Here is a 68,947-nt window from a genome sequence, read left to right as displayed (position 1 = left end):
CAGCCCTCCTTTTCCACTGCCATCGTTCCCATTGGCACGAAAGGATAATTAGAGCTTGGGCTGGGAATTGCCAGGACAGGTTGGCTGCGATTCTCCAGCCCAGGAGCGGGGCAGGGAGCCCAGCTGCTCTCCCAGGAGAGCTCCCGTGCTCTCTGCACAAAGCAGGGCAGCCCCGGCGGATGAGGTGGAGTCTGTCCCTGCGCAAGGCTCCCGGGAGGATCCTCCTGGCTGATGGAGATTTCCCTTCCCTCAGACAAAACCTGCAGCCAGCCCCGCATGAGGCCAGCAGGGCTGGGTGAGGCAGGAAGAGCATCACCACCTCCTCCTGCAGCTGGACCCTGAAGGTCCTTCAGCAAGGTGAGGGCTCCACCCTTGGAAAGGTTTCGGGGGTGGGAATTCCAGGGGGAAGGAGCCACCTCCTGGAAGGACTCAGGCTTGCAAGCACTGCAGGACAGTCCCTCAGCTTCCTCCCCTCTCTCCTTCTTTCCTTCTTGCACTCATCATCCTCACGGGCTCTCCCAGGTTGTTCTCCCACCGTGAGAGCAAAGCTCAGAGCTCTGGTCCCAACTCCCATCAGATCCAGCAGATGCTGCTGTGTCCCTGAGAATTTCAGATCCAGCAGATGCTGCTGTGTCCCTGTCCCTCAGCATTCCAGATCAGATTCTGCTGTGTCCCTGTCCCTCAGCATTTCACATCAGATGCTGCTGTGTCCCTGTCCCTCAGCATTTCACATCAGATTCTGCTGTGTCCCTGTCCCTCAGCATTCCAGATCAGATTCTGCTGTGTCCCTGTCCCTCAGCATTCCAGATCCAGCAGATGCTGCTGTGTCCCTGTCCCTCAGCATTCCAGATCAGATTCTGCTGTGTCCCTGTCCCTCAGCATTTCACATCAGATGATGCTGTGTCCCTGTCCCTCAGCATTCCAGATCAGATTCTGCTGTGTCCCTGTCCCTCAGCATTTCTGCAGACCCGGAGCAGGTGATGCTGGAAGAAGCTGGGCTGAGATTTTGCTCTCTTGGGTGGAAGTTCTTCCATCATCTTTCCATCTCGGGCCGAACCCCAGGACTGTCAGATGAGGAACCAGCGCTTTTCTGACCCCAAAATCCCGAAGTTCATGTTTGGGAAGCTGAGTTTCAGGGGCTGAGGTCTGTCCCTGGGATGGGGCTTGGAACAACCTGATTTAATGGAAGGTGTCCCTGCCCTGGGCAGGGGTGGATCAAGCTGAGCTTTAAGGCCCCTTCCAACCCAAACCATTCCGGGATTTTGTGTCTGGACGCTTTTATTTCTCTCATTTCCCACCTGCTCGCTCAGGCTGCCCCGTTTCCCTTGGTTTCTCGGCGAACTGCACAATTTCCCTTCCCACTGGGACCGGGAGCGCTGGGTTAACGCCGCCGTCATCGGGTGTCAGCGCTGCACAGCCGCTTAACCCTCTCGGGCACGGGAAAAAGCCGCTTAACCCTCTCGGGGACGGGAAAAACAAAAGGAAGAGGAGGAAGAACCGAATTCTGTGCCGGTGACACTTTCTCCCGGCCAGCAAACAAAAGTTTTACGAGCTGAGCCCTCTGGATGCCGCATTCCAGCTTGGTAACATTTCGGTAACACATTGCAAACGTTTGACTCATAGAAACTTGGACGGCGGCAGCCGGGGGAGGGGGAAGAGCGTCACATTCCCATTCCCGGGCAGGGTTTGGTTGTCGGATTTAAAAAAAAAAAAAAAAAAAAAAAAAGAACTGAAACTTCTCTCTGTTTAATGAAAAAAAAAAAAAAAAAAAAGTGTTTGAGGCTGAGGATTTCCCCCGGCGCTCTCATTGTGTTTGGGAGTGAGGGGCTGGGAGGGACCCGGGGCAGCTGAACTCGCTTTTCTTCTGCAAGTATTTATTTTTTTCTTTCTTTCTTTTTTTTTTTTTTTTTTTTTTTTTTTTTCTTTTTTTCTCCCTCTGTGTTCCCAGGGCAGGGTTGGCTTTCTAGGTTTGATAAAGCATTTCCTTCCATTGTCATTCTATACGGCCTCTGGGCCCTGCGCTCAGTCCCTCCCCTTTGCCGTCCCCTCTCTTTCTCTCTCTCTCTCTCTCTCTCTCTCTTCCTGAACTTTAGTGAATCTTGAGATATAAAGAAAGCAGCTGCCTCCCTTAAGCACAGCCTGAACAATGAGACCTCCTCTCCAAGGGCTTTAACTCCTCTGCATGCAAGGACAAAGCCAGGGTGAGTAGCTGCTGGTGGCTCTGCCGGTCCCCGCACCGGCCGCTCCCGGTGTCCGTTCCCGCAGCTCCGGAGGGATCAGGTAGTCCTGGAGCAGATGCTGCGAGTGTAAAATCCCCCCAAACCCAGCCAGCACCGCGTGGGGAAGCGCTGGCGCTGTCCCCATGGATGCTGTGCTGTCCCCATGGATGCTGTCCCCAGCAAAGCTGGACAGGCTTTGCCACCCGGCCGTGCCCCGGGATTTTGGGTCACCCCGGGCTCCCTGCCGAGCGAGACCGGGCAAAACCTGGCTCTGGGCAAGGTGGGAGGAATCCTGACCTCAAAGGCAAAGAAAAACAAACATGATGCAATCAGGCGTGCCTGAGCCGGGCTGCGATGCTGGGCTGGGATTTGGGAATGGCCGAGGGGGAGACGCCTCGGGCTTCCTGCAGGTTCTGGGGGTGCACAAGGAGGGCAGGGGCGCAGCGTGTGCCCTGGGGTCTGGCTGCTTTGCCCCGGGGCTCTGCTTGGATCGTGTCAAGCACAAAAAGCAGGAGGCGAAATCGGGCAGAGCTCGGTGGGAGCCTGGCGCGTTAATTAAGGGGATTTGGGACAAATGATGAAGGTGCTGCTGGATGGGCATCTCCCAGGATGGGATCCCACTCTTTACCCACCCAGGAAGCTGCAAGTGGCTCACACGAGGGCCTGTGGATCACACAGCCCGAGTGGGATGGACCCCGGGCCGAAAAGAGAATTTCGTGCAGCCAAACACAGCCCAGATGTTGTTATCTGGTGCCCCCCTCCCCGCCCCTGAGTTTCTCCTCTTCATCCCGTGTGTCTCCAGTGTCTGCTGGCTGGGATAAAACATGATTCACAGGATCCTGGGCCTCGTAAACAGGGAATGATCAAACAAGGCATAAAAGAACATTTTTATTGCTCGTTAGGGCTTCGCTAAGACCGTCTGGGGCTCTGTGTCGGTTCAGGTAGCTGCTGGAGCACAGCGTGTTCTTGTAGTACAAATGTAAAAATTCTCTCATGTTCTGCAGCTCAAAACTGCTCAAAACACGACTGGAAGTTCATTAGGGGACCCGCAGAGCTCATGGTTTGTGCAAAGTCCTTAGAAAGGGACAACTCAGAGCGGGTTTGATAGAGTTTTGAGTTTTCCCTCCATAAAATCCCATTTCTGGTCTAACTGGGAGCAGTTCCTTGTGTCCCAGTGCAGCTGTGTTTGTTTGTGTCACTTGTTCTTGATCTCTGCTAAATCCAGCAATTTTGGGCAGCTCTCTGGTATCTCTGACAAGGGACAAGGTGTTGTGGGACTTAAGATGAGCGTGACAGGTTGACCTTAAATCCCATGGACGAAGCTGAAGGATGTGGATAAAATTGGGCTTTAAAGTAGAATGAGGTGAGTGAAATGAGCATGTCCAGGTTTGAGCTCAGGTCCATGGCTGGAGGAACCCTCCAAAACCCTTGTGCTCCTTCTGGGATGGGCATTTCTCCAGCAGGACCTGACTCGTGTTAATATAAATGTAGATGAACCCTTCAGGTTTAACAGACCTTTTCAGAGGCAGAATTCTGCTCCCTCGCTTTTCAGGAGGCAACAAGAGCTTCACCACCACTGGAAGCCCCCCAGCTCTGTGCCCTGGTCCCTCCTGGCAGCCTCCAGGAGCCCGCCCGAGCTCCTGGCACTCACACAATGAGGAAGTGGGCCAGCATTTCCACATCAGCAATCAACTTTCCAGGGATGTTGCATGGATTTTCCAGCAAGGGGTGGAACAGCACCAGCCATGCTTGGATCCACCAGGCCAGGGCTGAGGTGCTGCAGGAGAAGGACCAGGGATGGTTTGGGAAGTCTCAGATGAGTGTTCAGAGAATAAACACCCACAGAGGTGCAGCAGCTCTGGTTCAAACCCTGTCCTGGTGCTTGGACCTTGGTGCTGTCCCTGCTGGGCTCCTCATCCCTGGGAACACTCAGGGTCCCACCTGGAGGAGCTTCTTGGCATCTTGAAGGACTTTACAGGGATTTTGTCCCTCACTGTCCCGTGGTGAAGCTGAGCTTGGGGTTGTCACTCATGGATGGGAAATGGGGACAAAGCACTTGGAAATGCCCACCTGGAGTGGGGTTGAGGTGATAGGAGGTGTCTGACCTGCACAGGGACAGGAGGCCACAGCTGGACTCGATGGTCTTGGGGGCCTTTTCCAACTTAAATCATTCCATGACCTTACTTCCATCTGCCCCTCGGTCTGTCTCTGCTGGACACACACAGCTTTGTGTTTGCATCATCAGGAGACGATGCGCTTTAAATAAATTTTAATTAGGCTTGGCTAATTCATCAGGAAGTTTACTTTCAAAGCAAATAAAACCAGCGAGCAGCCATAGAGCCAGGAAACAGGTAAGGTTATTTATTGCCCGAACAAACCAAGCGGGTAAGGCAACAAAAATCGTGTCTGAGCTCAGCCTTCAGTGGTGGCTGCACCTGATGGTTCTCAGATCACCAGCAAACTGCTAAATAATGAGGTTTTGTGTGGTGGCCACACAGAAAGACCCTCGTGGCCACACGCATTCCCCCATCCTTGGAATTGGCTGTGCAGGACATGGTGGGGCTGTCAGTGACTCTGGAATAGTTATTGCTTCAGTCTGGAGCTGGATCTGCTCTGCTGTTGTTTTGGCATCTTTCAAATGCAAAACTCACGGGAGAAGAATTCTTTATGCCTGTAAAACCCATCCTGGGACAAACCTACAGCAGAGCCAGGTGGGATTTGAGGGGCTGCACCCCTGGATTGAGGGGGGAGCAGGAGGAGACGGAGCCTCGGGGGTCACCAGGTGCTGCTTGGGGGATGGAGAGAACAAACACTGTCCCAGGACAACCTTGGCTTTTCCATTTCTTTCTTTCTGTGCTCACTTCCATGCTGGGAGGGTGGTTTTTCCAGCCAGACTTCCAGATTTGGAAAAGCCCAGAGCGTTGGACATGTGGGGAATGAACAGTGCTGGAGCTTTGGGGGACCCCGGGATGGATGGAGGGATGGAGGGATCCATGGATGGATGGACGGACATGGGGATGGATCCATGGACGGATGGGTGCATCCATGGATTGATGGATGCGTGGGTGGACATGGGGATGGATCTATGAATGGATGGACAGACAGACAGACGTTCTCCTTCCCCAAACCCAACAGTGGGACCCCCTTTCCCATCCCTGGCATGGCATCTCAGCCTGGAGGTGCCGGTCCCTCCCGCTGCCCAGGGAGGGGAGCCAGGGCCTTTCCAGGGTTACAAACCTCTTATTTTTGGACGCATTTCCCTGCTCTGGAGCCGTCCCAGGCTGGAGCTGTTGAAGTTTTCGGTCCTTTGTTTGTTTAATTGAAGTGCTGTTTGTTTTTGATCACGGGCATGAGATAGGCGCTTCCTCTGCAGGCAGGAAGCAGTGATTTCCTGTTCTGTCCCTGGCCAACTCTCACTGCGCAGGAAACCTCGCTCTGCTGAGTGGCCACTTTTCGTGCAGCATTTTTGGAAGGTTTTACGTGCTGTTGTTTTGGTTTTTTTCTCTTTTTTCTTTCTTTTTTTCCCTCCCTTCCCCTGTGAGTGGCGCTGGTGGTGTTGGGTCCCTGTGGGATGTGTGGAGGGCCTGGAGTCAGCACTCAGCAGGCTGGGGATGCTGTTTGATGAAAATTTGTCCATTTAGCCTCAGATATTTTGGTTCTGTTGAGAAGTTGGTTGGTTCACCTCGAAGTGAAGCTTTTTTTGTTGTGTTTTTTGGGGGATCACTGCCTGGGAAGGTGTCTCTGTCCCAGGTCATTCAAGCCAATTCCCTGATGTCACACGGAGACTCAGGGCAGGACAAGGAGTCAAACCACACCTGGGCCATCCCTGCCAGCTTTACCTGCTTGTGTCCTTGCTGTGCTGGAGGACCTTTAGGCAGAATTGGGGTTGTTCATCCTGGAGAAGAGATTATTTGGGGTGACCTCATTGTGGCCTTCCTGTCCCTGAAGGAGCTGCAGGAGCGATGGAGAGAGGTCTGGAGTGCCAGGACAATGGAGAATGGCTTTAAACTGCCAGAGCACAGGGTTAGAGGGGATTTTGGGAAGGAATTCCTCCCTGTGAGGGCTGGTAAAGGCACAGAATGTGGCTGCCCCATCCCTGGGAGCGTTCAAAGCCAGGTTGGACAGGGCTTGGAGCCACCTCGGATGATGAGAGGTGTCCCTGCCCATGGCAGGGATGGAACAGGATGGTTTTTAAAGTCTCTTCCACCCACATGCCCAGGTCAGTCCCACAAACCATCAGAGAGGAGTCAGGGATGGGGTTTGAGCCGAGGTCCCACACCTGTGGAGGTGTGTCTGGGGTGGAAAAGGGACGTTCAGGTTTTCCTGTGCAATCCCAGAGAGATGGAGCCGCGGCTCCTTGGCAGCTCCCAGCGCACAGGGACGTTGTTACTCAGGGGACGTTGTTACTCAGGGGACGCCGTTACTCAGGGACCGCTGTTACTCGGGGCCGCCGTTACTCGGGGCCGCCGTTACTCAGGGCCGCCGTTACTCAGGGGCCGCTGTTACTCAGGGCCGCCGTTACTCTGGGACGTTGTTACTCTGGGATGCCGTTACTCTGGGATGTTTTACTAAGGGATGTTTTACTCAGTGTGTTTATCCTCCAGCAGCAAACCCGGACAGGCTCTCACTCAGCACCCTGCCCAGAGGTGAAGCGCTGCAGTATCAGATGGCTCCAGCCACAGGAAGCCCGGACAGACAGACAGACACTGTGAGAGCCGTGGGAGCCCCAGGGCAGCAGATGTGACCACGAGCAGAAAGAACTCCTCTGCCCGAGGTTTTAATTATCTGCCTGTTGTAAAGGGGCTCCCCTGTGGGGAGGGGGTTTCTAAGGGGAAAAGCAGCGGCTGCAGGAACAAAGCGGGGAGGGGAAAGGCTGGGGAAGGGCGAGCAGAGCTGCTCACAGGCCCCAAATCCTGCAAATGCCCCTCATGGAGAGGGGAGGGGATGGTCAGGAGAGGGGATGGTGAGGAGGAGATGGTCAGGAGATGAGACAGTCAGGAGATGGGACGGTCAGGAGAGGAGCTGGTCGGAGGGTTTAGCCAGAGTTGTGCAAGAGCAGCTGGCTGGGGCCGTTTGGCTGCAGGAGGATGATGATGAAAGGGCTGGGGATGCACAGAGGGAGGGCCGGGAGCTGCAGGAGCAGGGAGAGGGCAGCACGCTCCCGCCTGCAGCTGCTCCATTTGGGCCACCATTTGTGCTCGGAGCCATCCAAGGAAAGCTTTGCTCGGGCGGCTCTCCCGCAGCCCCAGCCCCGTGCAAGCGCGTCCCCCATCACCTCAGCCCCCTGCCCTGCCCCGTTCCCGCAGAGCTCCCCGTTCCCAAGGCCTCTCCGGATCGCTGACATCAGCGCCGGTTGCCATGGAAAAGCCAGGTTGTCCAAAACACGACCCCTTGGCCTGATCCCACGTGTGTCAGGAAATGAAGGTTTTATGGCCCATCTCTGCAGCGAGGCAGAAAGAGCCGGGCAGGAACCGCGGCCCCGGCACAGCCCCCCGGTCACGGCTGCTGGCCTGGGACCCCTGATGGGGACACGGGACCTGCTGAGGGGACACAGCCTGGGTTGGGCCTCCTGAGCTGTCTCTGGGCTCTGGGATTGCTGCTGGGGGCTGGGGCAGCCCCAGGAGAGGCAATCTTCTCCTTAGATTCCTCCCTGGAATTCCCTGCGTGCCCAGGGAAGCTGTGGGTGCCTCTGGATCCCTGGAAGTGCCCAAGGCCAGGGTGGACAGGGTCGGACCAACCTGGTGTAGTGGAAAGCGTCCCTGTCCATGGCGGGGGGTGAAATGGGAGTTTTAAGGTCCTTTCCAACCCAACCCATGGTGCAACTTTATGCATTTTGGGGAGAGGTATAGAGGAGGAACGGAGCAGAGGCAGAAAATGGGAGGAAAGGTCCCCAGGAGCTCACACTGGAGCAGTGAGAGAACAAACTCTGCTCACACCTGAGCAGGGGCTCACACTGCCTTTGGAGGGAGAATCCAAAGATATTTAGGAGTCTTGGCCACAGAGATGTTCCTAAAGCTGTCCCAGAATGATGGAAGCCAAGACCTCGCAGACCTTTGGTGTGGGGGCTTTGGAAGGAAACCTCAGGTGTGGCAGGGAGGGGACATTGCTGTTCCAGGCAGACTTTGTTTGGCCAGGGTCAGGGCTGGGGGATGTGCTGGGAAATGAGAATTTGGAGCTCTTTGGTTTTTGTGTGGGGCACGGGGGGTGCTGGGCATGGCCAGTGCCCTGCAGGGCTTGTTCTGCTCTTGCTTTGGCTGAAAATTTGGCAGTGGCACAGCTGGATCACCCTGGGGTGGCAAGAGGAGCCAGCTTGGGCTGCAGAGCAAAGCTGGCAGTGCCACCCTCCCGTCCCCACAGTGCCAACCGACCCTCGCCCCGCTGCAGCCTCCCCCCCTCGCCGTGGGTGTTTTGGGGTTAAAAATAGACTCCAGATTTCGGTTGGTGAAGGCGGAGGCAGGGAGCAGGAGCTGTTTATCAGTGCCAGGGTTTCCCCTGAGACACTGAAATGACTCAGATAAGAGATGGGCACAACGTGCGCCTCCTCCCTGAGCTGGTGCCAGGGCTGAGGTGTCCTGGATGTCACAGGACAGTCCCTGTGGATGTGCTGGGGTGTCCTGGATGTCACAGGACAGTCCCTGTGGATGTGCTGGAGTGTCCTGGATGTCACAGACAGTCCCTGTGGATGTGCTGGGGTGTCCTGGATGTCACAGGACAGTCCCTGTGGATGTGCTGGGGTGTCCTGGATGTCACAGGACAGTCCCTGTGGATGTGCTGGAGTGTCCTGGATGTCACAGACAGTCCCTGTGGATGTGCTGGGGTGTCCTGGATGTCACAGGACAGTCCCTGTGGATGTGCTGAGGTGTCCTGGATGTCACAGACAGTCCCTGTGGATGTGCTGGGGTGTCCTGGATGTCACAGACAGTCCCTGTGGATGCTCCATGGAGCCCTTGTTCCCACCAGGCTTGCATGCTCTGCAGCATCCTCCCCTCAGCCCCTTTTGGAAATGTTGCTCTCTGCTGTTAATCCTGTCCCAGCCACAGAGCTGTGAAAGGTTTGGGTTGGAAGGGACCTTAAATCTCATCCTGTCCCACCCCCAGCCATGGGCAGGGACCATCCCAGGTGTTGGATCTTCCCTTCCACCACCCCAGGTTGCTCCAAGCCCTGTCCAGCCTGGGCTGGAGCTTTCTGATGCTTTGGAGCCCTTTTCCCACAGTGTCAGCGTGTTCAAAAGCAGCAGCTGGGGCCTGAATCAGCCACATCAGAATCAGAATCAGCCAAACCTCATTTTTCAGAAGGGGTGGCACAGGCACTGCTGGGCCCTGCAGGGTTTTTTATCCTCTAACTGTTAATACATCTCTTAAACCAAGTTAGCCCTCTAACTAGTCCCCACACTAACTTTACAATTTAACCTAATGTCAGCCCATCATTTTAAGTATTTTTCAGCGTGCCAAGAAAAATTATTTAAACTTCATTGAAAGCCTTCTCCGAGGAGGAGGAGGAGGGAGCTGCAGGGTGTGGGCAGCACCCTGAGCACCCCAGGCTGGTCAGTGCCTTGGGCAGGGCAGTGGGGCTGGATGCTGCCAGCTCATCCTGGGCACATTTTCAGGGGTGCTGAACCCTCTTTGCATACCCCAGGCTGTTCAGTGCCATGGGCAGGGCTGTGGGGCTGCCCAGCTCATCCTGGGCACATTTTTGGGGACGCTGAACCGTCTTTCCACATCCCAGGCTGGTCAATGCCTCGGGCGGTGGGGCAGGGTGCTGCCAGCTCATGCTGGGCACATTTTCGGGGGTGCTGAACCCCCTCTCCCGCTCAGCAGCAGCAGCAGCAGTTTCCTGTTTGACTCACACCTGACACAAGCCGGGGCCTCTCTCGCGCTGGGGAGCGACTGAATGGGGCTGTTTACAATTAGAGAACGTGGGATTCCCAGAAAGAGCCTCAGACCGGACGTCCTGAAGCGAAATACCCCGGGCGGGCGTCAGCAGCTAAAAATACCCGCGGCAGAGCCCGGAGCCGTCCCCGATCCCCATCCCGATCCCGCCGCGCTCCGGCCGCTCGGACCCCGGGGCACAGCACCCAAATTCCGGCTCTCCATCCTCCCCCCAAATTCTGGCTCTCCATTCATCCCCCCAAATTCCGGCTCTCCATCCCGCCCCCCCCCCCCCCTCCAAATTCCAGCTCTCCACTCCCCCTCGGGGCACAGAACCCAAATTCCAGCTCTCCATCTCCCCGGGCTCTTTTTTTGGGCATAACTTGGTGCTCCCCGTGCTGGTGGATGCCCCTCGCAGGGGTTTCTCTTGGTTTCTGTGTTGTTTGTGGGAGGGGGGCAGTAAGGCAAGGGTTAAAATGTGAATAATCAGGGTTTTAGCTAGAAGTGGCGGATGGGAATGGGTGCAGCTCGTTGGAGGGCTGGGGTGGGTGGGAAGTGAGGCAGGAGCAGCTGCTCAGGGACAGGGACTTTGCTGGGCAGCTGGAGCTGGTGGCCAGGTGGGCACCAGGGAGGCTGAAATTCCCCAGGATCTGAATCAGAACTGGGGGAGGGACAGGTGCCAAAGGCAGAGAATCACAGAACCACAGAATGGTTTGAGTTGGGAGGAACCCTAAAGCTCACCCAGTGAGATTTAGGGCAGGGACACCTTCCCCTGTCCCAGGGTGCTCCAAACCCTGCCCAGCCTGGCCTGGGACACTTCAGGGATGGAGCAGCCACAGATTCTCTGTGCCAGGGCCCTGCCACTCTCGTAGGGAGGAATTTCTTTCAAATTTCTTTCAGATATTTCAGTCTGGTCCCTGGTGCTTGGTGCAGGGCTCAGAAATGGATCAGGCTCAGCCTGAGCTTTGCTGTCCCCCCAGCCCTGCTGCTTTTGTGCCTCTGCCCAATGCTCGTGGCTGAAATAAGAGACAAAAGATGGGTGAGAGCAAAAGGGCACAGGAAGAATCCTCCAGAGGCAGCCCTGCAGCCCAGTGACCCCTTCCTGACAGAGATTTCAGAAGGCAGAGCTCCCGTTAAGGCACTTATGCAATAGGTTGTTACCAGAGGAAGTTTCTCTTCAACCCCAGGCAGTTGGTGGTTGATTTATGTCCTGCAGCTTTAGATTTTCTAGGTTGCAGTGGTGTTGCATAAGAAGATAATTTGACCCTGCATTTCTTAAAAGTTTTTTTTTGTTGTTGGGGATTGTCCCTTTCATCTGCCTCTCGTGTACCTGGAGATGTAAAATGAAGGATAATTCTACAGCTTGTCTCACTATGAGAGTGAATCCCTGAGTTTTCTGAGTTGGGATTGGATTTGTGTGTTTCCTCACACCAGGACTGGACACTTTTCCTTGTGAGTTTTGTGCCCAGGATAAGAGCAGCTCCATTCTGTTTGTGCCTTTATTTTTTCCTGCCCTCTTCATGCACCAGGTTACTTTTGCTCTTGGGCAATGAACACAACAGTGGGGAATTCTCCAGGAATGGGATGCAGGGATGGACTGCAGGGACAATTTGGAACCATCTCAGCTCCTGTAGAGATCAGCCCTGGACTTAATGGCCCTGAGCCCCCTTCCAGTGCAGGGCTTTGCTGGGGAAGAGCTGTCCCTGAGTGGGGGTGAGTTCATTTCATGGCAGGGGAGACAGACGGGGCTGGCAGCTCCCCTCGGGCTCTCTCCTGATTTGCCATTTGCCTTTAACCTAAACTAAAAGTCATTTAGACTGAGAGCACGCATTAGTGTTTGTGAACAGAAGGGCAATTACAGGGAGAAAACCAATTTCCACCAGCGTGGTGGGGCACAGCCACGGCCCCATTGTCTGAACCACGGGGTCCTGCCAGGACCGAGCCCAGGTTCTCCTCCTCCAGCAAGGAGAGCTGGGAAGATTCCTACTCTTTTCCAGCCTCCCCTGGTGCCCTGGAGGAAACTCTTTGCACTCATCCTTGGAGAATGGGGTGAGTGACCCCTTTCCCCTTCCTTATCTCAGGAATCTGAACCATTCCTGGTCCTGGCGGTGTTTGTGGGAAATCTGAGCTGAACTTCTCAAACTGAGAGGTTTTTCCCATCCCGGGTGAGTGTGGGTGGCTCCAAGGCTGCTCCAATTTTAGCCTCCACACACCACCCAGATGTTAAACTGGGCATCTTCTGCATCTGCTCCCGGGACATTCATTGTCCGGGAGTCCCCGGGTGGCCGATTGTGCCAGCAGGAGCTTTCATGGAAACAGCCCCATTTCTTTCTGTGGCAGCTCCAAGTGTTTGCAAAAAGCTGGTGGAGCCCCAGGAGCTTCTGGCAGCTTCATTTTTATTTTGAAAGCAGTCAGTCCCCAGCTGGGTGTGAGAGCAAAACGAAAGGATGCGAGATAAAGGCGCCGGTGCAGCGAGCGAGGGCAGCCCGTCATTCTGAAACCAGGCATGGAAACTGTGCCGGGGAGAAAAGCTCGAGAGCAGGGCCTGGCCCCCTCACCACACACACCCCGAGCACGCCAGACAGTGCCTCTGCCTGGGGACAGGCACGTGTGGCCACGGGACAGCGACGGGAGCCTCGAGGGCGGCGGTGCCTCTGACCGGGGTGATGAGCGGCGACAGCAAAGGTACCGAAAATGACCTGACCTGTCCTGCTCCCCTCATCCAACCCATCTCTCGTATCCAGGTGTGACCAGTTCCCTTCATCCAACCCATCTCTTGTGTCCTGATGTCTCTGGGAAGTCCTCTCCAGGCTCCCCTTGTCCAACCCACCTCTTGTGTCTCTGAGGACTCCTGTCCAGCTCTCCTCCTCCAACCCATCTCTTGTGTCCAGGTGTGACCAGTTCCCCTCATCCGACCCACCCTTGTGTCCAGGTGTGTCTGGGAGTCTTGTCCTGATCCCCTTGTCCAACCCACCTCTTGTGTCTCTGAGGACTCCTGTCCAGCTCTCCTCCTCCAACCCATCTCTTGTGTCCAGGTGTGACCAGTTCCCCTCATCCAACCCACCCTTGTGTCCAGGTGTGTCTGGGAGTCTTGTCCTGATCCCCTTGTCCAACCCACCTCTTGTGTCTCTGAGGACTCCTGTCCAGCTCTCCTCGTCCAACCCATCTCTTGTGTCCAGGTGTGACCAGTTCCCCTCATCCAACCCACGCTTGTGTCCAGGTGTGTCTGGGAGTCTTGTCCTGATCCCCTTGTCCAACCCACCTCTTGTGTCTCTGAGGACTCTTGTCCAGCTCTCCTCGTCCAACCCATCTCTTGTGTCCAGGTGTCTCTGCGAAGTTCTCTCCAGGCTCCCCTTGTCCAACCCACCCTTGTGTTCAGGTGTCTCTTTACCCTCTGCCTTCTCCTGAGCATCTCTGTCCTCCTGCTCTCCATCGCTGCTAGGGGGTTTGGGCACCTCCAGGCCTGAGCTGCTCTGAGGCCCAGGAGATGTGGAGGTGGAGGGGAGTGAATGCTTTGGAGAAGAGGAGGCTCTGGTGGGTTGAAGGGGTGGTTTTTGTTCCCTTTGCTGCCTGCCCAGGGGACAGGGGCACTGTGCCCAGGGCTCTCACACCAGGGTAACCAGACACAGGGATTTAGGGACCTTCATTGTAGAAAGTTTGGGTTGGAAGGGACCTCAAAGATCACCCAGTTCCACCTGCCATGGACCCGCTGTGTGCGGTCTGCCTCATTGTCCCCTCTCTTGCCTGCACAGCGCAGTGTCCCCGTCCCCCTTGGTGACAATCCAGCCCTGGTGGCTTGGGCAGCTCTGAGATGCTCTGATGGACAGTGAAGGGCTGGCTTTGGAGATCTGGGTGACACCAGGGACGGGATGGATGGCAGGGCAGGTGGCTGTTGCTCGTTGTCACCATTCTCATCACACAGCCCATGACAATCTCCTCACCCACTGGAGCTGGGACATGGGGAGCATCTCTGCTTCCTCCATCCCAAGCTTTTCCAGCTTTTGTCCCTTCTCTTGCCACCCCCTGTCACTTCCCGGCTCTCTTTCTGTGGGTGGGAAATGGGTTCAGAAGTGCAGCTCCCAACACCACGGCTCGGGGAGGGACGCTGTGATGGAAGAATTTGTCGAGTTTTGTCCTATCTCAAAAGTGCTGAAACTGGTGAAACGCTCCCACACCCCCTCCTGGGAATTTCCAGCTAAACCCAACTGGTTTTGGTTCTCTGGACTCTTGAGAAAGCTGATCTCAGGCTCGGGGGGGGCAGTGGCTCAGAAACCAGGATGGGAACTGGAGATTTGGCACCCTAAAGCTGAATCCTGTGACCTGCAGATGCCTGTGAGGTTTGGGGGGCTGGCTTGGCAGCACAGCTCTGCTTTGAGCTCCTCATCCCCTGTTTGAGGGACGGAGAGGGAAGGCGAGGAGAGGGAAGGACACAGCCCAAGCACTGAGCCTGTCCTGGGATGCTCAGGGGGAGAAAGGGGAGGCACTTCATGGACTGTGACAGGAAAACTTCCAAACCCGGGGTTCCTCCAGCTGCTCTAGGCTGAGAAAACACCTCCAGGGCTGTTCTCAACAGATGGGAGCCTGATGGTGGCCAGCAATTAGTGCAAATTAGGGTCAATCACAGCCTTTGCAGGAGCGGAGGAGATGCAGCCAAATCTCTCCTCTTTCCTCCTGTCTCAAAGAGGGGCAGCGGGACCTGGGGGGGCTCTGGAGGTGGCCCAGGAGGTTGTGTCACACCTGGGCGGTGCCATCTCTGCTGCCAGCGTGCCCAGCAGCTCAGAGCAGTGCCCAGAGCGTGCCAGACGCTTTTGTTCCTTCTCCTGGTGTTTAGGAAAACAGAGTTTTGCCGGTTATTCTTCCCTTCCCTGGCTGCAAACCCTCTGGGCTTTAAACAAAGGGAAATAAACAATTCTCAGTGACATTTGCAAAGCTTCTACAGCCCTTCTCAGTGAAACTGTTTGGTCTGAGCTTCCCCAAAGAAAAAGGTGAGGAAGAGGAGGGAGTGGTCCATGTGCAGGTGTGATGGATTTGCCATGTGGGAGCTGCTTTTAGGTTGTATTAAAAAGGCATAAATCTATAAAAACACGGTAAAAGCCCTGTCCAATCTGCCCTTGGGATCCAAGGGCCCAAATTCCAAAATTAGGGAATTTCTCCCTAATAACCCATCTAAATCTTCTCCCTGTCAGTGCACAGTGATTCTTCCTGCCCTAGGGAAAAGCCTCCCCAAGTCGGGCTGTGCCTTGCTGAGGGCGCAGAGAGGAGCCCACCAGGTTCCTCTGTGCCTGCAAAGCCCATCGGGGATGCCTTGGGGTGGATTTGGTTATCAGGGAAACCTTAATTAAAGGCTCATTAAAGGCCACCGAGTCCCGGCCGGGGCCGGGAGGGGGCGCGGGGCAGAAACTTTGAGTCACTCGCGGGGTGTTTTGGAGCGAAATTCGGAGCCGCCGCGGCCCCTTCCCGGCCCATTGTTGTGGTTTGACAATCACATTTTCCTGTTTTTAAAGCAAATGTTTTTCTCTCCCCCGGGGACGTAACCGAAGCTCCGCTAATGCAGCGGGGGAAGGCGAGCGGGGGATCCGGGAACGGAGAGATCCTGGGGGGATCCGGGTATGGAGAGAGACCCGGGGGAATCCGGATATGGAGAGAGACCCGGGGGAATTCGGACATGGAGAGAGCCCGGGGAGATCTGGATATGGAGAGAGCCTGGGGGGCTCTGGACATGGAGAGACCTCGAGGGGATCCGGACATGGAGAGACCCCGGGGGAATCCGGACACGGAGAGAGCTCGGGGGGATCCGGACCCGGTGAGACCCCGAGGGGCTCCGGACTTTGAGAGACCCCTGGGGGTTCCTAACCCGGAAAGACCCTGGGGGAATCCGGACTTTGAGAGACCCAGGGGGAATCCAGACCCGGAGAGACCCCTGGGGTCTCCAGACTCAGAACAAGCCCCCCACCCTCCAGCATCGCCCCTTCCCTCCCATCCCCGTTCTCTTTGTGCGGCAGTGGCAGCAGGAGGGTGAAGGAGGCAGAAGTGCGCTTATTTTTATTTTTTACTCTTTTTTTTTTTTTTTTCTGAAGTTGACGGTTCCTCTTTGCAGCGCTGTGGTTTCACGCCCTGCTGTGGCAGCAGGACATGGGGGTATTTTTGTAGGTTTTATTCAAGGAGTGTCTATTTAAAACAAACTTTTGGGTGGCTGAGCACATGTTACCCCTCAGTTCAAAGCAGAGGACAGGTTTCATGGGGAAATGGGGTGGTTGGTGGCAGCCCCCCAGAGAAACTTGGGCTGTCTGGAGGTCTCCAAGTCCCCACAGAGGATGGACCCACCGTGGCATGGGTGGAGGTGGGCCAGTACAAGGAGAAAACCCATTTATTACTCAAGTTCCTGTGTGCAGTGTCTGCACGCTCCCAGATTTGCATTGAAATAGGAATAATTTGACTTTTACTGAATGAAAGTCGTGAAGTTCTGATGCTGAGTGGTGGCTCTGCAGCCATGCCCGGTGTTTCCAGGCAAGATGCAGCTGGGGCTAAAAGCCACCAGGAGTGGGCTGATGCTTGTCCACCATGGCCAGGACCTGCTCAATGCTGCTTTAGCCCCATTTCCTTCTCTCAGAGCCGTGCTGAGCCCCTGGGATGTGACACAAACCCTTTGGTGCTCAGGAGCTGAGCGTCTCCTCCCGTGTTGCCCAACACAGGGTGTGAGCTGTTCCTCTCCTTTCGTCCATCAGCAAATAAAAAAGGCACTGAGCTCCCTTGTGCCCCAGTCAGCAACTCACCCACCTGCCTCCCATCCCATCCCATCCCATCCCATCCCATCCCATCCCATCCCATCCCATCCCATCCCATCCCATCCCATCCCATCCCATCCCATCCCATCCCATCCCATCCCATCCCATCCCATCCCATCCCATCCCATCCCACTGCTGAGCCTGGCAGGACCAGCAGCTTGGCCTCCAAGCATCCCAAATTCTCTCCCCAGCAGGGAAAAAATAGAAGGGAAAAAGGAGAAAGCCAGTGCTGGGAAGGTGGAGGTTGGGAGGAGCATGGTAATCCCTGCCTGGGCACCAGGTGGGCTCTTGGCACAGGTTTGGTGAAGTCTTTTGGCAGGGAGATGCCAGGCAGTTCCTCCAGTTCAACATCCAGGTGTTCTCCTGGTCACCTCTGCCCACTGTGGAGATCCAGGGCAGCTCCTTGATCCCAGGGCTCCAGCTCCGTCAGCTCCCTGATTCCAGGGCTCCAGGTGGGTCTGGTCCATCAGCTCCCTGATTCTAGGGCTCAAGGTGGGTCAGCTCCATCAGATTCCTGTTCCCAGGGTTCCAGGTGGGTCAGGTCTATCAGATTCCTGTTCCCAGGGCTCCAGGTGGGTCAGCTCCATCAGCTCCCTGTTCCCAGGGTTCCAGGTGGGTCAGCTCCATCAGATTCCTCTTCCCAGGATCCCAGGTGGGTCAGCTCCATCAGCTCCCCGTTCTCAGGTGGGTCAGCCCCGTGCCAGGAGTTCTCTGGCTGCAGCCCCCCAAACTTCCCAGCTCCGGGGGTCCCTGAGAGGCTCCTGGATGGGGGATGAGTGCTGGCAGAGCTGCTGAGCACAGGGCTGCCCGTGCCCCCCGTGCCTGGGTCATCTCCTGGTGTGTCCTTGTGCCATATCCTGCCCTTTGGGAGGCCAGGCCAGCCCTGCACACATCCCCAGCCTTGTCCTTGTCTTTTCCAGCTCTCTGCATGGCTCGGGAGCAGAGCAAAGCAGAGAAAAGCCTTAGGTGGCTTTTCTCCCATTTCCCACCCGTTTTCTCCCATTTCCCACCCATTTTCTCCCATTTTCCACCCATTTCCCCCTCCTGGCAGCCCCAGACCTTCTCGTGACCCTTGCCCACCCCTTCCACCCTGGCTGAGCTCTGGGGGTGCAGGGGGAGCCCCCCTGTTTGCCCTGGGGACGAGCCCGGGCAGCCTGGGGCGCCTTTGTCTGCCCCGCCGACGGTCGGAAGGTTGCACAACGCGCGGGGGTGAAGCTCATCCATCTCCACGGATCAAAATAACCCCGATCTTTCTTTCTTCCTTTATTTCTTTTCTTTCCCAACCGGCAGCGGGTTCTGCAATATCCCCTGCCTGGCCGGGGAGGGAGGAGGGACTGCAGAAAGGGAAGCGGTGCCTCCTTTTCCAGGCTAAAAATACCGGCTGTGCTTCCAAAATAATCTCGGCCCGATGCTCTCCATTGCCCCCCAGGGCTGCTGAAATTCCCCGGTAATTCAGCCTGAGCTCCTCACCCCCGTGGAGGAAGGTCTCAGTGGGATCTGTTTGCTCTTGGGGGCAGGTTTGGCTCTTGGTGTTCACAGAATTTTTGAATGGGATTTCAGCGGGATTGGTGGGAGAAGCTGCTCCTCCTCCTACTGCTCCTATTTCAAAATGGCATTGGCAAAAATTCACAGATTTCCAAGTTGAATACAGGGACCAGGAAAACTCTGGTTTTCCAGCCCATCCCAAATCTGATGTGTTAATTTGTAGGGGAAAACCACAGGTTTCCTCCAGGCTGTGCTGGGGTACATTCCCATGGGTTGTGGTGTGGTTTTTGGGGGTGCCCTGTGCAGAGACGGAGCTTGGACTCGATGATCCATGTGTCTCCCTTCCCACTCAGGCTGTTCCATGGTTCCTTTCCATGATTCCACACCAGAATTGAATGATCTGCAGGAATTCTGGGGCTGGCTGAGCCCAGCTTGTCCTTCCTGATGAGTTTGAGGCTTTGGAATGATGAATTTAAGGGAATTCGGGGCACTGGACAGCAGAAAGAGCTCGGTGGGGAGGATGAATCCCCTTCTCCAGCTGCTGTTTATGGAATGGTCCCCACCACTCTCACCTCTGGTTGGCTCCACTCATTAATATGCAAATTTATGCAGAGCGGGGCCCGCTGGGACTTAGCTGTGAAGTTATTGACGGGTCTCGGAATGAGCTGTTAGTCACAAAAACCTTGTCAGGGCAATTTGGGTGTTGCTGGGGCTCTGCAGGGACCAGGGCTGAGACTTCTGGTGCTATTTCCCAAATCAGAGAGGCATTAAGCGTAACCTCGGTAATTCTGAATTCTTTGCCAAGCTGCTGTCACTGCTCTGGACTGAACTGCCCGGTGCTGTTTGAGGGCTGTGCCTCTCCTCACGTGAGGTTTCATTGTGGATCGACGAGGCTTTGGAAATGAAAGGGAAGGAAAGGCTGGTCTTGAAGAGAACAGACATGAATTAAAGTGAAAGAGAAAGCCCTGGAGGTGGGTGAGATGCACCCTGAAACCTCCCAGCTTCAGCAGGTGCCGAAAATAACCACTCTGTAAGCAGGGTTACGAATGTGCCGGCCCGTGAGCTCGATGTGTAACTTCCCGGAGCTGTTTTGGTATCACAAAAGCGAGCAAAATAACTCAGCAAAAGCACATCCCTGCCCACCCGTGTTTCGGTGCTGCCTCACTGCACCCACTGACCCCGGAGACTGCGGGGCTGCAGCTGAGCGGGGCTCCTCACCCCCGGGCGGGGCTTTGCTCGGAGTCTGAAATGATTTCTTCCTTGGAAAAGAGAAGTGTGACTCCGTGGTTGGAGAATCCCCCCGCGCTTTGGAGTTCCTGGAAAAGCAGCTGTTCCCTCGCTGAGGAGCTGCTGCCCCGCTGGCAGCGAGGGAACCTCGGGGTCTCGCTGGGCTTTTGGGCTGGATTTGAAGCTTTGGGAGGTGAGCACAGGCACCTCCCTCCCTGGCTCTGGACTTGGTTCCGTTTCTTTCTTTCTTTGTGGTGCTCGGCTCCCCTGGTCACTGTGTGGGGATGTTCCTGCTGTCCTGTGCTCTGCTCATCCCACGGGATGTTCCCACCCTCCTGTGCCCAGCTCAGCTCATCCCGCGGGATGTTCCCAGTGTCCCGTTCTCGGTGCATCCCACGGGATGCTCCCTCTCTCCTGCCCCCGGTTCACCCCCGCTCGCCCCGGTGCGGTGGGATCCTCTGGGCGATGCAGAGCCCGGGCACGGAGCGGGACACCTGGAACGGGCAGGTGCCCGGTGGAAACGCTCAGCTCCAACTCGGTGCCCGGAGCTCTCCCCAGCCTCAGGTTCTGCCGCCCCTCTCCCAGCACCGCCACCACCCGGGATGGACGGGCTCCGGGTAAAGTTTGGCGCCCAGCGATTCCCGCTGCCCGGGTCTCTCCAGCCGCTGGAAGTCGCCGCTCCCGGTGCCCCGTGTCGCGGAGCTCCGACCCGGAACGCGCCGCCCGTCCCGTCCCGTCCCGGGGGCGGAGCGGCACCGCCCGCAGCTCCCGCCGGGGCCGCCGCGCTCCGCCCGCCCGGTTCCGGAGCGGCGGCGCAGGTGGAGCCGGAGCCCGCGGAGTCCCCGCGGGGCCCGGCCGGGGCCGCCCCCGCCCAAGGACGCTCCGGCATCGCCTCGGCCCCGCCGCCAGCGCAAGGTACGCACCGGGACACCGGGGCACCGGGATACCGGGACAAGGGGACACCGGGGCACCGGGATACCGGGACAAGGGGACACCGCCGTGGCAGTCCCGGGTCTGTCACCCCCAGGGGTTTTGGGGTCCCCTCTCCACGTCCCGGCTCGGCTCCGTTCCCCGCAGGAGGGAGCAGCCCCGCTCTGCTCGCCCCCTCCCCAGGTGTTTCGCCCCCTGCTCCCGCAGCCCCCGGGGCTGGCGGGCTCCTGGGAGCGGGGTGGGCTGGACGGGGAGCGCCCATCCCGGGGGTGTCCGGTCCCGGCCGTGCCTGCCCGGGGTGTGCAGCTCCAGCCGGGGCTCGCTGCGGGGGCGGTGACCCCGTACCGAGGGCGGCTCTGGCAGGGCTGTCACAGGGACCGGACCGGGGGTGCTGTGCCGGTGCCGGTGCCGGGGGAAGCATCGGGGGATGGCGACTCGCAGAGCGGCTGATGCAGGCGGTGTCCCCTGGAATGTGCGTGTGGCTGCGGGGCTCAGCCTGGAGCTGAGGGAGGGAGCTCGGGCTCACGAGTCCCGCGGACCCGCGGCTGCCTTGGAGGGCAAGTGCTCAGATGTGGCAGAGCCGAGCCCGTGGTTTGCTGGAATGTTTTTGTGCTGATCCGGTTGCCTTTCCCTTCGGAAGGGCCGGCGGTGCGTGCAGGGAGTGCGAGGGCAGAGGAGCAGCAGCAATGCTGGGCTTGCATTCGCTGCATTTGCTGCAAGGGTACCTCCCTCTCTCCAAATACCTTGTGGGAAAAGGATGCGCGCTGGGAAAAATGTGTACCCCAAATACCCCGGATCCGTCTGCCAGAGCCACGAGCCAGTGCAGCCCACAGATCTGAGTGCCATCCGAGGTTTGCCCGGTGCTGGCAATGCCTGGGCTCCCAGAAAGCAGCTGCCCACACCTTTCTCCACGGTTGGAAAGTTGGAAAGGTGTTATCTGTGCTCTGAGGCTTTTCTGAGTAATGGGATGCTGGGAGGAGGTGTGGGATGTGCTGGACACGCTGGGCCAGGAGGGATGAGGCATCACTCAGGGCAGAGGGAGGGCAGCGAGTGGCCGCAGGGTTTGGATTCTGCCGCGGTGCTCTCAGACAGGATGAGCTGTGAGTGGCCCTGGCCCGGGTTTGTTCCAGCAGGCAGGGCCCCGGGAGGATGAGGAGGATGGGGAGTGTGGGCCCCGCTCCGAGGGTCCGGATGCAGCGCCTCTGAGCAGATGTTTGCAGAGGCTTCCAGCCTGAAATCTCAGCCTTTCTCAGGGGATCTCAGGCGCTTCCTGGTCTGCAGCGAGGGTCGGAGGATTTCAGCACTTCCTACTCTCTGCCTGATGCGAGCAGGAAGTGGGAGCATGAAAATGGCAGCAGAGGCTCTGGCAGTGGGGCTGGAAGCTCAGCAGGGAGCGTGTGGGGCGGTGACACCTGTCCTGAGCAGGGTCCTGAACCCCTCAGCTGTGTCCTTCGGGCAGGGCTGGTCCCACAGTGAGTCTCATCCTGCGGCTCAGAGATGGAGCTGAGCGTGGACAGGCGCAGGGGAGCGTGTCTTTTCCTGCACTTATTAAATGGCTTCATTGGGAACCTCCCCGGGGCAGGGAGAGGCTTTGGCTGGGTGCTGGCTGCTGTGCTGGGCCGCTCTGAGCTGGCAGGGGCGTTTCAGTGCGACACCGTGGAGCAGCAAAGGGAGAAACTCCACATCCTCCTGTGGCTGGGGGCCTGAATTTGTGTTGAGATGGGGAATTTGGGTGGCTGGAGCACAAATGGCTGGTTCTGGCTGCTGTCTTCACATTTGGCTGGATGGGGATTGGAGTCAGGACCCAGCTTCCATCAGGGGCTGGGTGGCTCAAAGCCCTCTGAGGCTCTGGGGTTGTGAGTGGCCACATCAATGGCCTTGGGACACTTGATGCCAAAAAGTTCCCCCACCGTGGGACACTGGGATGGGAACAATTCTGGGGAAGCTGAAAGGCAGCGCTGCAAAACTCAGAACCATTTAGAAACTGTTGAAAGAAAAATGAGGTTTGAAAACGTCAGTTGTAAGGAGACCTTGTGTGTTTGGAGTCCGTGGCTCGGATTTTCAGGCTTTTTCCTGTTCCAGCAGTGGGACACAATGGCATACGTGCTTTTTCAGCGAGTCTGGGAAATCCTGCAATCATGGGTTTAACAGCTGGGACCTTGAGGAGGGGAAAAAACAAACAAGTGTGTTGGCAAGGCTCCGAAAGCAGGCAGCTCCTTGTGCCCCGCTGCCCGACTGCAGCCGGGGAGGTGGCGAATCTGCTCTTCCATCTCTGGTTCAGACATCAGACCTGAGTTGTTCTGATGTGATTTATTACCTTTTGATCTCCATCCAGCCCCGTCGCTGCTCTCCGGGACAGCTCGGGAGGGAGGTGAGTCAGTCCCGGAGCTGGAGCTGCCGTGGCTGCCTCATCCCCTTGCTATGCTCCCCCAGGGCAGGAATGCATCCGAACCGTTCAGGCTCCCCATTAACAGCTTCTCTGCTGACTCGGGTGTCCGTGCCGAGCCGGGGAGGGGACACAGGGCCACAAAAGCCCGTCCTGCCCGTCCCGAGTGGGTGCCAGGCTGGGGCATCCCCTGCGAGCTCCTGCTTGGCACTGCCAGTGCTGCTCTGAGTGCCCTAAAACGCCTCGGGGAGCTTTGCTGGGAGCAGCCCCCGATGTTTTCCTGCCTTTGCTGGTGCCCTCACACACGGGGTTTGTTTCTGGTCACCCCACGTTCCCCTCCTTGGACCGGCTGCTCTGCTCCGGGTGCCCTTCCCGACGGGCAGGGTTTGTTGGGGACAGTTCTGTCACTCGGGGAAGGTCTGAATTGGCACATTTGCTGTTTGATGTGATGGAGCCACGAAGCTTCCAAAGGGTGGCCAAATTTCAGGGGCGTGCAGGGCTGGTAAACGTTCACTTTTCAGCACAAAAACCCGGGTCTCGTTAAGCCCAGCCAAGGAAATTTAGGAGCAGACTGCAGGCGAGGGATTTGTTTTCTTTCTGTGTCCTGGAGAGCTCTGTCTTGCCCTGGAGCTGTCTTCCTTCCCGATATAGCAGCACTTGCTAACTCTGAATGAATGTGCCGAATTCTGGGTCCGGCCGCTTGCCTTGGAGCTTGGGCAGAGCCAGGAGGCCGGGGTGGCACTGGGTGGCACTGTCCCAGCCTCCTGTCACTCTATAAATAGCCAACAGAGCCCGAGTGCCCGTTGGAGCGGGTTTGGAGCTTTCCCAGGCTCAGCGTCGCTGAGGTGGCAGAGCTGGGGGTGCCGCACGTCACTGTCACTGTCCCTCTGTCACTGTCACTGTCACCATCCCTGTCACTGTCCTTGTCACACTGTCCCTGTCACCGTGTGCTGCCTCTTGGGCAACATCCGAGGATGCTGAGGAAAGAGCCTTGAGTCAGCGCCACGCTGTCACCCAGGGAGGCCCCAGCAGGGAGGGGACACCCCAAGGGTGGGTCTGCATGGAGGTCCTGGCCCCACAGAGGGGCTGGAGTGGGGCAGTGGCCTCACATCTCATCCCTGCACACGTCCAGCCCAGCTTTGGGTTCATTTGTGACCCCTGCACACGTCCAGCCCTGGTTTGGGTTAGTTTGTGATCCCTGCACACATCCAGTCCAGCTTTGGGTTCATTTGTGATCCCTGCACACATCCAGCCCAGCTTTGAGTCTCTTTGTGATCCCTGCACACGTCCAGCCCTGGTTTGGGTTTGTTTGTGATCCCTGCACACATCCAGCCCAGCTTTGGGTTCATTTGTGATCCCTGCACACATCCAGGCCTCATTTGGGTTAGTTTGTGATCCCTGCACACATCCAGCCCAGCTTTGGGTTCATTTGTGATCCCTGCACACATCCAGCCCTGGTTTGGGTTAGTTTGTGATCCCTGCACACATCCAGCCCAGCTTTGGGTTTGTTTGTGATCCCTGCAGACATCCAGCCCTGGTTTGGGTTAGTTTGTGATCCCTGCACACATCCAGCCCTCATTTGGGTTTGTTTGTGATCCCTGCACACATCCAGCACACCTTTTTTGCTTTCCTCTGCCTAAAACTCCAGTCTCAAGTCCAGGTGTGGTGTGTGGTTGCTGGAAGGAGAATTAGGATGGAGTTTGTGGGGTTTTGCTGGGCTGCCCTGCCCCTCAGCTCAGTGACAAACCCCCCTGACACCCGCATCCATCGGTTTTGTCCCGTGAGCTGTTGGTGTCCAGGAGCGGGAACGGTGCCAGAGGGAGAATTGGCTCTCCCACAGGGCTGCATTGCTGAGCTGGATCAAAACACGGCTCCCAGCAGGGCCAAACAAACCCTGCAGAGCTGGGCACGCCGTGCCCCGTGCTGGAAGGTGGCACCAAGGGCAGGGAACAGGAGGACACAGGTGCAGGAACCGGCGGTGGCTCACACTGCTCACCAGGAGAGCCTCGTTGCTCCTCATGGATTGAATTTTAACGTGTGCGGGGTGAACCTGGCAGTGGTGCTGGTCCGGAGCGTCCTCCCGGTGCTTCCCTGGGTCCTCTCCTGTTTCACCCGGGTCCATGTGCTGCTCTGAAAGATCACAGCGTGTCCAAGGAGCCTCTGGAGCGTCCTGCAGCTCCCTGGAAGTGCCCTGGGAGCTCCAGAGAGGTGGAAGCCGGGCAGTTCTCCTGGGAGGAGCAGCTCCCTGGTGCTGCAGGAAGGAGTCGGGATGCGGTGCTGGGGTCGGCTCTCTGGAGATGCTCTTGAGCCTTCAGGGAGGGAGGATCTGCCATGGAAGGAGGATCTGCCATGGATGGAGGATCTGCCATGGATGGAGGATCTCTCATGGAAGGAGAATCTCTTACAGGAGGATCTCCCACAGAAGGAGGATCTCTTACAAAAGTAGGATCTCTCATGGAAGGAAGATCTCCCACAGAAGGAGGATCTCTCATGGAAGGAAGATCTCCCACAGAAGGAGAATCTCTCATGGAAGGAAGATCTCTCATGGAAGGAAGATCTCTCATGGAAGGAGGATCTCTCATGGAAGGAGGATCTCTCATGGAAGGAGGATCTCCCATGACAGGAGGATCTCTCATGGAAGGAAGATCTCCCACAGAAGGAGGATCTCTCATGGAAGGAAGATCTCCCACAGAAGGAGGATCTCTCATGGAAGGAAGATCTCCCACAGAAGGAGGATCTCTCATGGAAGGAAGATCTCCCACAGAAGGAGGATCTCTCACAAAAGGAGGATCTCTCGAGGAGGGAGGATCTCCCTGGAAGGAGAATCTCTCATGGAAGGAAGATCTCTTACAGAAGGAGGATCTCTCATGGAAGGAAGATCTCCCACAGAAGGAGGATCTCTCATGGAAGGAAGATCTCTCATGGAAGGAAGATCTCTCATGGAAGGAAGATCTCTCATGGAAGGAGGATCTCTCATGGAAGGAAGATCTCTCATGGAAGGAGGATCTCCCATGACAGGAGGATCTCTCATGGAAGGAAGATCTCCCACAGAAGGAGGATCTCTCATGGAAGGAAGATCTCCCACAGAAGGAGGATCTCTCATGGAAGGAAGATCTCCCACAGAAGGAGGATCTCTCATGGAAGGAAGATCTCCCACAGAAGGAGGATCTCTCACAAAAGGAGGATCTCTCGAGGAGGGAGGATCTCCCTGGAAGGAGAATCTCTCATGGAAGGAAGATCTCCCACAGAAGGAGAATCTCTCATGGAAGGAAGATCTCTCATGGAAGGAAGATCTCTCATGGAAGGAAGATCTCTCATGGAAGGAGGATCTCTCATGGAAGGAAGATCTCTCATGGAAGGAGGATCTCCCATGACAGGAGGATCTCTCATGGAAGGAAGATCTCCCACAGAAGGAGGATCTCTCATGGAAGGAAGATCTCCCACAGAAGGAGGATCTCTCATGGAAGGAAGATCTCCCACAGAAGGAGGATCTCTCATGGAAGGAAGATCTCCCACAGAAGGAGGATCTCTCACAAAAGGAGGATCTCTCGAGGAGGGAGGATCTCCCTGGAAGGAGAATCTCTCATGGAAGGAAGATCTCCCACAGAAGGAGAATCTCTCATGGAAGGAAGATCTCTCATGGAAGGAAGATCTCTCATGGAAGGAAGATCTCTCATGGAAGGAGGATCTCTCATGGAAGGAAGATCTCTCATGGAAGGAGGATCTCCCATGACAGGAGGATCTCTCATGGAAGGAAGATCTCCCACAGAAGGAGGATCTCTCATGGAAGGAAGATCTCCCACAGAAGGAGGATCTCTCATGGAAGGAAGATCTCCCACAGAAGGAGGATCTCTCATGGAAGGAAGATCTCCCACAGAAGGAGGATCTCTCATGGAAGGAAGATCTCCCACAGAAGGAGGATCTCTCATGGAAGGAAGATCTCCCACAGAAGAGGGATCTCTCATGGAAGGAAGATCTCCCACAGAAGGAGGATCTCTCACAAAAGGAGGATCTCTCGAGGAGGGAGGATCTCCCTGGAAGGAGAATCTCTCATGGAAGGAAGATCTCTTACAGAAGGAGGATCTCTCATGGAAGGAAGATCTCCCACAGAAGGAGGATCTCTCATGGAAGGAAGATCTCCCACAGAAGGAGGATCTCTCATGGAAGAAAGATCTCCCACAGAAGGAGGATCTCTCATGGAAGGAAGATCTCTTACAGAAGGAGGATCTCTCATGGAAGGAAGATCTCCCACAGAAGGAGGATCTCTCATGGAAGGAAGATCTCTTACAGAAGGAGGATCTCTCATGGAAGGAGAATCTCTTACAGGAGGATCTCTCATGGAAGGAAGATCTCTCACAGAAGGAGGATCTCTCATGACGGGAGGATCTCTCTCAGAGGGAGGGGAAAGCTGCTGATGCTGAGGCTGCTTTTTCGTCAGCTGCTGTTGCGTAAGGGGAGCCTTGGGCAGCACAGAAAATGTGGAGAACTTCCTCGCAACGCTGGAGACAAAGCCAGGATCGCTCTCTCAATTTCTTCCCTCCTTTATGCTTTCCTGAACTTCAAGGCTCATGTAAATTCCCCAGGTTTGCCCAGGGCTCGATGCACTGACAATAACTTTCATTTGTAGCCTGGGGGTGCAATACAAAATTCTGACAATTTGCAGTATGCATTGTTTGACTTCCCGGGTGTTTGTTCTGTTCATTACCCAACTCACAAATTATTACAATCAAAACTGAATTTTAGAGAGAAACCTAAGTTAAGTGAAGAGCCTTTAAACACAATAACTGTCTTCGCTTTTGCTCTGGCAAAAGTCACAAATCAGTTGTAACTTGGTTGAACCAAAAAAACTAATACTTGAGAATCAGATGTCCAAATAATAGAAGAATCTCCTCAAATTGTTGAGCTTGCTGCTGCAGTTCAGGCTTTTCAGCTCTTTCCACAACCTCTTAATTTATTCCCAGGTTCTGCTTATGTTGCTAATGTAGTTAAGAGATTAGAAAAGTCAATTTTAAAAGATGTTAGCAATGACACTTTATACTGCTGGCTTCCATGTCTTTATACAGCCATATAGAACTAATATTTTAGTTCTGTGTGCAATATAGAACTAATCCATATTTTGTTTCTCGCGTCAGAGAGACAAAATGGCATTTCCATCTTCCAGGATGGGCACAGAGTGCAGGGTCCCCATGCCAAGGGACAATCCCTGGCTTTGTCAGGGCCCCGTCACCTGCTGCCACGGGGACAGCAGTGCTGGGACAATGGAGCTGCACGTTCAGCAGGTCTGTGGCTTGTGGTGGTTATGCAGCCTTTGAGAGCTGGGTTTAACTGGAAGGCCTTATCTGGCTGTTTCTCTCGGGGTGAGGGATGGAATCAGAGGTGCCCTGTTCCCCCTCGTGCCCTGGGTGAGTTTTGGAGGGTGTTTTTAGAGCAGACTGTTTGGGGGATTCTGTTATTTCGTAGAATTGTGGGATGGTTTAGGATGGGAGGTGCCTTAAAGCTCATCCAGTGCCGCCCCTGCCATGGGCAGGGACACCTTGGGCTGTCCCAGGGTACTCCAAATCCCATCCAACCTGGCTTGGGCACTGCCAGGGATCCAGGGGCACCCACAGCTTCTCTGTGCCAGGGCCTGCCCACCCTCCCAGGGAGGAATTTCTTCCTAATTAGCACTGTAGACTCTGTGCTGGTGACTTACTGCTCACCAAAAATCCCAAAAGCACATTTCTGGGAGGTGAGTGAGCTGGCAGAGCACAGGGGCATCGCGAGGGATGGACACGCTGCGAACTGGCAGGGACTGGTTTCAGGTGCTGAGTTTGATCTCCACAAACTGCAGCTTGTGTGTTTGTTTTCCCAGTATCTAAGAGGGCAGAGATCTCCCAGAATTGCCATTTTAACTTCCCTGCATTAATCTTGATGCTGGTTGTTAACCAGGACCAGATCTTTCCACCCCACATCTGGTGGCTGGGTGCAATGCCAGCCTTTCCTTCCAGGGGTGAGCTGAGCCAGGAGCTTGAGGGGCTGCTTGGGCAGAGCTGGACTTTGGGATTTGGGCTTTGGGATTTGGGCTTTGGGATTTGGGATCTGGGCTTTGGGATTTGGGCTTTGAGATTTGGGCTTTGGGATCTGGGCTTTGGGCTTTGGGATTTGGGCTTTGGGATTTGAGACTGGGGCTTTGGGATTTGGGCTTTGGCGTTTGGGCTTTGGGATTTGGACTTTGGGATTTGGGATCTGGGCTTTGGGGTTTGGGATTTGGGATCTGGGCTTTGGGATCTGGGCTTTGGGATTTGGGATCTGGGCTTTGGGATTTGGGCTTTGGGGGTGCTCGGGGTGCCTCAGTCCTGTCAGCTCCCTTTGAGCTCCTTTGGCCACAGCAGCACCTCTGCAATTCCTGCTCCACAGAGGTGCCTGGGCAGGCTGAACCTGGGCTCGGGGTGGTTTGTGCTGGGGTTTGGCCTCATCCCATTGAGGAGAAGCCGCGGCCACGCTGGGCTGCAGCTCTGCACTCCCCTCCGGGCTCAGCCCTGGGGATGCTCGGGGGGCTTCAGGGTTGGGGACGGCCCCAAAGGGGTCCCAGTGCTGCCCCTCGGGGCTGGGGGCTGTCACAGTGGTGGCTTCGCCCCAAGGGCGCTCCCATCAGCCCTACCTGCCGCGACCCGGCTCTGTCTCGGTGAGGTGAGAGTTGTTGTGCAGAGTTTCCTCTTTTATATCCTCTTATGTCACGCAGCCCCGGCGGCCGAGCCGCCCGAAATAGCTGCCAATCCCGGGAGGTTTCACTTCAAGCTCTCTATTCTTGGCTCGCCGGCGTTGCTCAGTCATGAGCTCAGGGAGCGCGGCGTGAGGAGCGGCCGGCGGTGCCATGCAGGGATCCTGCCCCTGTCCCGCGGTGGCTTTGAGGGCACAGCGCGGGCACAGCCCGGCTGGGCAGCTCTGAGGGACCCCGGCCGGCTGGGCACGCACTGAGGAGCCGCTCTGGGACGGGATGAGTCAGGTCTGAGAGGCTCCTCCGCCGCCCCGGCTGCGTCTGACCCAGCTCGGCACGGCCCGGACGCTCTCCCCGCTGCCGAGGATGGGCTGGGCGGCAGGGATGAAGCAGAAGTGAACGTGGGATGCGGAGCTGCGGCTTCCCGGCAGCGGAACTCGCTGGATGTTCTCAGGCTTGGAGATCTGCGCCGCGCTGGTGATGTTCAGCCCGTCCTGTGAGTGCCTCTCCCGTCCCTGGGTGTTTGTTCCTTCCCTGCACGGCAGTGAGCCCTGGTGGGGCCGGGGGAAAGCGTGAAGGGAACACCCTGAGGGATGCTCAGGGACGGAGAACAAGGCTGGGCTTGCTCCTGGGCCTGGGGTGGAGCTCTCCAGTGTCTGGTGGGCACCAGTGGGGCCAGCTCAGGGCACTGGGGGTTGATGTCCCATCCCAGGTCATTCTGCAGCCTTGGAGCCACGGGAAGGGAGCCACAGCATCAGTTCCAGCTGCAGCAGCCGGCACAGGACAGGCTCCTCTGTCAGCTGCATTTTCTGGCTCCTCTGTCAGCTGCATTTTCTGGTTGTTTCAGAGCAAACTCACGAGTGTCCCGCCAGCTCTGCTCAGATCTGGTGAAGGCACTGCCTGGGGGGATGCAGGGGTGGTGCTTCCACAGGACTTTAGCTGGTTTTGAGGGTGCTCCTTGGGAGGAAACCTCATTTTCCAGACTTCCTTTCAATTCCTTTAACACTTTCAAACTCTTCTGCGTTCGATGCGTTCCCACCCCGGCCCGGGTCGTGCCCAGCTTGGGGCACAGCCAGCATCCTGCCCCTGAGGGATTCATGGCACGGAGAAAAAAGCCCTTTGAGGGTGGGAAAGGTGCCGTGGTGGCTTTGGCCGGGCTGGGAGGTGCTCGGGGCTCTGTACGTGGGGTTGCTGGGGAGGGAGTGTTGTGTTCCGAGCTCGCATCCTGCCTGCGCTGCGGGGAGCGGTCACGTGCGCCCCGGGCCTTTGTCCTGCGCCTCGCTGCTTTTTTTAACATTTATTTTTAGGTGCTCTCTGGCTTCCTCTTCCTCCTGCGCCGCGCTGCGCTCCCTCTTTCTAACTCCCTCTTCTAGGATTGCTTTTTTGAGCAGTCAGTTCCTCCTTAAAGCCATTTTTGCAGGCCTTTGTCTGCGCTTGGGAGCTGGCCCAGTTTGGCGTTAGCAGCTGCTGGCTCCTCTGGGTAAGCAAGAGCAAATAAAGGTTTGCACTGAATGAATCATTTCAGCCTTATCTGTCCTTCCCAGTCGGGACAGCTGTGCAGCTCCTGCTGCAGCGCCTGGAGGGCACGGAGGCTCCTCAGAAAGCTCCTCCTGCCACTGGCCAACCTCATGGGTTTGTGCTGCTGATCCCAGGGCTGCAATCCCTCCTGTCTCCGAGCTCCATTCCATGCTTGGTTGGGAAGCTCCACTCTGGAATGGCTCCTTTTCCAGGAGGACTTGCTCCACTTGGCTGTTTCAGCCTCGTGGATGTTTTGGGGGGTTTGGTTGCTGGATGAAAATGCAGAACTGTCGTGGTGGGATCCTCATGGTGGTGGGATCCTTGTGATGGTAGGATCTTGGTTGTGGTGGGATCTTGGTCGTGGTGGGATTCTCATGGTGGCAGGATCTTGGTTGTGGTGGGATCTTCATTGTGAAATCCTCATCGTGGTGGCATCCTGGTCGTGGTGAGATCTTGGTTGTGATGGGATCCTCATCATGGTGGGATCTTCATTGTGGGATCCTCATCCTGGTGGGATCCTGGTCGTGGTGAGACCCTGGTCGTGGTGGGATCCTGGTCGTGGTGAGATCCTGATCGTGGTGGGATCCTCATCCTGGTGGAATCCTCGTGGTGGATGAGCTTTGAAGGCAGACAGGGTGTGTGGGGATGAACTCCTGGCATCCCCCGGGCTGTGGGACACAGCGTGGCACTCAGTGCTGTGGCTTCGCTGGTTTCAGAGGCAGGATTTGCAGATAAGTGGCCGTAGTTTAATAACAAGTAACAAATGTTTAATAACAAACGTGGGAGGAGGGAGGGGACAAAGGCAGATAAAGCCTTGGGCTCGTGCCTGGGAGCTTTGGATCTGACACCAGGGTGAGGAGCTCATGTTGGAGCCTGGGCACGGAGGGTTCCTGAGGGATGCCCTGGCAGCCAGCAGGGCCTGGATCTCCTGGATCCATCACCCCTGGCAGCCCAGAGTGCCCCGTGCCAGGCTGAGCAAACAGAGCCTGCACAGCCCCACCAGGCTGGGGTGGAACCTGCTTTTCTCCTATGGCAGAGCAGCTCTCTGCCTTTTACCACCAGTGTGCCCAGCCAGGGCTTGGCTCCTCTGCCCTTAACTCATTTTTTAGCCATTAGGTGGGCAAAAGTCCTGCTGGGTTTGTCCAGGCAGCGTTTGTGGAGCTGTGGGGTGGGGTGGGCTGTGTTGTGGTGCCTCATCTCCTGTGTTAAACCCATCCCTGGCTGTGCAGGGATGCTGAATTCCCCCTTCCCCACCAGCTGCAGGCTCCATAAAGCAAGCAGGAATAATTCACCTGGATTAAACACCAGTTTTCCCTCTCCTTCCAAGGCTCTGCCGCCGTAAACAGCCGCGGGCTGGGGTAGGTGAGCAGAGGCAGCGCGGCCCTGCCAAGGCCTCGTGTCCACAAATGACTAAATCCTGCCTGAAAAGTCAAAGTATGAAAACATTATTTTTTGGGTTTGGCTGAGCCTCGCGGATGGCTGGGATCGAGCCACCTTGGCTGCCTCTGGACGCTGCCTGCGGCTCTGCCCACCTTGCAGCCAGAGAGGAGGGTGGAGGAAGGCTGGGGGGGCCTGGCAGGGATTTGGGGGTGCCAATGGTCACCTGAGGGCTGGCCCTGAGGTGGGTCTGTCACCCTGGGCTTGGAGCACGAGCAGGGCTGGATCTGCCTCTCTGCATCCCTGCCGCCAAATTGCTTCTGCTTCCTGTTCTCCCATCTCAGGCTGCCCAGGCTGGGGAATTTCCTGCTGCTGGGATGGATGATGCTGGTGTGGGGCTTTGGATAACATTTCTGGGGGGCTTTGGATGATGCTGCTGTGGGGCTTTGGTAACACTGATGTGGGGCTTTGGATGACACTGATGGGGGGCTTTGTCTCCCATCAATGGATGACACTGATGTGGGGCTTTGTCTCCCATCGCAGCCTCCTGGGGCAAGCCGAGCTCATTCCCAGCTCCTTGGGCTCCCACAGCTCTCACCCACTGGCAGGGGCAGTGCCTGGCTGGATCCCTGGTGGATTGTGGGTTTGGGATCCCTGGTTTGGGATCCCTGCACCGTTCCCAGGTGCCCGGGGCCGCCGGCACAGGGCTGGCAGCTGCCAGGCCCGGCGGTGAGACGCTGGTATGTGAGATGTAAACTCAATCCCAAAGTTTAGATTACAGCCCTGTGAAAAACATCAGCTCCCCTAAATGGAGCCCAGATGGTGGCGGAAGCCTCGAAGCCGAAGCCGCCGAGGGCCAGGAATTGCAGGAACCGTGTGAGCAAAGGGCCTGGGGCCGTGGGGGAGGAGAGGGAGGGAGGTGAGGTTGTGACATGGAGGGTGAGCTCCTAAACCTGGCTGGCTCCTCGGAGATGGGGTTACAGCATCGAGGGTCAGCTCCTAAACCAGGCTGGCTCCTCAGAGATGTGGTTATGGCATGGAGGGTGAGATCCTAAACCAGGCTGGCTCCTCGGAGATGGGGTTACAGCATCGAGGGTCAGCTCCTAAACCAGGCTGGCTCCTCGGAGATGGGGTTACAGCATCGAGGGTCAGCTCCTAAACCTGGCTGGTTCCTCAGAGATGGAGTTATGGCATGGAGGGTGAGCTCCTAAACCAGGCTGGCTCCTCAGAGCTGGGGTTGTGTAGGGACACAGGGCCCTTGCAGGGACATGGAGCACCTTAGGGACACCGAGCCCCTATAGGGACACAGCACCTGTAGGGACACAGAGCTCCTGTAGGGACACAGAGCTCCTGTAGGGACACGGCACCTGTAGGAACACAGGGCAACTGGGACACCTCCAAAATCCCTGCAGGACTGAATTTCTGCTGAGTCTGTGCTTTTGGGTGGTGCCAAAAAGCACCAGGTGGGAGTGAGGAAATGGGACATCGGGTGGGAGTGAGGAGCGGTGACTTTGATGTTCTTAGTGCAGTGTCAGCGCTGCACTCCCCACTTGAGAAAGGCTGAAAAAGCTGCAGCAAGGGGGCCCTGCCTGGCAGGGAGAGGCGATGGTGGAGCCCAGGCTGGTTGAAGGCAGAGCACACTCAATGCCTGGGCTCCTCTGGCAGAGCAGGAGCTGCTGCAGGCAGGGCTGAGCTGTGCTTTGTGCGCTGGCCTCGTCCCTCCTGCGTGAACCATCCCGGTGACGCCACATCTGATCAGGGCTCGTGTCAAATCACAGCTCAGGAGTCCCTGGAGCAGCATCTGCAGCTGCCTCTGGCCCTGGCCAGGGCTCCACGAGTCTCGGTTGCTGCTCCTGCGGGTTCCTTGGCCGCCTCCCTGTTTGTGCTGCGAGCTGTGGATCTCTATCAGCGCCGATGACGAAGCCCTGAGAGCGAGCAGGGAACTGGGAGGGTTTGGATTGTTTTTGCCTTGGTGGGACCTTGCTGTCAGAGCTGCATTCTCGGGGTGTCAGCCTGCTTTAGTCACAGCACCGTGCCTGGGTGGAGGTTCTGTCCCAGCTGGGGCTGGGCTGGGTCGGCAATGGGGACTGGGATGAGGAATTGGGTGCTGGCATTGGGGGACATCAGCTCCAGCCAGCCCAGCCCCTCACAGACGTGTCTGGGACACAGTGCCAGGAGAGCCCAGAGGGTGCAGGGCGTGCCTGGGAGGGGCGCAGGGTGTAGGACGGGGCGCTGGCACATCTGGAGGTGGGACAGAGAAACTTGCAGAAGGATTTGTGGGCTCAGCCCCGTTGGAGCTGGGGCGTGTGCTGGATCTGCACGGATCCCCGCGTCCTCCCCGCTCCTCCTGGGTCTCCTGGCGTGCAGAGATCCTTGCAGAGCCTCCCCACATTCCCTCTGTCCACGTGGCTTCTGTGGTCATCCCCTCGCAGCAGCTCTTGCGCATTCCTGACCCTGGGAATGAGGGATGAGGCTTGGCCGGAGCTCTCCCACTGTCCAGCCAGCCTGACCCCACAGCCCAGCTCAGGGCAGACGTTCCCATCCCCATGCTGGGATCTTTTTGGATCCCATGGATCTCCCAGTCATGGGGACACCCCAAAGAAAGATCCGTGGGATGAGCAAAGCTCCCAAAGTGGCATCTCACCACAAAACCCGGTGTTTTTTGTTTTGTCAGATGACCCAAATTAACGGCAGGAACACTCTGGCTTAGGTTGACTTCATGGCAGGGAGGAGGAATCCCACCCCAAAGGTCTGGCTGGGAGTTGTGGCTTTCGTGCAGGACAAAAAGAGCTCCGTGAGGCAAAGGCCGAGCAGGGAATTGGGTTTGGGGCTGGGTCGGTGGATTTGAGCCTGGATGGGGCAGGGGGGGCTCCAGGGAGGGAGGGTTTGTGCAGCCTGTGCTGCTGCTGGCTCGGGCTCCAGCTCTGGCAGGGCTGGGCTGAGAGGAGCAGCCAAACAGCTGGAGAGAGAGGAGGTGCAGCTCCGGGAGCCAGGCTGTGGGAGCTGATTGCTCTGGGAACGTTCAAATGGGATTTATCTGGCTGCAATCGTGGCCTCCATGGGGGCCTGCGAGGCAGGGGCTGCGCTCCTCGCTCCAGAGCCCTCCAAGGCAGGGATTCACCCGGGCAGGAATTCACCTGGGCACTGCAGGGGCTGCACTCCTCTCTCTCCAGACCCCTCCAAGGCAGGAATTCACCCGGGCAGGGATTCACTGTCCATGTCTGCAGCAGCCACAGGGTCTGAAGGAGCAGCCACAGCCCCTCCAGAGCCCATCCCTCCCTCTGGATGCCCCTCTTTGGTGTCACCACCCAAAATCCCCAAAACCCACCAGGGCTGGGAGACGGATGATGACGATGGAGGAAGGTTCCCATTCCTGTGCTTCCATATTTTCCACCCCTCCACAGCAAACCTCTCCCCTTGCAGGGGTTTCAGCATCACTCAGCCCTTTCTCTGCCCATCCCTGTTTGCTGCCAAGCTCTGCAGCCATTCCAGCCCACAGAGCCGAGCTTGGGCTCCCCATTTCCCCTCCAGCAGCCCCTTCCACATCCCACACAGGATTTTTTTTGTTGGGTTGCAGGAGCCCTGGCAGTGGGATGGCAAAGCAGAGCTCCCTGCCAGGCTCTCAGGGTGGATAGACCAGCTTTTCTCCTTCCCTTATCACCCTGAGCTTCGGTGCCCAGCTGCCTACCACGAGAGGGCTTTCAGTCCTTGGCAGCAAGGGGAGAATCGTGGAATTGTTAAGGTGGGAAAAGACCTCCAAAATCACCAGGTTCAGCCTCTGAAGGGTTGGAATGGGAGCAGCAGAGCAAGGGCTGACTGATGCTGAAGGGGAAAGGTTTTGATGTGGAGAGGTGGAAAATATGGAAGCACAGGATTGGTTTCCGTGCAATGATCCCTCCTCCACCCTCATCCATCTCCCAGCCCTGGGGACTTTTCAGGATCTTGGGGGAAGAGTTTGGGTCTGGTTTTGCAGAGAGGAGCCCTGGGATGCTCAAAACCAGCGAGGTTTTAAAAGATTTACAGAGCAAACTGAAATTGTTCTCCTTGCCTCCCGTTCCGTGGTGTGCCTTAAATCTTCTTGAGAAGGTTTTTAATTGGAGCACGCCACACTAAAAGAATAATCCCAGGTGTGAGAGGAGTCTGTCCCAGTTTAGCTGGAAATATTCAGCAAACTGGTGAAGTTATGCCAAATTCTCAAGGGGCATTTGGAAAATGCTCCCAGGGATGCCCAGGGTGGGATTTTTGGGCTGTCTGTGCAGGGCCAGGGCCTGGCCTGGATGATCCTTGTGGGTCCCTTCGCACTCAGAATATTCTATGATTCTGTGATTCTATGAAAACATTTGTTCCTGAAATTGGAGTCATTCCTGGGATTGCAACACCCAGGCTGTGTTTCCAATTAATCTGCTGAAGTCGTCATGTATTTCCAAGTGCATTGGCTCAGCAGAGAGAAATCTGGCGCTGGCTGGGGGCTGAAATGCCAGCTGGGATGTGCACGGAACGGGATGAGGGATGAGGGAATGGCCCAGGGCACCTGGCTGGGATCACGAGGGGCTCTGCTGGAGGGGGGACGAGGGCAGAGCCGGCCCCTCCAGGGGATGGAGCTGCCTGGAATTGTTGTGGAGGCACTGCCGGGTTTTTCCTGACCACTTCTGGTTCTGGGTGTGGGTTCTTTTGTGGGGAGGAGGGGAGGGAGTGCAGTGAGCTCTGCTCTGAGCATTCCCTGCCCCACATCCTTGGGGGGAGGCTCGGTGGGGATGGGGGGAGATTTTGGGGTGGTGAACCCCAGCTCCTCCCAGGCCTGCAGGTTTGGTTTGGCTTGGTTTGGTTTGGTTTGGTTTGGTTTGGTTTGGTTTGGTTTGGTTTGGTTTGGTTTGGGAGCCATCCCTGGGGTGCTGTGGGGCAGTTTTGGGGTTTGGAGCCGGCTCGGTTTGGGTTCCCCCTCCCTTGCAGCAGCTGGATGTGACCCTGCCGCATTCCTCTCCCCTCCCCGGGGATTTGCTGAGGAACAAGGTTGGATCTGGAGCGGGGTCCCAGCTGGGTGGGAGCGGCCCCAGCGCTCAGCGCAAACACGGAAAGGAAAGGAAAAAGGCCGGGATTGCGTAGAAATCTTCCTTTTCCAAAAAAACGAGGTTCAGCATGAGGGCCCCCTCCCTCTGGAGCCAGCAGGGAAAGGGATGGGAACAGGGAAAAGAGATGGGAGCAGGGAAAGGGAGCAGGGAAAGGGGATGGGAGCAGGAAAAGGGAGCAGAGAAAAGGGATTGGGGCAGGGAAAGTGATGGGAGAAGGGAAAAGGGACGGGAGTAGGGAAAGGGAACAAGGAAAGGGGATGGTAGTAGGGAAAAGGGATGGGGGAACAGGGAATAGAGATGGGAGAAGGGAAAGGGAGCAGAAAAAGGGGATTGGGGCAGGGAAAAGAGATGGGAGCAGGGAAGCGAGCAAGGAAAGGGGATGGGAGTAGGGAAAAGGGAAAAGAGATGGGAGAAGGGAAAAGGATGGGAGAAGGGAAGGGATCGGTACTAGGAAAGGGTGAAGGGAGCAAAGGAGGGGTCCGGGAGGCTCAGGGCGTCTCCTGCTCTGGGGTCAGGGCTGGCTCTTCCCTTTCTGGGGAACTCTGCGAGCTGCCTTTGGGACGGGGCTGTGCCAGCTGCTGGGAGCTTTGGGAAGCAGGGCAGGGGTGGGATTTTCCTGCAAGCCTGAGCACCCTCCTCGAGCCTGAAATCCCGAACCAAACCCGGGAGAGCAGGGGCAAGGCGAGTTTTCCATGGATCTTTAACGCTGCACTGAGTCAACATCACGAATTTCGGGATTCTGTTCAAACTTCCCAAGTTCCCCATCCCGAAATAGAGCTCTCCCCGTGCCTGGGCTCGGAGAGGTCCCTGCTGTGTCGTTTTCCAGCAGGGAGGATGTGATCTTTCTATATTTGCTTGCAGGACAATAATACTGATGGTTTCTATTTTTAACCCGTCAGCAGGGCAGAAATGCACTTGGGAATGCTCGGGGAGCGGAGCAGCTCAGAGAGGGCCTGGCCCCACTTTTGGGCCACTAAAGAGGGGCCAGGCTGTGCAGGGATGGTCCCCCTGCCCTGGGGGGCTCTGGCTCTGGGGGTGGTGGCAGGAGCAGGGACAAGTGGCACCATCCATCCTCTCATTTCCCTCCCTCTGCAAGTGTGGCTCTGTGCTGCTCATCCAGCTATTGCCACTCCTGAAATCCCAGTCTTAAACCACCTCAGACCTTGAAAACATGTCTGGTTTTGGGGGGTGTTTTAAAAGAAAAACACCTTCTGTCACCACCTTGATCGTGCAGAAGGGCTGCAAGTGATAACTTGCTCTCCCAGAGCCCTCAGAAATGGGAGGCGAATACCAAAACCGGCACCAACCTGAGTGGCAGCCCCAAATTTGGGGGCTGACTGGTGGCTCGGAGCCGTTCTGCTGCTGCCACTCTGCCCTGCTCGGCTGCCGTCAGCGGCGTCCTCGGCAGGCCGGGCGTGCGTGGGTCCTCGCGGGCTGTTCCAGCTGCTGACGTGAGCCGGAGCAGCTGAACTCGTGCACCTCCCATCTGGAGGAGAAAATTGGGATTTAGGGCGGAACCCGCTCCCCGGGGGCTTCGTTTCACCCTCAGGGCTTGGCCTGGAGAAAGCATCCTCTGCCATTTGGGTGTCCTGGGTTTTTCCCTGCAGTGGAGAACCCTGCCAGGCTTTTGGGGTGGGCTTTGTGCTGCTGTGAAAGTCGCTGAGGCTGAGCAGTGACCACAGCGGATTTCACTCTGAAATCCCAAATCCCTGCCTTGTGCAGGGTCCTGGGTGAAGGTGGATGGGGCAGTTTGGGTTTGGGGGTTCTGGGTTCCTTCAGGGGGTTCCTTTGGGGGTCCTGGCTCTGCTCTGGGGCGCTGCAGCTGCCCGGGTGCATGGGGCAGTTTGGGTTTGGGGGTTCTGGGTTCCTTTGGGGGTTCTGGCTCTGCTCTGGGGCACTGCAGCTGCCCAGGTGCATGGGGCAGTTTGGGTTTGGGGGTTCTGGGTTCCTTTGGGGGTCCTGGCTCTGCTCTGGGGCACTGCAGCTGCCTGGGCTGGGTGAAGGTGGATGGGGCAGTTTGAGTTTGGGGGTTCTGAGTTCCTTCAGGGGGCTCCTTAGGGGGTCCTGGCTCTGCTCTGGGGCGCTGCAGCTGCCCAGGCTGGGTGAAGGTGCATGGGGCAGTTTGGGTTTGGGGGTTCTGGGTTCCTTTGGGGGTTCTGGCTCTGCTCTGGGGCGCTGCAGCTGCCCGGGCTGGGTGAAGGTGGACAGGGCAGTTTGGGTTTGGGGGTTCTGGGTTCCTTTGGGGGGTTCCTTTGGGGGTCCTGGCTCTGCTCTGGGGCGCTGCAGCTGCCCGGGTGCATGGGGCAGTTTGGGTTTGGGGGTTCTGGGTTCCTTTGGGGGGTTCGGCTCTGCTCTGGGGCGCTGCAGCTGCATGGGCTGCGTGAAGGTGCATGGGGCAGTTTGGGTTTGGGGGTTCTGGGTTCCTTTGGGGGTCCTGGCTCTGCTCTGGGGCGCTGCAGCTGCATGGGCTGCGTGAAGGTGCATGGGGCAGTTTGGGTTTGGGGGTTCTGGGTTCCTTTGGGGGTCCTGGCTCTGCTCTGGGGCGCTGCAGCTGCCCTGGCCGGACAATGGGCGGAAGAAGCCGGGCCCCGCGCGGCTCCCGCGGCCGCTCCCGGGCTATTTCCATCGCATTGTCCCCAGCGCAGGAAGGATGTCTCCAGCCTGCTTCCTCTGTGCCTCAAAGGGATGTGGGGCGGGCAGGGAGAGCAGGGGATTTGTTGTGCAAGAGGCTCAGTTGCTGCTCCTCGAAGCTCCTCCGGCTGAGCAGGGAGGGGAAGGTCTCATCTTGCTCTGTGCTGGAGAATTACAGCCATGAAATGGGGTTCTGGATTTTGGGGGTGTTTTCAGTGTGGAAAGGGCTCAGATGGTGACAAGAATGCTGCAAAGCCCCTCCTGGGTTTTTGCACAGTGGTGGGGCAGAGTTGAGGCTCCTCGCTGCAGCTCCAACATGCCAGGAAGTGAAAGTAGAATTAATTAGGACGGGAAATGATCTTAATTTGTTCTGGCTAAATCCCTTTAGCAGCAGTAAACCCCAAATACCTGAAGCAAAGCTCTCTGTTGGGGCATGGCCCTGCCTCAGAGGTGGCTGTGACAGATCTCTGGGGTTTGTCTGGGTGGCAGAGCCTTTCCTGGGGCTGTTGGTGCTCATGCAGGAGCCAGGCTGGGAGATGCCCATCTCTGCCTGGCCTGGATACCCTGGGACAGCCCCAGGAGTCCAAACCCAGCTCTCACACGTGCTGGCATCCAGTCCGCCCTGGGACAGCTCCAGCTGATATTTCCATGGGGGAGCAGAAAGCTTTAAGGATCCCTTTTGGCTTTTTGCCTTGTCCCAGAGTGGATGGGATGGAGCGGGGCAGTTTTACCCTCCCCAAGCAGCATCTTGGTCCCTGGGACTCCCTCCCTACCCCACCCCAGAGCTTTGTGACAAAGCCCAGGGTCAGGACCAGCCCCTGTGACCTGCCAGGAACACCAGGAGCTCGCGGATTTCACTGCTGACAGGAGGTGTCCAGCCCTGCCAGGGGGATGGAGCAACGCCTCGGCAGCATTGAGGGAAAATCTCGGATGGGCTGCGGCCTCGTGGGGGACCCTGGGCTTAGGGTGATGTTCTGGGCCTTGGGGTGATGTTCTGGGCCTTGGGGTGATGTTTTAGGGCTGGGGTGATGTTCTGTGTGGTTTAAACCTCCTCAGTGTGTGTGTCCTGGCCCTTTTGGGGTCCCCAGAGGAGGAGGGATGGTGCTGAAGGAGGAGGGGATTGGACACTCTGTGCTCTCCCTTCTCCCAGGTTTGGGGCTCTGGAGGAGCAGCAGTTCCATAACCAGCTTCCAAGTGATGCTGGAGGAGCTGCTGCAATCAAATCCCACTTCAGGTTGCCGTGGACGCTTTTCCTTGTGGTTTTAAAACCCCAGAGAGCGTGCAGGGGCAGCTTCCTTGGAGTTTATCCCATTCCATGTTCCTGTTAGCAAAGGGGAGAGGGTCTGGTGCTCCCCTCCAGGCCAGGGGGGCTGGAATGGGCACCCCTGGGAGCAGAAGGAGGGCAGGAATTGGGGCTGGGTGCTGATATTCACCGTGGCTTCCCCCAAGAGACCTCAGCATTTCCACCTGCTGCTGCTGCTGCTGCCCGCCGCTGGCACCTGCCCGAGCCCACGCAAAACCTCCCTGTTTATTTTGTCTAAAAGCAAAATATCCCCCAGAGGGGCGTGGGGGAGGGGATGCCCGCCGTGCCTTAATTGCACTTAATGAGCCTGATGAGGCCGGCTGCCAGCCAGGGCTCTGCCAAGGCTCGGTCTGGATCTGCCCGTGAGAACTGCAGGGAGTGGTGGCGGCCGCGCCCGGGACCGCCCGCACCGGGCACCCGAGAGCTCCCGGGGCTGGGGCTGCTCCTCCCATGGTCCTGGTGCCCACGGGGACCCCGAGGGGCTGCAGGGACACGATGCCATCCGTGGGTGAGTGTGCCAGGCAGGTGGAGGGGCTGGAACGGCCAGCTTGGTGTGAGGGGCACCTGGAGCATCTCCTGCCCAGAGCAGGGTCTGTGGGCTGGGTCCAGGTGTGTGCTCGCTTGTTTGGGTGCCAGGTGGGCTTTGAAGGCCTGGATATGTTTGGGGTTCTGCTGGGCTGACACCAGCTCTGATCTTGAGAGGTTTGAAGGCTCAATTCCCCCCATGAGCGCTGATTCCTCAGTGTCTGAGTCATTGCTGGGCTCACCGGGAGTTTCTCTGCTGGTTCTTTTTGCTTTTCCCCCATTTCTGGACAGCTCAGCAGCAGCAGCAGCTCCTCTTTCTGGGTTAAAGCCCCAGGGCAGTGTTGCTCCATGAGTGTGGAGCACTCACACACCCACCTGCACCCTCAGTCCTGCCGGCCTCCTCCGAGGCTTCTCTTTGGGGCTCCAGGTGCTCCTGGCGTTTCGTCCCCCCAGAAATCCTTCCTGTAGCTTCTCCATCCCGGATGGAATTCCCAGCATCTCCCCACAGCTGCCTGCAAGCCCCAGCACCGAGCCAGGTTTGTCTCAGGGTGCCTGTCCCTGCTGTCCCTGCTGTCCCCAGGGTGTGTCCCCTCAGATCCAGGTGGGTTTCACCCTCCACCTGCGCCTTTCCCAGCCTCGCTGATGCCAGCCCTGAGCTTTCCTTCCCGAGCAGCCAAGGAAGGGAGGCAGCGCCCGCCGGGCCCGTGGGGAAGGGCACCCCAAGAGTGTTTGTGCAGGAAACTGAAAACGCTGTGGCTTCCTCCCTGCGACAGAAATAACTCAGGCCGGGCCCCAGGTCTGCCCTGGGGAGCTCCTCGGTGGCTCCTCAGACGCCCGAGGGTCAGCACGGGGCAGGTTTGGAGCCCAAGGATTGCTCAGGGAATTGAGTTTGTGCCTCTTTCCCTTTGTGCCCGTGCTTCTCCCAGCTCCTCCTGCCTCTCCTGAGCCTCGGGTTTTCTTCTTAAATTTCCTTTTGTGCCCTCCAACCCAGCCCTGGACTTGGTCCAGCGTTTGCCAAAGGGATTTCCTTGCTGCGGCTCTAATTAACGGGCAGGTCGCCTTGAGTAGCCGCTTGCCGGGAGTGGGGATTGAGTGATTCCAGCTTTATTTTTTTGTCTCAGCGCTTCCCGATCAAGCACGGGGCCGCGCTGAGCCTTCCCCGGGGGGCTGTGACTCAAGCCGGGCTCTTGCAGCAGCAATTAAAGGGATGAATGGGTGCCGTGGGCAGCCCCGGGCTCAGCCGGTGCCCGAGCAGCTCCCGGTGGGTGCCCCGGGCAGGGAGGAGCCGCCGAGCCCTCCTCGCAAACCGGTCGGGAGCGCTTGGGTAAGCGAGGAGAGAGAGGTGCTGCAATCGTTTGATCTCTGCTCCGCTTGCCTTGGCAACCTCCCGGGCTGATGTCACCTTGCCCGGGTCCCCGGAGTGCTGGGGCTGCGTCCCGGGCATCGTCCTGCCCAGGGAACAGGGGCCAGGGAGCTCATCCTGCCAGGAGAACAGGGACCAGGAGAGCAGGGAGCTCATCCTGCCCGGAGAACAGGGAACAGGGAGCTCATCCTGCTGGGAGAGCAGGGAGCTCATCCTGCTGGGAGAACGGAGAGCTTATCCTGCCCAGAGAACAGGGAACAGGGAGCTCATCCTGCCCAGAGAACAGGGACCAGGAGAGCAGGGAGCTCATCCTGCTGGGAGAACAGGGACCAGGGAGCTCATCCTGCCAGCAGAACAGGGAGCTCATCCTGCTGGGAGAACAGGGAGCTTGGCCCACCAGGAAAACAGGGAGCTCATCCTGCTAGGAGAGCAGAGCAGGGAGCTCATCCTGCCTGGAGAACAGGGAACAGGGAGCTCATCCTGCTGGAGAATGGACAGCTCATCCTGCTGGGAGAACAGAACAGGGAGCTCATCCTGCCTGGAAAACAGGGAACAGGGAGCTCATTCCACCGGGAAAACAGGGAGCTCATCCTGCTGGGAGAACAGGGACCGGGAGAGCAGGGAGCTCATCCTGCTGGCAGAACAGGGAGCTCATCCTGCCCAGAGAGCAGGGAGCTCATCCTGACGGGAGGATGGAGAGCTCATTCCACTGAGCGGGCAGGAGGTGATGCCAAGCTCTGGGCAGTGCCAGTGCCCCTTGCCGGGAGCCTGGAGAGGAAGATGAGGCTGGATGGAGGGCACTGGGGTGTTCCAGCTCAGCCAGAGCCAGGGTTTGCCAGCCTGGAGCTGCTGCCTGTATCCCAATCCATCCATACCTGCACTCCGAGCAGTGCTGGAGCTGTTGTCACCTCAAGGAGAGGAGCTGGGTGGTGTGGAGGAGCAGCAGCTCCCCATGGGGTGTTTGCTGCAGGGAAAGGCATCAGGAGGGGCAGATTTGCCTCCCCTCCAGGCCAGGGCGATGTCTGGGGCTCCCCAGAGGAGTTTGGGGCTCCCCAGAGCCAGGAGGAGCCAGCACATCCCAGCCGGGCTGGGTCAGGGATCTGGCAGGGCAGGATGTGCTCTGGGGGATGTTTCTCTTCTGGAAAAGGAGGATTTTCCCCAAATCTGTTTGGTTTCTGTGATTTGAGGCCGCCTTGTCTCCCTTCACAGAGCGCCGTGGCCGCGGCGCTCCCGGTGCTCCTCAGGAAGCCGCGGTGGCTGCGAGGTTTCCTGGGGACGCCTCTCCCTCCTCTCCCTCCTCCGCTCTCCGGGATGGGCTGGGTGACCCGTGGGGGTGGCAGGGGGCAGGAAATGACTGCCAGAGGTTTCCAGCTGTGCCAGGGCTGCGGTGGGGATGGAGCCGCTCGCCGGCCCTGCTCTGCCCCGGCCCGGCTGCGGCTGCAGGAGATGAGTGAGCCCTTTGATCCCCCTGCTCCCTGGGGCTGCCCACGCTCAAACCGCATTTTGTGGGACCCGTGAGGCAGCTCCATCCTGCCTGTGCCCAGAATTTCCTGTGGTTTAGTACCTGGATATCCCTGAGGTCTCAAATTTTGGCCCAAAATCTTTTGTTGGGGGGCTTTTACCTCAGCACATTTAGGGTTGGGTGCTCTGAAGGCTTCCAAAGCTCATCCCTACCATCCAGGGAGCTCCTGCAAATCTCTCCAGCTCCTCTGGGAGCAGGAAGGAACAGGAGAGAGGTCGTTTGGTGGTTTTGGCAGTGCCTGGGGTGAAGTTTGTGACCACTGTTCAGGTTTAGGGTAACTCTGGATGTGGGGTTACCTTGGGATCCTCTGCACCACCCTCGCCCTGGAGGCAAAACCCTTCCAGGGCCTGATGGATTTGAGAGCATGTGGGAAACCTGCCTTGGAACCCAGGCCTGGCTCTCCTCCAGGAGTGTCTGATTTAGCCCTGAAGGGTTCCCCGTGCCTGGCCCAGGAATCCTGCCCTGGATGCTGCAGGAGCAGCGTGGTCCCCTCGGATGGGATGGGAACAGCAGAACCGGGATTTGGGCTGGAACACGGAGTGTTGAAACCAGCAGCACATCCAGGCCCAAAGGTGTTTCCTCCCTGTCCCAGGACTCTGGACCAGCCCTGAGGTTTTTGGGTTCTGGAGCCATGAGTTTCAGAAGGAAATGTGCACATTGGTGGGGAGAAAGTTCCAGTTCTTTGGAGGGCTATTAAATGTCTGACTCAAAGGTCACAAGCTGCAAATAACCAGGGAGAGCAATCAGAGGAAGCATCTCGCCCTGATCTGCCTCCCCAGGCCTGATGTGCAGCTCGTTTCTAGACTCCAGCAGGGAAAATTCCCATTTTTGTGCTTAATAACTGCTCTGCTCACAGGTGCACGGCGTGGTTGGGTGTGTGGCTGGATCCTGGTTTGTGCCTTTGGTTGTGGGAAAGGTTTTGTGCTGGTCTGGTGACTTTGCCAAACTTTAATCATCGTCTGCCTCTAATTTTTTTTTTTAAATTTTTTTTTTCTGGAAACTTTCTGCAGAAAAGGAAGTTTGCAAGAATCAGAGCAGAAAAATTTGGGTTTACCCTGGTGGAAAAACTCTCCATGGGGCTTTTCTTGGAGCAGCATCAGCCCCGGTCTCGTTGTGGAGCAGGAATTTGCTGTCTGGTGGGGAGGGGAGGGATCCACCCACATCTGGCTGAGGCGTAAAGCCCCTGAAACTCCCACTCCAGAAAGAGTTATCACAACTTGGCACCCGGCTGCTCCAAACATTACATCTTCCCCGAGCATCATCTGCTCCCTTATGGCTCCTGCGGGACGTGGCCGGAGCTCTCTGCGTGCGGGGACAGCTGAGGGGGTGCAGGGCTTTTCCTGGGGCTCCCACCCCTGCAGTTGCTTTCCCTGGAGCTCCCATCCCTGGAGCAGCTTTCCCTGGGGCTGCTTTCCCTGGAGCTGTTTTCCTTGGAGCTCCCACCCTCAGATCTCCCACCCTTTGAACTCCCATCCCTGGGACTCCCACCCCTGGAACTCCCACCCCCGGATCTCTGTGCTAAGGAGAGGAAAGAGGAAAATGCCCCAAACGCTGGGATTTTGTGGGATCCTGCAAGGAAACCCCTCGGGGACACACGAGATGGAGGTAGGGGACAAAGGGATGCGTGGGCATTGTGAGGATGTGGCACTGTCCCCCCAGAAGTGGGGCTGGGCGGGTTTGGTGATTTTCTCTCTTTCTGGGGAGCAGGGTTTGGTCTCTAATCAAAGCCAGCACCCCAGGGCCCAGCAGGGTTAAATGAGGCACCCCAGCTCCAGGATTTCCTATTTCTGGAGCTCTCCCTTTGTGATCATCGTGTTCTTTCAACACGCTCCTTTTGGTGTGGTTTCTTGTTTAAGTGTTTTTAATTTGAGCTCCCTCCCTCCAGCTCATTCCTGCTCCTCTGTGCAGGGCTCTGGAGAAGACCTTTTCCCTTTTATTAGAGAGGAATGTTTTTAATCACCCGCATTCTTCAACCCGCCTGAACTCTGAACCTTTCACAGCAGATCAGCATAAGATGGGAAAGGCTTTTATAAAAGAAGATGGTTTATTGAAAAAAAAAAAAAACCAAACAAACCCAGCCTGGATTTAACTGCTGCTCCACCTCAGAGCGAGCTGTGGGCAGGCAGGGGTGAGGGCAGGGAGAGATTGGGATGAGGGCAGGGATAAATAGGGATACAGGTGAGGATAATAGGGATACAGGTGAGGATAAATAGGGATACAGGTGAGGATAAATAGGGATACAGGCAGGGATGAGGGCAGGCAGAGACTAGGACAAGGGCAGGGATAAATAGGGATACAGGTGAGAATAAACAGGGATACAGGTGAGGATGAAGGCAGGGAGAGACTGGATGAGGGAAGGGATAAATAGGGATGAGGGCAGGGAGAGACTGGGATGAGAGAAGGGATGAGGGCAGGGATAGACTGGAATGAGGGCAGGGATAAATAGAGATACAGGTGAGAATAAACAGGGATACAGGCAGGGATGAGGGCAGGGATAGACTGGGATGCAGGCAGGGATTTAGGCAGGGATAAATAGAGATAACAGGTGGGCATGAGGGCAGGGATAAACAGGGATGAAGGCAAGGATAGACTGGGATGCAGGCAGGAATAAACAGGGATAGAGGTGGGGATAAACAGGAATACAGGTGGGGATACATGCAGGGGTAAATAGGGATACATGAAGGGATAAACAGGGATGAGGGCAAGGATAGACTGGGATGCAGGCGGGGATAAATAGGAATACAGGCAGGGATGCCCAGAACAGCAGAGCTGGGATGCCCCTGCTTTGCTCCTCACTAACCTTCCTGCCCTGCTTTGTTTGCCTCTTTGCTCTATTTCCCCCTTATGCAAGCCCAGCTCTGCTGAGGGCTGATTTGCCTCTTTAAAAACAATCAGGAAATGCCAAAGCAAAGATTTCTGTGCTGGATTTTTTTTGTCTTTTCCGGGATGGCTGGCTGGGAGCAGCGTGGTGGTGTCCCCAGTGTCACCAGCCCTGCACTGCCACCCCCAGCCTGGGGAACTCGCTGTCACCAAATTTTCCTTGTCCCAGAGCTCCTCAGGAGTCTGGGGGGTGCTGCAGGGCAAAGTGGGGCTCCCCAGCCTCCCTCTGTGTCTGTCTGAGCCCGTGGCCCCTCGGCTGCGTTCCCTGCTCCGTGCTGAGCCGGCAGCCTGGAAAATGCTGGTAAGGAGTGCTGCTAACGGGGCCGGAGCACAGAGCCCTCATTCATGGCCGGGCACTGCAGGGAGGCTCCGTGGCACAGCCTCCCCTTCCCATGGAGGATCCACGGGCTGGATCTGCAGCTGCTGGCCCAGGGGTGGTTTGTGTGATGGGCTCTTGGCCCTGCAGATTTGCAGTCCCAAACTGTGCATCCCAATCCCAAACTGTGCATCCCAGTCCCAGCCATATGTCCTGGTGGCTCTGGTTGTTTGCTGGAACTGCTGGCCCCGGGCCTGGCAGCAAACCCCAAATGAGCTCAAATTGCATGGGGACGTCACAAACAGCTCCTGGGGCAGGAGGGGCTGTGCCAGGGGCGTCCAGAGCTGAGGGCTGCGGAGCATCCCTGAGGAGGTGCCAGGTGCAGGGCTCTCACACCCACAGGGGGCTAAATCCCAAATAAGGAAATGTGGGCAGAGCTAAGCCCAAATAATGAGATGTGGGCATGGCTAAATACTTATTTGGGATTAGCCACGCCTACATTTTCTTATTTGGTCTCTAGCCCCACCCACGTTTCCTTATTTGGGTTTAGCCCAACCCACATTTCCTTATTGGGGTTTAGCCCTACCCACAATTCCCTTATTGGGGTTTAGCCCAACCCACATTTCCTTATTGGGGTTTAGCCCTACCCACAATTTCCTTATTGGGGTTTAGCCCACCCACATTTCCTTATTGGAGTTTAGCCCAACCCACATTCCCTTATTTGGGTTTAGCCCACCCACATTTCCTTATTTGGGTTTAGCCATACCCACATTTCCTTATTTGGGTTTAGCCCACCCCATATTTCCTTATTTGGATTTAGCCCTACCCATATTCCCTTATTTGGGTTTAGCCCACCCACATTTCCTTTTTGGGGTTTAGCCCAACCCATATTTCCTTATTTGGGTTTAGCACACCCACATTTCCTTATTTGGGCTTAGCCCAACCCACATTTCCTTATTTGGGTTTAGCACACCCACATTCCCTTTTTTGGGATTTGGCCATGCCCAAATTCTCTTATTTGGGACCTGGCACTCAGCACGGGGCATTTTGTGTGCTGAGTTGTTGTTTTGTTTTTCTGGCTGCTGCCTCTCCCCCAGCAGCCCCCATCCATCCCTCCCTGCTCCGTTTCTGCCGCCTCGCCGTTTGTTTTTGTAGGGACTGAAGCAAATGATGCAGAGAGAGATTCCCAGAACTTTCCCTGGGCTCTGCTCCCTCCTGGGGGTGGCTGGAGCAACCCCTCCTTCACCGGGGGTGCCCCAAACCCTTCCCACCCCTTTCTGCATACCCAAAATCCCTTCCTACCCCTTTTTTCCCCAAAATCCCTTCCCACCCCTTTTCAGGTGTGTAACTGGCACTGGTTTGGGGTGTAACTGGAGCTGGTTTGGGTGTGTAATGGGCACTTTCAAGTGTGTAACTGGCACTGTTTTGGGTGTGTAATGGGCAATTTCAGGTGTGTAACTGGCACTGTTTTGGGTGTGTAATGGGCAATTTCAGGAGTGTAACTGGCACTGTTTTGGGTATGTAATGGGCAATTTCAGGAGTGTAACTGGCACTGTTTTGGGTGTGTAATGGACAATTTCAGGTGTGTAGCTGGCACTGTTTTGGGGATGTAACTGGCACTGTGTTGGTGTCCCCACTGGGCACTGTTTTGGTTTCACCCCTCAGGGAGGTTCTGCAGGAACATCTTCACTCCAGACCCCTTCTCAACCACAATACCAGGGAGAGGCACCTGCAGCACCCTGAATCCTCCTTCCAGAAACCTTCTTCCCCAGCTGACAGGGGAGGGAGGCTCTGCATGCCGAGGATGCCCCGTGGCAGCTCCCTGACCCAGCCGTGTCCCTTTGTGTCCCCGCAGCTGCCGTGAGCCCGTGCCCCTCGCCGCGGGTGCCCCAGGCCGTCCCCATGGACCTGCGCATCGGGCAGCGCCTGCTCAAGCCCCAGGACACGGCGCTGCTGGCCCTGAAGCAGCAGCAGCTGCAGCACCAGCTCTTCCTGGCCAGCCTGCACCAGCAGCAAGTGGAGCAGCTGGCCCACCAGCACGTCAGGGTATGGGATGGCGCAGGGGGGGCACACACCCAGCTCTTGGCACGGTTTGGGGCAGGATGGGGCACTTTGGAGGGTGAATTTTGCTCCCAGAGTCATAATCAGGGCTGGCTTTGAGTTCCCCTCTCTGGGCAGGGATTTGGAGTAAAAGGCTGGAAATCCCAATGCCAAAATAACATTCCCAGGTGAATTGCTGCTTTTCCCTGAGCTGGAACATCTGGAGGGGTTTCCAGCCAGCCCAGGGAGCTCTGTGACACAAGGAGGCTGCTTGGGGAGGCAGGTGGAGGGTGAGGTGTCTCAATTCCAGGCCGAGTTCCAAACTGGGACCAGGGTGGCCAGTTTGGGATTGGGATGCACAATTTGGGACTGGGATGCCCAGTTTGGGACCAGGATGCCCAATTTGGGGCCAGGGTAGTGGCGCTTGGGAGGTGACACTCGCTGACACTTTCTGGGAGGTGTCACAGAGCTCAGCTCCTGCCCCGAAAAGGAATTCACTGCCAGGTTTCACTGGCACAAGAATCCAGTGGGATTTGGCAGGGATGGTTCCTCCGAGAGGCTTCAGAGGGAGGTGGGTGGGAGGACTCGTCCTGGGAGGTGTGACCATGCCCAGGGACTTGTGACCATGCCCAAGGAGTTGTGACCATGCCCAGGGAGCTGTGATTGTGTCCAAGGAGGTGTGACCCTGTCCAGGGAGCCGTGACCATGCCCAGGGAGTTCTGACCATACCCAGGGAGTTGTGACCACATCCAAGGAGTTGTGACCCTGTCCAGGGAGTCATGACCATGCCCAGGGAGTTGTGACCACATCCAAGGACTTGTGACCATGCCCAGGGATGTGTGACCACATCCAGGGACCTGTGACCATCTTCAGGCACTGAAATCCCTCCCTGCCTGTCCCCGGGGCTGCTCCAGGCTCAGGGCAGGAGTCAGTTCTGTGGATCAGCTGGGATTTCCCTCCTGTCATAGACTTTTTTCCCCCCCATTTTGTGCTCAACAAAATTTTTATTTTTTACCGCGTTGCAACACGGCAGACGTGCCCAAACACCCAGAGAGGAGGCAGCGAGTGGGAGCAGACAGGTTCTGACTTTTACAATGTCCCCAGGGAGAGCAAAGCGTCCCTGGAGACCAAAACGGGTCAGGTTTGTTGTGATGGAACAACTTCACACGTTCCAGTGAGCCTGAGTGACACAAGGGACTGTCCCAGACCTGCCCTGTCCCTGTGTCCCCCTGCCTGGGGACTGGGAGGGGTCACAGGGCTCAGGTGGGGCTGAGGGAGGGTTATGGGGTCCTGTGCCCATGTCCCTGTCCCACAGGTGGCCATGGAGGGTTCAGAGGGCTCTGAGGGGGAGTTATGGGGTCCCATTTCCATGTCCCTGTCCCACAGGTGGCCATGGAGTCCCCGCACCACGAGGCTGAGCCGGGCCAGCAGGAGCAGGAGCTGCGCCAGATCCTCAACAAGGACAAGAGCAAGAGGAGTAAGAGGGGTCAGGGGAGGGGGCTTGGGGGGTTCTGCCCTTAGCCAGACCAAGCTCTGCCTTCCCCTGGGGGAAGGGGGTGAGAGAACATCCACAGAGTGGGGCTGCAACCCCGCTGGCACCCCCGGGCTGTGCTATCCGCCCCCCAGAGTGGGTTATCAGCCCCCCAGTTTGGGTTTGCAGCCCCCAGTTTGGGTTTGCAGCCCCCCAGATTGAGTTTTCAGCCCCCCAATCTGGGTTTGCATCCCCCCAATCTGGGTTTGCAGCCCCCCAGTCTGGGTTTGCATCCCCCCAGTCTGGGTTTGCATCCCCCCAATCTGGGTTTGCAGCCCCCCAGTCTGGGTTTGCATCCCCCCAATCTGGGTTTGCAGCCCCCCAGATTGAGTTTTCAGCCCCCAATCTGGGTTTGCAGCCCCCCAGTCTGGGTTTGCATCCCCCCAGATTGAGTTTTCAGCCCCCAATCTGGGTTTTCAGCCCCCCAATCTGGGTTTTCAGCCCCCCAATCTGGGTTTGCATCCCCCCAACCTGGGTTTGCAGCCCCCAGTCTGGGTTTGCCGCCCCCCAGTTTGGGTTGCAGCCCCTCCCAGCCGCGGTCTCCCGGCGCCCTCTGGTGCCGGCGCTGGAGGAGCCGCCGGGGGCTCGCTCAGGGCTCCACATCGCAGCTGATTAATTATTAAACACTTAATTAACTCGCGCTCAGAGGTGCTGAATGCCGGCACAGATCCATAGTGTCCAGCTGTAAGAGCAGAGCATTCCTGCTGGGACAGAGAGACGGGGAACGGGGTGGGAGCAGAGCCAGAGCCAGATGTGATGGGAGCAGAGCCTGCTGTGCCCCTCGGGGGTCCTCATCCATCCCCAAGCCCTGGGGTTGGACTCCTGCCCACAGGGACCCTTCAGAGCAGCTCTGAGCCCCGTGGGGTCACCGTGGTCACCGTGGTCACCGTGCAGGTGCCGTGGCCAGCACGGTGGTGAAGCAGAAGTTGGCCGAGGTCATCCTGAAGAAGCAGCAGGCGGCTCTGGAGAGGACCAGCAATGCCCCCGCTGCAGCCCTACCCTACAGGTAAAGCAGCTGCCCCCAAAAGGAGCTGCCTCTGCCCCAAACTGCCCCACAGGTAAAGCAGCTGCCCCCAAAAGGAGCTGCCTCTGCCCCAAACCTGCCCCAGGGCGGCTGGGAAGGGGCTCTGGCTTCTCCCCGCAGGTCTCTGGAGCCCCTGGAGCCCGAGGGTCCCTCCCCTGCCATGCTCAGCACGTTCCTGTCCCCTGTGCCCAGCACTTCTCTGGACACCCCCGAGCACTTCCCGCTGCGGAAAACAGGTATGGCTTGGGAATGTCCTCATGTCCCTCATGGCCTCAGGGGTGTCCCCATGTCCCTCAAGGCTTTGGGAATGTCCCCGTGTCCCTCATGGCCTCAGGAATGTCCCTGTGGCCCTCAAACCTTTGGGAATGTCTCCAGGTCATGCAAGGACTCAGAAATGTCCCCACGTCCCTAAAGACCTCAGGGATGTCCCTGTGTCCTTCCTGGCCTCAGGGATGTCTCCGTGTCCCTAAAGACCTCAGGATTGTCGCTGTGTCCCTCAGGCCTCGGGAATGTCGCTGTGTCCCTCATGGCCTTGGGATTGTCCTCATGTCCCTCATGGCCTTGGGGATGTCCCTATGTCTCTTTAGGCCTCGGGAATGTCCCCATGTCCCTAAAGACCTCAGGGATGTCCCTGTGCCCTCAAAGGCCTTGGGAACGTCCTTGTGTCCCTCAAGGCCTCAGCGATGTCCCCGTGTCCCTCAAGGCCTCAGAAATGTCCCCACGTCCCTAAAGACCCCCGGGATTGTCCCCGTGTCCCCATCTGGAGCTGGCGCTGGCCCCACAGAGCCCGCCCAGCCTGGGCCAGCACTGACCCTGTCCCCGCAGCGTCCGAGCCCAACCTGAAGGTTCGCTGCAAGCCCAGGAAGTGCCTGGAGCGGCGCAAGAACCCCCTGACCCGCAAGGAGAGCGCCCCCCCCTCGCTCAAGAGGCGCCCGCCCGACGCCATCGGTGAGGCCCCGGGGACACCTCGGGGCTGGGCTGGGCTGGGACAGCCCGTGTGTCACCCCTGTGTGGGGACAGTGACACCGGGGTTTGGTGTGTCCTCCTCAGGGTGCTGGGACAGCTCGTGTGTCACCCCTGTGTGGGGACAGTGACACTGGGGTTTGGTGTGTGCTCTTCAGGGGCTGGGCTGGGATGGTTTGGGACTGGAGGGGAGCCTGGAGGTGCTGGTGTGGGATGGAGGGACCAGGAGGTGCTGGTGTGGGATTTGGGAGCCAGGAGGTGCTGGTGTGGGATTTAGGGACCTGGAGGTGCTGGTGTGGGATGGAGGGACCTGGAGGTGCTGGTGTGGGATGGAGGGACCTGGAGGTGCTGGTGTGGGATGGAGGGACCAGGAGGTGCTGGTGTGGGATTTAGGGACCAGGAGGTGCTGGTGTGGGATTTAGGGACCTGGAGGTGCTGGTGTGGGATTTAGGGACCTGGAGGTGCTGGTGTGGGCTGGGGGAGCTGGGAGGCTTTGCTGTGGGTTGAGAGGTGCTGCTGCAGCTGCTCCCGCTGCTTTTGGAGCCCAGGCTGGACCTGCAGGGCTGGAATTGCCCCAGATCCGGCGTGGAGGGCTCCCACCATGGAGTGCTGCCCTCCGAGGGGGATTCAGCCCCAGAAGGGTGGGGGGCAGAGCTTGGAGGGGCTGAGGGGGTTCTGTGCCTTCATCCCCTGTCCTTCCCCCCCCAGACTCGTCCCCCAGCAGCAGCAGCACCCCCGTGTCGGGCTGCAGCTCTCCCAACGACAGCCTGCCCGCCGAGCACGCCGCGCTGCCCGCTGCCCCCGGCGGGGCCCACGAGGTCAGCCCGGGGCTTTGGGGACCCCTGTGGGCTCAGGGGGAGGGCACCACCCCAGCCCTGAGCCCCCTGCCCGGAGCTGCCTCTCTCTGCATGCTGGGCTGCCCTGGAGCGCCCTGGGATGCCCTGGGATGTCCTGGCATTCACTGGGATGCCCTGGGATGCTCTGGGATGATCTAGGATGCCCTGGGGATTCCTTGGGATGTCCTGGCATTCACTGGGATGCCCTGGGATGCCCTGGGGATTCCTTGGGATGCCCTGGGATGCTCTGGGTGTCCTTGAATGCCCTGGGATGCCCTGGGGTGCCTTGGGATGTCCTGGCATGCCCTGGCATTCCCTGCTCTGGGATGCCCTCCCCAGCCCATCACTTCTCCCACACCCACCCTCCTTCAGGGTGCATTTCCCCTCTGCTGTCCTGTCCCGTGGGTGTCCCCAGGCTGTCCCCGTGTCCCTGTCCCAGTTCCTGGCTGGGACCAGGGCTCTGACGGCTCCTGTTTGCTGCAGACGCCGCTGGCGCAGCGGCTGCTGATGCAGGAGAGCTCCCTGGCGCAGTTTGCCCTGCAGAGCGCGGCCTCCCTGCCGGCCATCACCCTGGGGCTGCCGGCCACCACCGGTGCCAGGGTACGTGCCCGGGCTGGACCCCAGCTCTGCATCCTTCCCTTGGGGTTTGGGCTGCTGGTGCTGCCCACGGGCACGGTGGGGACAATCCTGTGCCCTCCCAGTGCTGTGTCCCTGTGTCTGTCCCTGTCCTCGTCCCTGTCCCCTGTCTCCATCCCTGTCCTTTTCCCCATCCCTGACCCTTTCCCTGTCCCTGTCCCCATCGCTGTCCCTGTCCCATCCCTGTTCCCGTCCCTGTCCCTGTCCCCACAAGGTGACACGGAGCGCCGGGCACTGCCCAGCCTGGCTCACCTTGTCCCAGTGCTCAATGGGCTGGCTGTCCCACCCTGTCCCGGTCCCTGTCACTGTCCCTGTCCCCACAGGGTGACGCCGAGCGCCGGGCGCTGCCCAGCCTGGCTCACCGGGTCCCGGTGCTCAATGGGCTGGCTGTCCCACCCTGTCGCTGTCCCATCACTGTCCCTGTCCCCACAGGGTGACGCCGAGCGCCGGGCGCTGCCCAGCCTGGCTCACCGGGTCCCGGTGCTCCCATCCCTGTCCCATCACTGTCCCTGTCCCCACAGGGTGACGCCGAGCGCCGGGCACTGCCCAGCCTGGCTCACCGGGTCCCGGTGCTCAATGGGCTGGCTGTCCCACCCTGTCCCATTCCTGTTCCCATCACTGTCCCTGTCCCCACAGGGTGACACAGAGCGCCGGGCGCTGCCCAGCCTGGCTCACCGGGTCCCGGTGCTCAATGGCCCCGTGCTCCCGGGCTCGCACCCGCCCGTCTTCATCCCGGCCAGCCTGGAGCAGCACGAGGCCGGCAGCGCCCTGTCCCCCCGGCTGCAGCCCGTCATCATCCTCGAGCCCTCGGTCACCCACGCGCCGCTGGTGGCGGGTCAGTGTCTGCCTGGGGACGTGGGGACGGTGACAGGGACAGGACAGTGACAGGACAGTGATGGTGGCACCCAGGCTGGCAATAGATTGGTTTTCTTAACAAACTGCTCACAACAGGATTGCCGTCGTATGGGAACTGCAAAATGCTGGCTTGGCTTAGAGGAAATTACTTCTAAAATCAGCCAGAGAAGGCCTGATTTTGAGAGGCCTTTCTTGATATTTTTTTTTTATTTTATTAATTATTATTTTATATTATTATTTATATACCATTATATTATAATATAAATATAGAATAATATATAGCATAATATATTATATAATAAATATAGTATAATATATAGTATAATATAAATAAAATAATATGATACCTTTATATTATTAACATTTTGCTATTAATATAAGCGAACATATTATTGCTATTTATATTTTTTTTTTTTAATTTAATTTTTAAAATATATTTGACATCTTTATATTTTCTAACCTTACTGCACCCCCTTGCTGTGCCACCCTGCCGTGTCCCCGCAGTGCCAGGCCTGGGGGCCGTGCCCTTCTCCTTCACCCCGTCGCTGGTGCCCGCGGAGCGCCTGGCACTGCCCGGGCAGCACAAACCGCTGGGCAGGACCCGCTCGGAGCCGCTGCCGCCCAGCCCCAGGGCCGTGCAGCAGCACCTGCTCTACCAGCAGCACCACGCCCACTTCCTCGAGAGGCTCAAGCAGCAAACGCACCTGGGCAAGGTGAGACCCGCCGGGAAAAGAGGATGGAAACAAAAATGTAGGGAAAAAAATTCATGGATGTGTCTTTTTATCTAATTACAAAATACTGCTTCAACCTGTGAAAAAGGTGAAGAAGAAGGACTAAATTCTGCCTTAAAAGTTCTATTTTATTTTATTTATATGAAATTTATAATATAATATATTATAATATATAAAATTTATATATATTATAATATATAAAACTTTTATATATAACATTTATATATAATATATAATATGTAATAATATAGAATATAGAATACAGAATGTATAATATTTAGGAGATAATATATAATGTATAACACACAATATATAATATATATTATATATTATAGACAATATATTATATATTGCATATAATAAATTTTATATTACATATTACATACAATAGACAATATATTACCTATAACATAATATATAATTTATATATATTATTAATATATGAAATAGCAATCTTTTAAAACTTGCTTTTAGTTCCATTTTTACCTCAACAATGTCTTGTTCTACAACATCTCTAAGTCAGTATTTTTAATCTCCTTATATACAAATATATAAAAATATATATCCATTCATATATACACACACATATACATATATATATATATATATACAAACAAATATATACAAAAATTTATGCGCTGTGAATTTGTATACAAATATATACTATGAGAGCGTTTGTTAGACTTGAGGGATTTCCTAGCCATGTGTTTCTCACCACGCCCCGGCTGCAGCGCATGGCCAAGTCCAGCGAGAAGCCCCGGCTGCGGCAGATCCCGTCCTCGGAGGACATGGAGGCCGAGGGGACCCTCCCGGAGGCGGCGGCCGAGGCTGCGGAGCCCGGCAGGGCCCGGGTGGAGCCGGCCCGGCCCGGCAGCAGCGGCAAGGAGCCCGAGAGGACGCAGAAGATGGGGCAGCCCCAGGAGGAGCTGGTCCTGCAGCAGGTGCGGCAGGGAGGGGAGCCCTGAGGACACGGGACTGTGCCTGCTTGGAGCCCGGACAGCTCACTGGGACTGGGGCAGAGCGGCGGCCACCGCCGGGGTCAGCACAGTCCCCGGATTGCCGGGCATCGTCCCCAGATTGCTGGAATTTTGTGCTCACTTTGCCGGGCATCTTCCATGAATTGCCAGGCTTCGTCCCCAAATTGCTGGAACTTGGTCCCCAGATTGCTGGAATTTTGTGCTCACATTTTGGGCATAGTCCCCGAATTGCCGGGCATCGTCCCCAGATTGCTGGAATTTTGCGCTCACCTTGCCAGGCATCGTCCCCGAATTGCTGAGTTTTGTCCCCGAATTGCCGGGCTTTGTCCCCGGATTGCCGGGCATCGTCCCCAGGTTGCTGGAATTTTGTGCTCACTTTGCCGGGCATCTTCCATGAATTGCCAGGCTTAGTCCCCAAATTGCTGGAACTTGGTCCCCAGATTGCTGAAATTTTGTGCTCACATTTTGGGCATAGTCCCCGAATTGCCGGGCTTTGTCCCCGAATTGCCGGGCATCGTCCCCAGATTGCTGGAATTTTGCGCTCACCTTGCCAGGCATCGTCCCCGAATTGCTGAGTTTTGTCCCCGAATTGCCGGGCTTTGTCCCCGAATTGCCGGGCATCATCCCCAAATTGCTGGAATTTTGTGCTCACCTTGCCAGACATCGTCCCCGAATTGCCGGGTGTTGTCCCCAGCTGCCGGGTTTTGTCCCCAGATTCCCGGGCTTTGTCCCCCAAATTGCCGAAACTTCGTGCTCACTTTGCCAGCCATCGTCCCCAAACTGCCAGATTTTGTCCCCAGATTGCCGTCTCTGTCCCATCGCTGCTGTCACTGCGGGGCTGAGCCGGCAGGGAGCAGCAGATGCTAGGACAGTCCTGTCCTGCTTGTCCCGCCTGTCCTGCTTGTCCCGTCCTGCTTATCCTGTCCTGCTTGTCCTGTCCTGTTTATCCTGTTCTGCCTTGTCCTGTCCCATCCTGCCCCGTTTTGCCCTGTCCTGCTTGTCCTGTCCTGTCCCGTCCTGTCCTACTTGTCCCATCCCATCTTGTCCCGGCTCCGAGCCCGTTGCAGCCTCCGGACCCGCTCAGCACACACCCAGCACGGCTCTGTCCCCTGTCCCCCGTGCTGGGGACACTGTCCCCTGTCCCCTGACGCCGTCCTTGTCCCCAGGCCCTGCTGTGGGACTCCTTCCAGCGGGTGCAGCAGCAGCTCCTCAAGCGCCAGCCCCTGGCCGACCCCCCCGCGCTGCCCCCCGGCCACCGGCCCCTGTCCCGGGCCCAGTCGTCCCCGGCCACGGCCACCGTGTCCCTCCCTGCCCAGGACACCAAGGCGCTGGCACTGCCCGTGCAGGAGCAGCCTAAGCCACACTTCACCACAGGTATGGTCACGCTGCGGGGCTGTCACCGCTGGCCGGGGACAGGAGGGGACCTGGGGGTGGCTCCACATTGATCTGGGTCAGTCCTGGAGTTGGGAGTGACAGGAGAGAGCTGGGGGGGCCCTTCTCCGTATCTTGGGGGGCTTTTCCAGGCAGGGTTTGCCCACCCGGGCCCTGGCTGCATTCCTGGGGTTTGGGGCAGGATCTCCCATGGTTTGGGGGCAGAATCTCCCATGGTGTGGGGGCAGAATCTCCCATGGTGTGGGGGCAGAATCTCCCATGGTTTGGGGACAGAATCTCCCAGGATTGGGGGTAGAATCTCCCGTGGTTTGGGGACAGAATCTCCCAGGATTGGGGGCAGAATCTCCCAGGATTGGGGGCAGAATCTCCTGTGGTTTGGGGACACAATCTCCTGTGGTTTGGGGGGATTTTGGTCAGTATTTGGGGTCGCGGAGCCCCTGCAGAGGTGCTGAGGGTGCAGCTCTGGCGGTGCCTGGCAGGGCTGGTTTATGACTCGGTGATGCTGAAGCACCAGTGCTCCTGCGGGGACAACAGCAACCACCCCGAGCACGCGGGCAGGATCCAGAGCATCTGGTCCCGGCTGCAGGAGCGGGGCCTGCGCAGCCGCTGCGAGGTGAGCTCAGAGGGCTGGGCCCTCCTCCACCCCTCCTGAACCCATCCCACCCCTCCTGAACCCATTCCATCCCTCCTGAACCCATCCTGTCCCTCCTGATCCCATCCCGTCCCTCCTGATCCCATCCCGTCCCTCCTGAACCCATTCCATCCCTCCTGATCCCATTCTTCCTGATCCCTCCTGAACCCATTCCATCCCTCCTGAACCCATCCCATCCCTCCTGATCCCATTCTTCCTGATCCCTCCTGAACCCATTCCATCCCTCCTGAACCCATCCCATCCCTCCTGATCCCATTCTTCCTGATCCCTCCTGATCCTGTTCCATCCCTCCTGATCCCACCTGATCCCTTCTGATTTCATTCCACTACTGATCCCATCCCATTACTCCTGATCCCATCCCATCCCACCCCTCCCGATCCCATTTCATCCCTCCTGAACCCATTCCATCTCTCCTGATCCCATTTCATCCCTCCCAATCCGATCCCTCCCCTCCTCCCCCAGTTTGTCCCCATGTCCTCGGCCGTTTCCCTGCTCTGCCCCTCTCCCCCTGGACCCTGTGCACAGGGAGGGGCTGATCCCCCCAAACCAGCAAGCTTTACCAAACCCAGCCTAGTAAAACCCAGCTCTGGGCTGGCTCTGGCTCCCTGACTGCAGTCTGGGGGTGCTCCAGCCGCGGGGGTCCTGCAGGGGGATGGGGGGATCCCCCGTGTGTCCCCCCGGTGACAGCCGTGTCCCCCAGTGCCTGCGAGGCCGCAAGGCCACCCTGGAGGAGCTGCAGTGCGTGCACAGCGAGCGCCACGTGCTGCTCTACGGCACCAACCCCCTGAACCGCCTCAAACTGGACAACGGCAAGCTGGCAGGTGGGTGCCACCCTGGGCAGGTGGGTGCCACCCTGGGCAGGTGGGTGCCACCCTGGGCAGGTGGGTGCCACCCATGGGCAGGTGGGTGCCACCCATGGGCAGGTGGGTGCTCACCCTGGGCAGGTGGGTGCTCACCCTGGGCAGGTGGGTGCCACCTCGGGCTGGCCCCCAGCAGCTCCCCTGGGTGCTGGGCACAGCCTGGTCCCACCCTGGTCCTGCTTGCCCAGCCCTGAGTCCCCTCTGGTCCCTCTCTCCACAGGGATCCTGTCCCAGAGGACGTTTGTGATGCTGCCCTGTGGAGGGGTGGGGGTGAGTGTTCCATCCCTGATCCGGGTTTTGGGGTCACTGCTCCATCCCTGTTCTGGATTATGGGGTCACTGCTCCATCCCTGATCCAGGTTTTGGGGTCACTGCTGAATCCCTGCTCTGGGTTTTGGGGTCACTGCTCCATCCCTGATCCAGGTTTTGGGGTCACTGTTCCATCCCTGCTCTGGGTTGTGGGGTCACTGCTCCATCCCTGATCCGGGTTTTGGGGTCACTGCTCCATCCCTGTTCTGGGTTTTGGGGTCACTGCTCCATCCCTGATCCAGGTTTTGGGGTCCCTGCTCTGCCCTTTGGTCAGGGCTGTTCCTTTTTGGTCCCTCAGGATCTCGGGGCAGCTCCCGAAGCCCCTGGGCTGCCTGGGAGGGGGTGTTTGATGCAGGTGTGGGATCAGAGCAGCTCGGGGTCCTTGGGGATGTCTGAGCATCCCACTCTGGAGAGGGATCCTGGATCCAGGGGGGCTGGCAGGAGGGGATCCCCACTGAGGAGGGGCAGCAGTGACACTGGGACAGCAGCTCGTCCCTTCTGAGGCCTCTCCATTCCCAGCTGTCCCTCCTGGTTTCTCTGCATTCACTGCCTCCTTCTCTCCTCCTGTCCTGTCCCTGTCCCATCCCTGTCCCTGTCCCTGTCTCTCTCCTGTCTCTGTCCCTGTCCCCATCCCTGTCCCTGTCCCATCCCTGTCCCTGTCCCATCCCTGTCTCTGTTCCTGTCCCTCTCCTGTCCCTGTCCCTGTCCCTGTCCTGTCTCTGTCCCTCTCCTGTCCCTGTCCCATTCCTGTCCCTGTCCCATCCCTGTCCCTGTCCCTGTCTCTCTCCTGTCTCTGTCCCTGTCCCCATCCCTGTCCCTGTCCCTGTCCCTGTCCCATCCCTGTCCCTGTCCCTGTCCCATCCCTGTCCCTCTCCTGTCCCTGTCCCATCCCTGTCCCTGTCCCATCCCTGTCCCTGTCCCTCTCCTGTCCCTGTCCCTGTCCTGTCTCTCTCTTTCAGGGCTCCTCCTGCTGCCTCTTCTGGCTCTGCTCCTCTCCTTGCTGGGCTCCAGCTCTGCTTTCCCTGCTCTGCCTCTTTCCCTGCTCTGTTCCTGGGTGCCCCCCTGGGCACGGGGAGCTCTCACCCAGCCTCAGCTGAAGAGATTTCTGACTTTCCCGGCTCTGGCGCGGTGCTGGTGTTTGGTTAAACGCTAAAATGGGATAAAGCAGGTAAAGGAGGGCGCTGGGCAGGGAGGAGAGCGTGGGGTGGCCAATGTCACCTTAGGCTGGCACAGGACACCGATCCCTGCTGGGTGAGGCCGCTGTCCCCAGTGCTGTGTCCCCCTGTGACCCGTGTCCCTCCGCAGGTGGACAGTGACACCATCTGGAACGAGCTGCACTCGTCCAACGCCGCGCGCTGGGCCGCGGGCAGCGTCACCGAGCTGGCCTTCAAGGTGGCCACCAGGGAGCTGAAGGTAGGGGGGGCTGGGGGGTCCCGGGGCTGTGTCACCAATGGTCAGGGGTCCCTGAGTGGTGTCACCCCCTGGTTTGGGGTCCCTGAGTGGTGTCACCTCATGGCCAGGGGTCCCAGGGCTGTGTCACCAATGGCCTGGGGTCCCTGAGTGGTGTCACCTCATGGCCTGGGGTTCCAGGGCTGTGTCACCAATGGTCAGGGGTCCCTGAGTGGTGTCACCTCATGGCCAGGGCTCCCAGGGCTGTGTCCCACCATGGTCTGGGGTGCCAGGGCTGTGTCACCCCCTGGTTTGGGGTCCCTGAGTGGTGTCACCACAGAACCAGGGCTCCCAGGGCTGTGTCATCCCGTGATTCGGGGGTCTCAGGGCTGTGTCACCCCATGGTTTGGGGTCCCAGGCCTGTGTCACCCCATGCCCAGGGGTCCCAGGCCTGTGTCACCCCATGCCCAGGGGTCCCAGGCCTGTGTCACCCTATGGTCAGGGGTCCCTGAGTGGTGTCACCTCATGGCCAGAGGTTCCAGGGCTGTGTCACTCCATGGTTTGGGGTCCCTGAGTGGTGTCACCCCACAGTTGGGGGTCTCAGGCCTGTCACCTCACAGCCAGCGGGTCCCCAGGGCTGTGTCTTCCATGGCTGGGGGTCCCAGGGCAGTGTCACCACAGAGCCAGGGGTCCCAGGGCTGTCACCTCACAGCCAGGGGGTCCCTGGGGGTGTCACCCCATGGTTTGGGGTCCCTGAGTGGTGTCACCCCACAGCTGGGGGTCCCAGGACTGTGTCACCCCACAGCTGACGGTCCCAGGGCTGTCACCCCATGGCCAGCAGTCCCTGAGTGAGGTCCCCCCGCATCCAGGGGTCCCTGGGCTCGGTGGCACTGGGCACAGGGTCCGTGTGTCCCCCGGGGTGGCAGCCCTGCCCTGTTCTCTGCTCTGTCCCCAGAACGGCTTTGCCGTGGTGCGGCCGCCCGGACACCACGCGGATCCATCCACGGCCATGTAAGGCCCCTCCCTCCCTGAGGGAGCCCCAGAAGCACCTCCAGGGCTCAAACCCACCCCAAACCCCCCCCTGGGAGCCACCCCTGCCCGGGGGGAGCTCGGGACGGGCGCGAGGTGACTCCCACCCCTCTTGCCAGGGGGTTCTGCTTCTTCAACTCGGTGGCCATCGCTGCCAGGCAGCTGCAGCAGAAGGGGAAGCTCAGCAAGATCCTCATCGTGGACTGGGTGAGTGTCCCCAGGGCGTCCCCAGGATGTCCCCAGGATGTCCCCAGGGCCAGTTCCTGCTCCAGCTCTTGTGGGAGCGTGGCTGGAACCCCTCAGGATTGGGGAGCAGGAGCCGATCCTGCCCTGGGGGACCCAGCCCCGGCCGCTTTGGGCTCTGTGGGGTTCTGGGGCCGCCCAGCAGCTGCCAGAACCCTCTCTGGGGGTGTCCCTGCAGGACGTTCACCACGGCAACGGGACCCAGCAGATTTTCTACAGGGACCCCGAGGTTCTCTACATCTCCCTGCACCGCCACGACGACGGCAACTTCTTCCCGGGCAGCGGGGCTGCTGATGAGGTGGGACAGAGGGGACAGCGGGGACAGCGGGACACAGCAGGACACAGCAGGACACAGCAGGACACAGCAGGACACGGGGGCTGAGCGGGGACAGGGCCCTGGGGGCTCCTTTCCCACCCCTGACCCTGCCTGGGTTACCCAGCACAGGGATGGGGATGGATGGAAAGGCAGGAAAATCCCACAGGTCCTGACCCTGCTGTGGCACTGGGGAGGGGGGCCAGGAACCCCAGAATGCTGAGAGGGGCTTGGGACCCCCAAACACCCTCCTATGGCACAGGACAGAGGATTGGGACCCCCAAACACCCTCCTATGGTACAGGGCAGGGGATTGGGACCCCCAAACACCCTCCCATGGCACAGGGCAGGGGATTGGGACCCCCAAACATCCTCCTATGGTACAGGGCAGAGATCTGGGACCCTCACCCTGTCCTTGCTCCCTCCCAGGTGGGCGCTGGCCCTGGCGAGGGCTTCAACGTCAACGTGGCCTGGGCTGGGGGGCTCGACCCCCCCATGGGGGACCCCGAGTACCTGGCTGCCTTCAGGTACTGTCCCCATGCCCGTGGGCCGTGCTCTGGGTGGGGCTGGCCCCGTTCCCCATCCCCTTTTTCCATCCATGTGGGGCTGACCCCACTCCCCACCCTTTTCCCCCCATATAAGGGTGACCCCATTCCCCACCCTTTTCCCCCATACAAGGCTGACCCCCCTCCCCACCCCCTTTCCCCCATGTGGGGCTGACCCCCCCCTCCCCATCCCCTTTCCCCCAGGACCGTGGTGATGCCCATTGCCCACGAGTTCTGCCCCGACGTGGTGCTGGTGTCGGCCGGATTCGACGCAGCCGAGGGGCACCCGCCCCCCTTGGGGGGCTACAAAGTCTCTGCCAAGTGTAAGGAGGGGGCTCGGAGGGGGCTGGGACCCCCTTGGGGTGGGGTGTCCCCCCATTGGGGTCAGGTGTCCCCTTTGGGGTTGGGTGTCCCCTTTGGGGTCGAGTGTCCCCTTTGGGGTCGGGTGTCCCCTTTGGGGTGGGGTGTCCCCCCATTGGGGTCAGGTGTCCCCTTTGGGGTCGGGTGTCCCCATTGGGGTCAGGTGTCTCCTTTGGGGTCGGGTGTCTCCTTTGGGGTCGCCCGGGAAGGGGCGGCCACTCCTGGGGGAGCCACGGAGATTTTGGGTTGGGTTTGGGCACAGGGAGGTGACATTGCTGGTCTCCCAGAGGTTTGGGTAGGAAGAGGTGACATTCCTGGTGTCCCACAGGTTTTGGCTACATGACCAAGCAGCTGATGAGCCTGGCGGGGGGGGCCGTGGTGCTGGCTCTGGAGGGGGGGCACGACCTCACGGCCATCTGTGACGCGTCCGAGGCCTGCGTGTCCGCCCTGCTGGGCCACGAGGTGAGACTGGCACTGACCCGGTGCCACCGCCCCATGTGCCCCGATGCCACCACCCCCTGCGTCCCCCAATGCCACCACCTCCCCATGTCCCCCATTGTGCCCCGCAGCCGGAGCCGCTCCCCGAGGACAGCCTGAGGCAGAAGCCCAACGCCAACGCCGTGCGCTCCCTGGAGGCCGTGATCCAGGTCCAGAGTGAGTGGAAACCTGGGACACCCCTGGCCTGGGACACCCCTAACCTGGGATATCCCTGTCCTGGGACACCCCTAACCTGGGACACCCCTAACCTGGGATATCCCTGTCCTGGGACACCCCTAACCTGGGACACCCCTAACCTGGGATATCCCTGTCCTGGGACACCCCTAACCTGGGACACCCCTAACCTGGGATATCCCTGTCCTGGGACACCCCTAACCTGGGACACCCCTAACCTGGGATATCCCTGTCCTGGGACACCCCTAACCTGGGACACCCCTAACCTGGGATATCCCTGTCCTGGGACACCCCTAACCTGGGACACCCCTAACCTGGGACACCCCTAACCTGGGACACCCCTAACCTGGGCCATCCCTAGTCTGGGATATCCCTGTCCTGGGACACCCCTGTCCTGGGTTATCCCTGTCCTGTGCCACCCCTCTCCTGAGCCACCCCTAATCTGGGACGTCTCTGTCCTGGGCTATCTCTGTCCTGGGACACCCTGTCCCAGTGTCCCCAGCCCCGCTGTCCCCTCCCACAGGCAGATACTGGGTGGCCGTGCAGCGCTTTGCCTCCAAGCTGGGCTGCTCCTTCCTCGAGGCTCAGCACCACGAGGCCGACGAGGTGGAGACGGTCACGGCCCTGGCGTCGCTCTCGGTGGCCGTGATGGTGGAGAAGAGGTGACATTGCTGGGACTGCCCTGTGCCAGGGGGGTGGCGGCGGGGCAGGGCAGTGTCCCCACCCTGGGTGAGGTTCTGGGAATGGAAACCCAACCAAACCCTCCTGGGAACCTGTGCTGGGCTCATCCTGAATGGAAACCCAACCAAACCCTCCTGGGAACCCCGTGCTGGGCTCATCCCAAATGGAAACCCAACCAAACCCTCCTGAGAACCTGTGCTGGGCTCATCCTGAATGGAAACCCAACCAAACCCTGCTGGGAACCTGTACTGGGCTCATCCTGAATGGAAACCCAACCAAACCCTCCTGAGAACCCCGTGCTGGGCTCATCCCAAATGGAAACCCAACCAAATCTTCCTGCCTGGAAACCCAACCTTCCTTCCTGCCAGCAGGGTCCCCCTCGTGTCCCCTCCCTGTGTCACTGTCCCCACGTGGCCCCTCACGTGTCCGGTTCCCCCGCAGGGCACAGGAGGAGCCCATGGAGCAGGAGGAGCCCATGAACCAGTGACCCTTGGGGACATTCCCGGCGTGGCCGCAGCCCCCGAAGATCCCGATCCCGTTTGTCCCCCTGGCTCCCGAGGCCCTGGGCGGGCCTGGACTCCTGGAAGGGACATTCCCACATCCAGCAGGACGGGAGCACGGAGAGCCCCGAGCCTGGACTGTGCCCAAGCCCCCTCCCCAATTCTGGGACCCCTCGATGGGGGTGAAGCCCCCCAGCCCTGCGGCACTGACCCCCCATCCCGGGACCCTCCTCAGGGGGAAGGGCCGGACGTTGGGATGGACGCTGGGACCACCCTGGGGACGGCTCCCATATGGAAACCCAACCATGCCGGGGTTTGCTCCAGGGGATGGGATCTCCGTGCCCTCTCCTGAGGCTCCCTGGCTCCCTGGCTCCCCTTGCCCTGCTGGGCACAGGGACAGAGTGGCAGGGATGGGACCAGGTGCTCAGGAGCATCCCCAGGAAGATTTGGAGCTCCTGAGGAAGTTTGGAGCATCCCAAGGAAGATTTGGAGCATCCCCAGGAAGGTTTGGGGCATCCCAAGGAAGATGTGGAGCATCTCCAGGAATGTCTGGAGCCCCTCAAGGAAGATCTGGAGCCTCTTAAGGAATGTCTGGAGCCCCCCAAGGAATGTCTGGAGCCTCTCAAGGAAGATCTGGAGCCTCTCAAGGAATGTCTGGAGCCCCTCAAGGAAGATCTGGAGCCCCCCAAGGAACGTCTGGAGCCCCCCAAGGAATGTCTGGAGCCTCCCAGTGAGGGCAGAGCGAGGCCAGGGGTGGGCAGTGCCCGGGGGTCCCCCCTGCCCTCGCTGCCCAGTTTGCACTATGGACCCTGCCAGCCCTGATGTGAACCCGACTCCTCGTCCCGGGGCAATTTTGGGGACCTTCCCCTCCTGCCGAGGTGCCTCGAGCCCCTTCCAGCCCCCCGAGGCCCCGGCTGGGTGTGGGTCCGGCCCCATAGCCCCTCCCCAGCCGGGGCTCCCCAGTTCCCACCGGGGATCCCCCAGGGGTGCCCAAACCCCCTCGGTCCCACCCCTGTCCCTGCCCTGGGGTGACAGGGGCAGATCCAGAGCCTCCAACCCAAGGGTTCCATCCCAATTTCCCTTTGCCCATTTCCCCAGGAGCAGCCCTGTCCTGGGGGACAGAGGGGACCCAGCCCTGGGGACAGAGGGGACCCAGCCCTGGGGACAGAGGGGACACAGCCCTGGGGACAAAGGGGACCCAGCCCTGGGGACAGAGGGGACACAACCCTGGGGACAAAGGGGACCCAACCCTGGGGACAGAGGGGACACAGCTCTGGGGACAAAGGGGACCCAGCCCTGGGGACAGAGGGGACACAGCCCTGGGGACAAAGGGGACACAGCTCTGGGGACAAAGGGGACCCAGCCTTGGGGACAGAGGGGACCCAGCCCTGGGGACAGAGGGGACACAACCCTGGGGACAGAGGGGACCCAGCCCTGGGGACAGAGGGGACCCAGCCCTGGGGACAAAGGGGACCCAGCCTTGGGGACAAAGGGGACACAGCCCTGGGGACAAAGGGGACCCAGCCTTGGGGACAGAGGGGACCCAGCCCTGGGGACAAAGGAGACACAGCTCTGGGGACAAAGGGGACCCAGCCTTGGGGACAAAGGGGACACAGCCCTGGCTGAGCTGGGTGTGGGGGCAGCTCCGGCCGCGGCGACGGGGGGGGAGGAGATTTTGTATAAAAACAAAACAAAACAAAAAAACAAACAAAAAAAAAAAAAAAAAAAAAGAAATTTTAAAAGGAAAAAAAAAAGGAATCAAAACCCTTGGTGTGGCTCAGGGTGGGGGTCCTGGGGGGGATGGAGGGACCTCTCAAGCTCCATCCTGCTGGAATTTACCAGGAGGAATCCACCATGCACAGGATGACATTTTCCTCATTTTAAGGTTTTTTGGCTCATTTTAAAGTTTTTTTTTTTCTCATTTAAAATGCAGGGATTTTTTTAAACAAACAAGACACATCAAAATACTTGAAAATATTCTTTTAAAAATATATTTCACCTTTTTGGTTGGAAGCTGGAGTCTCACTCCCCAGATAAGTTTTTGCCCTTTATTTTTCAAGCACAATTTATTATTTTTTGAAGGAAGATTTTAAGTTCTGAAGCCGATTTTGTTTCTCAGCTGTAAAATCCTTCCCAAACGAAGCCACCACAGCCCCATTTTTAACAGAACTCTGATTTTTTTAAGCACCTCCAGGTTTTTTTGAAGGCTGCAGTCGACTCCTCGGAGCAGGGAATCCAATCCCACTGCACATAAAAATTGGGAATTGGGTGGAAAAGTCACTCTGGGCCTTCCTGTGGCTCCTCTGTGGA

At 58.0% G+C, this 68,947-nt stretch overlaps 2 protein-coding genes across 2 annotated transcripts in view; one reads left to right on the top strand and one right to left on the bottom strand.

Annotated features, from left to right (window-relative positions):
* Nucleotides 1-29,991: 29,991 nt before the first annotated feature.
* HDAC7 (histone deacetylase 7) lies at nt 29,992-66,998 on the top strand. The gene is given in 26 exon segments (XM_063179189.1): nt 29,992-30,049; nt 30,052-30,093; nt 49,957-50,147; nt 51,528-51,618; nt 52,567-52,678; nt 52,817-52,932; nt 53,522-53,644; nt 54,368-54,477; nt 54,979-55,095; nt 55,768-55,966; nt 56,491-56,699; nt 57,449-57,658; nt 58,861-59,068; nt 59,566-59,699; nt 60,439-60,559; nt 60,819-60,868; nt 62,212-62,319; nt 63,251-63,306; nt 63,444-63,531; nt 63,746-63,865; nt 64,309-64,406; nt 64,629-64,747; nt 65,113-65,246; nt 65,354-65,438; nt 65,980-66,118; nt 66,579-66,998. Coding segments are annotated over 26 exon segments (3,072 nt in total). The 5' UTR covers nt 29,992-30,003; the 3' UTR covers nt 66,625-66,998.
* A 1,619-nt stretch (nt 66,999-68,617) lies between these two features.
* LOC134431285 (twist-related protein 2-like) overlaps nt 68,618-68,947 on the bottom strand; it is a 9,868-nt gene continuing 9,538 nt past the window's right edge. The window contains exon 2 of the mRNA XM_063179265.1: nt 68,618-68,947. This exon is cut by the window's right edge and continues 1,000 nt beyond it. The gene's annotated coding sequence lies outside the window, so the exon portion shown is untranslated.

Source organism: Melospiza melodia, chromosome 31, assembly GCF_035770615.1.
Source record: "Melospiza melodia melodia isolate bMelMel2 chromosome 31, bMelMel2.pri, whole genome shotgun sequence".
NCBI classification, from domain to species: Eukaryota; Metazoa; Chordata; class Aves; order Passeriformes; family Passerellidae; genus Melospiza; species Melospiza melodia.
The sequence above is the reverse complement of the archived record's forward strand: the minus strand, read 5'-3'. Positions and strand labels throughout refer to the sequence as shown.